This window comes from Amphiura filiformis, chromosome 19 (genome assembly GCF_039555335.1).
Source record: "Amphiura filiformis chromosome 19, Afil_fr2py, whole genome shotgun sequence".
Classification (NCBI taxonomy): Eukaryota; Metazoa; Echinodermata; class Ophiuroidea; order Amphilepidida; family Amphiuridae; genus Amphiura; species Amphiura filiformis.
Genome location: NC_092646.1, coordinates 55162313 through 55234401, shown reverse-complemented (window position 1 = coordinate 55234401; position 72089 = coordinate 55162313). Strand labels below are relative to the sequence as shown.

The 72089-nt window shown below is 37.9% G+C and overlaps 2 protein-coding genes across 2 annotated transcripts; one reads left to right on the top strand and one right to left on the bottom strand.

The window, feature by feature from the left end:
• Positions 1-26456: 26456 nt before the first annotated feature.
• LOC140141516 (CTP synthase 1-B-like) lies at positions 26457-53648 on the bottom strand. The gene is made up of 14 exons (XM_072163399.1): positions 53535-53648; positions 49010-49198; positions 48199-48369; positions 46848-46948; positions 44090-44290; positions 43330-43562; positions 33505-33637; positions 32841-32929; positions 31866-31960; positions 29953-30056; positions 29227-29323; positions 28633-28688; positions 28129-28225; positions 26457-26799 (listed from the first exon to the last, which is right to left on the bottom strand). Exons 2-14 carry the CDS (start codon positions 49173-49175, stop codon positions 26540-26542), a joined length of 1803 nt encoding a protein of 600 aa, XP_072019500.1. The 5' UTR covers positions 49176-49198; positions 53535-53648; the 3' UTR covers positions 26457-26539.
• A 5514-nt stretch (positions 53649-59162) lies between these two features.
• Positions 59163-71830, top strand: LOC140141515 (histone deacetylase 8-like). Its single transcript, XM_072163398.1, has 10 exons — positions 59163-59466; positions 59958-60147; positions 60806-60947; positions 61463-61575; positions 63286-63363; positions 64033-64141; positions 64802-64974; positions 68686-68780; positions 69293-69398; positions 70083-71830. Exons 1-10 carry the CDS (start codon positions 59311-59313, stop codon positions 70103-70105), a joined length of 1185 nt encoding a protein of 394 aa, XP_072019499.1. The 5' UTR covers positions 59163-59310; the 3' UTR covers positions 70106-71830.
• Positions 71831-72089: the final 259 nt, after the last annotated feature.

Here is a 72089-nt window from a genome sequence, read left to right as displayed (position 1 = left end):
AATCTATATCTTTCATATGATGGACGGCTTTTCCCCTCAGCTACAAACACGAAGAATGTCCTTCTGATATCCAATAAATTTGATTTTTTGAAATTTGCGATATAATACACATTTTATGGCAAATGATCAAAAATTGATATTTAACAGTCCTCGAAGCAAACTTTATAAATCTAATGATATTACTTAAAGTGTACGTAGCTGGGATGAAAACCCAAAGGTCAATTGAAAAACTTGAAACATATGGAGGATATGGATTTTTTCCCCAAAACACCAAAATAATTTAGGTCTTTTGAAGAAAAAATGTACAGGGTGTCCCAGAAAAAATTACCGGGCGAATAAATTTGCATGTAAGTCGAGAAATAGACATAAGAATCCAAAAATCTAAAAATCAGCGTGTAACCCATCTCATTCTGCATCTTACATACTAATTTTGAAAGAAAGATCATTCCACACAATGCGCACTGTCAATGGGCTTCATGTTTTAATCGGTGAAATCTTGTCGTTCTTTTTAAACAATCTGTTTCTTGCAAAACATTTAATTAGGTTGTGTTCAAATTTGAAAATCTGCATGCCTATATTGAAAATGAAAGCTTGCATGTAAGATTGCATGAAAATTATTGCATAAAGAATTCCAGCTGGCTTAAAACATTTCTCACACGCATTAATGTTTTTTATTATTTCCAAGAAATTGTATTGCAAAGTTTAAATCTTTTAAAACTTAAACATTAATGTTGCATGGTATCAAAAATCACACGTAAAGCTGTAAGCACTTGATCATTGTCATTCTTGGCTCACATGTTCTTTGGAAAGTTAAAATATAACACATTTGCACAACCTAAAGCTTCCAATTGCAGAAATCAAAGTTTCTCGGGCAAACTGTTTTTCATCTTCAGTGATAGCATGAATAACATGACATCGTCGGATTATAAAATAGATAATGTGGACTAAATTGAATGAGATACACACATTTTAGGAAGCGGTGAGCGCCTGTTGATCAAACTTTGAATGAAGTGCATTGATGCGCGCATTATGTAATTGTTAATTTCTTTGTAATCAGTCAACCGAATCAAATAAAATTTTCGTATGTGATGCACAATAAAATAGGCTATGCGCTACGTTTTTTTTTTATTCTGATGTCTATTTCTCGACGTTCAATTTCATTCACTCGGTATTTTTTTCTGGGACACCCTGTATACCTATATGAAAGGATAAACAATTTCAATTGATACTCGGCTTTTCATCCCAGCTACATACACTTTAAGTACATATCATTAGATGTTTACTCTGAGGAAATATCCAAAATTTAAAAAATATCTAATTTTAATAATTTTCATAAAATTTGTATTATATCATGAATTAAAAAAAAAAAAATCAAAATTTGATATCAGAAGGACATTTCTCGTTTTCAGAACGCAATTCAAAATGTCTGGTGCACTCTCAGCCCCCACAAAAATACTGCACAAACGTTAATATCCGATTTCTTAAGTACTTTTACGGAAAAATAAAAATAAAGTTTAAAATTAATATCTTTTTTTATGTTTTTTGTTTGTTTTGTTTTTGTTTTTTCGTTTTTCTTTTATTGGTATTTCTATACTTGTGCTACCTACAACGGAAAACGATCAGTGGGCTTTTTTGTTTTTCTTGGTTGAAATGAAAACGATATAGGATTCATAGTGGGCTTTATTCTTTATTCTTAGTTGAAAATGAAAAACGAAAAACGATTGACCGGTCATATACATGGACCAAAATACTATTAAAATACAATGGTTCGTCTTATGAATGCCAGATTATTGGTTTTTCAATTTGGGAATATTAACTATATAGTTAAATCAGATTTTAATAAAAACAACTTCCTATTGTATACATGCATGGCAAACTCAATAAACATCCATCAATAATAAGTTCATTTTGATCTAGGCACAACAGAAATATTATCCGGAGGTGACAATCTTATATTTATCAGAGGTTAATATCCGGGCATGTTGGAGAGATCGAATTAAACTCAATAAATTACAAAACTTTGACTTAATGCTTTGCTCTTACTACTCTTACCTTTTCAAGGCATTCAATTTCATGTCAAATTTTAATTTTGTTATTCCCATTAGCCTTTTCGAAGTATGGCGTAAACAAATTGAGGGCAGACTTTACCCACTTCGTGAAGCGCCATCCTATTGTGTCCGCCATATCTCGAAAAGGTAATAATGCCGAAATAATGTTACTAATAACTGCCAGGAAGACTTTCTGTCTATTTCAAGCTTAACGAATCGGATGGCAACGTTTGCACAGGTTTTTTTTGTGGGACCTGAGAGCACATCATACATATCTTGAATTCTGAATACGAGGAATGTCCTTCTGACATCAAATAATTTTGACTTCACGATATAATACAAATTTTATGGCAAATTATTAAAAAATTATATTTTTGATATTCTGATACCTTACAATCCTCGCAGTAAACTTTATAAATCTAATGATATGTACTTAAAGTGTATGCAGCTGGGGTGAAAAGCCGTCTATCATTTGAAAATTTTGACCTTTCGTATTGAAGATATATATTTTGTCCCCAAAACACCTCCAATTTGTAGGGGGTTTATTTGTCAGTTTTTTGTTTCAGTTTTCTTTTGTTCCTTCTGTTTTAAATTGAAGGCGCGCATAAATTAGCCATTCACCACTCTCAAACCAGATGTCTAGTCCATGGAGTTTTAAATAGGCAAGATCGTCACTTTTAAAACTGGACCTTCGTCTAATTAAATGCTTGTAACTTTCCTGTTTGAAGTCACATTGGATTCAATGGGGTGTCATAATGTGCAGGATTAGATAGTGCACTTCAATGTTCACGCGGCACCTATGCATTGAACCATATGCTGATCACTCGACGCAGATTACAAGTCTGTAAGCATGGTAAGGTTAGTATCTTTGAAAAGAGCGATATTTTATTCAATCTATAATTGCAGACATACACAGGTGATGAGTGCATCTTGCTTGTAGTGCAGGGCGAAATAGTGAAAATTGTATTCATCTATTGCTATGGTAGTTAATCCGATTTATTACGTCACTTCTACAGCGAATATAATCATGGACATGAATGTATTCCAAGAATATCTCATAAAATATTGAATATTCCGATTGATAGTTTTCAGACACCCTGGCTGACTATGGATTTATTTGCCGGGCACCTGTTCAAGCCAGAATTCTACGTCACTTCTACAGCGACAGTAGCGTAGCCAGCAGGGGGGAAAGGGGGGAAGAGTGCCACCCCTGACAAAAAATGAAAGAAAAAAGTGCCCCTCTGGCAAAAAAAGAAGAGAAAATCTGGAGGGCAAAGGAAAAGAAAAAGGGCAAGGAGCCCCTTTTCCATCAAAATTCAACCAGATCATGGGCCAAAGAAATGTAAAATACACATTTTTTGCCCGCTGCGCGCGCACATTGTCACAACAAAGCCCCTTTCATCCCAATCATGGGCGAAAATAGATTTAAATACACAAATTTTGCGCGCTACGCGAGCACATCGTCCCAGTAAAGCCTTTTTGGAAGCTCCAAGACATGTCATGTATACAGTCTCTCTAAAAACAAAAACGGTTATGTACCGGTATGTATGCCCGGTATGTATGATGCAACTGCAATTTATTTTTCTTCTGTGCCCTCGAAATTTTATTTTGCCACCCCTGACCACGAAAGCTGGCTACGCCCCTGTACAGCGAATATAATCATGGACATGAATGTATTCCAAGAACATCTCATAAAATATTGAATATTCCGATTGATAGTTTTCAGACACCCTGGCTGACTACATGTATAAGTTGATGGATTTATTTGCCGGGCACCTGTGTCCGGCAAGGTCCGTAGAGCTGGCAAAGTAATTGCTCGCGGGCAACTCAACCCAAACCTCCACGTGGTGTCGGATGGATAACGCTAACTTGGGCTCTGGAGGCTCTCGGGGGAACAGGCTTGGATGCGGGGAAGTCAGGCTAGCGTAGGATCATGCAAAGTAATTTGACCACGTTTTAGCCCTTCCTCGGCTGACTCAGCCTGGTGTGGCTCTGAAGAGACACCGTTTGGTTTTAACCACGCAGACAGAGGAACAATCTGGATTTTAGTATACGAGCAGATACAGCAGGAGATATCAACGAGCTAGGCATGAAGAGGATAGAAATAAATAAGATGCAGTGAAGCAGAAAATTACGTATTGTGACTGAATGGAGTTATACAGGTGCAACTTGACAAAGGAGTGAGTACTGGCGCAAATAACCTCAGTAGTTGAAAGCGCCATACAAATCAACCAAAAACAAAACAAAAAAACCGGGCACCTGTTCAAGCCAGAATTATGTTTGTATGTCCTTTTGAATGGGAGCCGGTACAATGGGCCATTCACGAAGGAAGCAAAGACCACCAATTGATTTAAAGATGTAGCCAAGCAAAGGAAATATAAGTGTAGGAAAGCTTGTTATATTGCACAATGGTAAATTCAACCTTGTTTGGCTCAAAAATTAAAACTGCTGCAAAAAATACAATTTCTACCGGTACAGTTCTTTCATAGACACCCTGTTCAATGAACGGCTCTTTTCAGAGCCACCAACCCATTTATATTAGCAGCATTAGCAGATCTGCTTGTTCTCCGTTGAAAAGGGATAGTCTTCAGTGAACAGCTCTTTGCAGAATTTCCAACTCGTTCCGCTAACCTGCTACTAAAATGACTGTGGCGATTAGGATAATAATTGTGGACTAAAACCAGGCCACAAAGCGGTGCAGAGGAAGATATACATTACAACTTTTGATTAATTTTGTCCCGATATTTGGAGCCAGGAGAGGCAACATCCCCGGTCGGTACCTCTCTAATGTAGGAAGTGGGGGAGCGGGGAGCACCGCTCCTAGGATATGATTATCAATACTGAGGAAATGATGCCATGAAGAAAACAGAAAACAGAAATACTCCAGAGGAAGAAATCGCTTATACATCCCTGCGACCAGTATTTGATGCAGTATCAAGCACTGATGTGTACCAGGCATGAATAGTTTAATGCATATTCTTTTCCATTCGTAAAATGGATTTAAAACTAGGTGTGATTTTCAAATTATTATAATTCAAGAACAAAGGGGCCAATTTTCAAAATTCAAAAATTTGTGGCATTAAAATAATCAAAAATGAAATTTTCGACGGTACCGTGTTTTTAGAGACATCCTGTACACCAAGATATGTTGAGTTATCAGCCTTACCAATATATCTCGCTTCAAAACGTACGGTAGCTAATGTGTAAGCACGCAAAGACAATGTTAAGAGGCATTCCCAATTAGGGGACGCGGCACTGATAAAACGAACCGTGAACCGTCATAACTATCGGAGAGCCTCTGAATTATTTTCATCTAGCTTTTTCTTATTTAACTTATTTAACTGGCTAGCTTTGGCGAACATTGGGTATGGACGAATTGAGCCAATAACCCGGTCAATAAAAGAAAGTTATTTGTAGTCAAGCTTGTGGAAAGATTCTTTCAGTAATAAAAATTCAATAAGAAATCTTCCGATGCACATGGTTGATGGCAACGGTCTAAATGAATAACACTGCAACTTTCAATAGCACTACTTATGGGCTATGAAATCTGATAAATTAAACAATCTCTGTGAATATCTCATCCTATTTCACTACCTTGCACCTATTCCTAAGCCTTTGGCCTAAATAATATACTAACGATATAAGGTGGTACTACACCCCCTGGTAAATTCTGTGACTAATTTTACATTTTTCTCAAAAAATAACTCCACACTGCTGGTAACAAAAGTTTTGCTCTCCTTGCTCAAAACAAATAACCCATGAACATGATTTGCCGTCTAGATTTCAAAGGCGATTTTTTTAAGGCGATTTTTAAACCACGCATCATGCTAGGCGAGTGGTCTAATCACTCTCTAGTTGCATAGTGGTCGAATCACTCTTAGGTCTGAAAGATCATACATTATAATTAAAATACTTGCGGACTGTTGATTACCTTCTCTTTGGAATTAAGGAATTAAGGTTAATTTTATCGAATGAATACATTGAAAGAGCTGAAACTTAAAATAATTTAAGTGATCATGGTGATGTAAAGTGTGCTGAGGCTTGTGGATCAACGTCTAGGCGTTGTGCCCGCGCACTATAAATCGCTGTGCTTTTTTTTTGTGCTTTTTTTGTGCTTTTTTTTGCGCTTTTTGATTCGTAGCGAGCGGTATTCAGTGTCTATGGTGATTGAATGGAAAATCGCTCACTAGAAATTGAGATTGGGCGAGTGGTGGCGAACGAGGGCGATCGCTCGCCTCAAACGATAAAGCATGCATGAAAATTCCACTATTTAGGGCAAAACTTCTTCATACCCGTGAAAAGAATATCTGATTCTAAGTCCGGCACTACTAACAAAGAAAATTAATATAATAATATAACAAAAGCGGACTTACCAGAAGCTTTCATCCGCAGTTCTCACATCCCAAATGATCATCTTCTTCCTTCAGTCTAGCGTTATTCCTCTTGGCGCACTATCTGCAACCTCAATACTTGCCAAATTTTATGTGGTGAGAAAACCCGAGTAATATTCGAGAGTTGAGCGCATGCCCGTATTCTTACGAGACAATGGCCCGTCGATACAGTCATCACAGTCTAAACGCAGGACAACCGATTCTTTTGTTCTGCTTAGTCGCGCTAAAAGTCGATCGATACATGTTAAAATCAGCACAATTACGAGATACACCTTTTTGCTATGAAATTTATTTTCTCGGTCAAATATAAAGCAAATTTTTTTTTTTTTTCTTCAGTATTGTCAAATAAAAACATAGTGCTTGGATGAAAAATTTTTTTAAAAATCCTGGTGTTAAAATTAAGTATCAAATTGTGTCTTTAAGTGTGATATTTTTGATTTTTATAGGCCTTTAGTTCGCCCGTGAGCTTTTTACAGAATTCATTTTTAGCGTCTCAAACTAATATAGTTTGCTAAAGAAAGATATTTCCCACCTCTGTAAAGCACATCGTGGGTCTATATATTATAGTTTTGTCAGAATTTCCGTTTTTATTTTACCCTTTTCCCCTTCATGCTCCGAAAATGTCAAACTTAGTACTTTACCTCGAGAGCAACCAACAGAAATAATCGATATTTCAATTGTTGTCAACCCAGGTCCCTTTTCCATTGAAAACCAGGATTGCCTGACCAGCGATTTGGTAGCCCAAATCCCCAATTCTGGTAAATGAGGTGGATTTTGGAAATTTGCTCCCGTGATAGCCTACAATTTCAATTTATAGGGGCTATGGATTCCATGATTATGAAAACCATTTTGTCTGTTTGTTTGTTTGTTTATTTATTTACCTAGGATGAGGTCCATGGGAAAATCCACTGTCCAAACCTAGAAAAATTCGCGTGTTATTAGAGGGGATTTTAATTTTCTGTCCCTCCTATCTCCAGGTGAATTTTGAATGACCCCCCCCATCGCGGGTTGGCATTTTCATTGCACCCTTCAGACTTGCGTTCGGGTTTGTGTAGGCCTATTTGTCATAATTTAGCGCTATAGGACCTACTTTCTAAATGTATAGCTATAGCCGTGCTATATAAATATTATAAGGTACCGGTATGTAATATTATGTAGGCCTATGGGGTGGGGTGGGTACTCAACACATTTTAACCATGACTTACAATGTAAGGCTCATTGTTGCCATAAATGATTTTTTCTTCAGGTCATTATAATAGGTTGTTATAAACTTCCGTGTTTAACCTTGTATTGTTTTGGCTGCTTCATTATGACTTTCGGTGGGTTTAAGCAATTTCAAACAAACACAAACAAAAGGCACTATACCAAAACACTAGGTAATTTCTTTGCTATATTGAAGTTCTGGCAAAACTGTATCCAGGCCGGGCACCCAGAGATATCGATCCACAATGTTAGTATTTCACGCGTGGATTTGAATTTTTTTCAGCTGGTAGTCAAAAATTATGGAATAAAAACGGAAATGTTGACAAAACTATAATATATAGACCCTCACGATGTGCTTTACAGAGGTGGGAAATATCTTTCTTTAGCAAACTATATTAGTTTGAGACGCTAAAAATGAATTCTGTAAAAAGCTCACGGGCGAACTAAAGGCCTATAAAAATCAAAAATATCACACTTAAAGACACAATTTGATGCTTAATTTTAACACCAGGATTTAAAAAAAAAATGTTCATCCAAGCACTATGTTTTTATTTGACATTACTGAAGAAAAAAAATTTTGCTTTATATTTGACCGAGAAAATAAATTTCATAGCAAAAAGGTGTATCTCGGAATTGTGCTGATTTTAACATGTATCGATCGACTTTTAGCGCGACTAAGCAGAACAAAAGAATCGGTTGTCCTGCGTTTAGACTGATCATGCATACGTTGTAAATGCAGTAGCTCCTCAACATTGTCTATGCTGTGAAATGAATCAGAAATCATTTGATTTAAAATTCACAAAGGAATATTGTGAACATTTTGCATTGATGCATTTATTTTATAGTATTGGCCTAGATCTGACAATATGGTATTATTATTCTAAAAGATGTTTGGAAACATATATTTAATCAAGTACACTCTACACTCACAGGCGGACTAGATTATGCAATTAAGCCAATTCTGTCACGATTTGACAACCACTTTGGGCGCACCATTTGGTTTCAAGGGAGGGGTGGAAGTTTTTGAAAAAAAACTTCGCCCACTAGTGAGACGAAAAGAAAATTCGCTTCACTAATAAATTTAAAAAAAATCCAACCCAACTCTGTATAAAGTTATGTATACATTAAAATTGAAAAAAAAAACCAACTCCAATCGCCCCCCCATCGAATGGTGCATTCCTTACCTCAGGCGAAGGTCACTTTCTGGTAAGCCGGACTGAACAAGATCATCTGATATACTTAGGGTCTTTTTATCTTTTCAGTTTTCGTAAGTCTGTTGTTCAGAAACGAAAACGCAAGGGATTTAAGTGAGTTGATCTGTAACTACCCAGCAAACACAAAAACGTTTTAAAAACATTTTAAATAGGTTATATTTTGGCTTTTGGTTTAGGTAAAAACGTTTTAATAACATTAAAATGTCGGGTTATATAAAGGTCATGATAACGTTTTAAAACGTTTTGTATGAAAACACACTACAACAATATTTTTAAATGTTTTCAAAAAATGTTATTGTAAACTATTTTTGCAAACATTTTTGGCAAATATTGTGTCAATATTTAAATAACATTATGTTAAAATATTTGAACCCAGCAAACACAGAAATGTTCTTAAAATGTTGTTTTCATAACCTTTTAATAACATTTAAATGTCGGGTTATATAAAGGTCATGAAAACGTTTTTAAAACGTTATTGAAAATATTTTGGGCAAACATTTTTCGCAAAATATTTTTTCAACCTCAAAATAATATTCTGTTTAGAATGTTTTGCATCATGTTTTCAAGAATGTTTTTGGATTGTTATTAAAACGTTTTTATACCCTTTATATAACCCGACATTTAAACGTTTTCTGTAAAACATTTTTGTTTGCTGAGTAGTAAATTATCAAAAATGTTTTTTAAGGTTATGAAAACGTTTTATACTCTTAATATACCCTTTATATAACCCGACATTTAAACGTTTTCTGACAACCTTTTATAACCTTTTGCGAATGATGTCGAAAACGTTTTGTGTTTGCTGGGTAGTCTGGTCCCAGCCGATTTGTGCTCCTTCGTCACTTTGTTTAGTGACGGGGGAACACAAACCGGCTGGGACCGAGACAAATTTGTAACTTGAATTCATTGTTAACTTTGAAGTACCAATCAGCTTTATATTTCAATAGAGGTAGATGTCTGTGTCAATAAAGGCTGGAGAGACAAGATTATGGAACACCGGTGTTTAATGGTCTAGCGCCCTCTCGTCTTTGATGTTGTTAAATTGATTCACATTAACATGATTAATATGAGAAAATGCCAATCCGAATGGAAATGTCCACTTAAAAACGTTGAAAATAAGCCCTTAAATCACAAAAAGGTCCGCTTATGAGCCGGTCTCCACGTGTTTCGGTTTTGTGCTTGTTGGTACCAGTTCACTTCTCCTCAGTAATGTTGCAGCGCGTCCCTCTTTGACGTCTTCTGTTTGGTTCCTCCCGTAAGGTGTCAAATGTGTGAGTGTTGAGCTTTAACGATTGTATTGTCTGCGGTAGATATGGCCAGCCCAGGTCCATTTTCAGCTTTTATGGTTTTCAAGATGTCTTTAACTTGGGTCAGTCTGCTCCGGAGGGGAAGGGAGGGGTGGAAATCGTATTCCTATCGAATTTTCGCAACCTCTGAGACATATATATTATTTTGGGGTATCTTTTCATAACAAAATATATCACAAAATATTGCATATTTACAAAATCGTCAAAATTCAAAAACAATGCACAAAATACTAGGCAACAGCACACGGCTTTCCGCTTGTAATCAAATTGGGAAACAATTCCGCGCCCATTTATATATCACGACATAGCCTTCCTCTGCGTACATCTCAAAAGCAGACGATAAATAGAAAATAATAAAAAATAATAAAATAAAAAATAAAAACATTCAAGAAAAACTTAAAATAGTAATAAAAATACTTTCAAATATTTCAATTCTAAAAAAACCCGCTTTTAATAAAAGAGTACTAACGTCATAGTATTGGTCTAGCTTTTCAAGTAGCTCTTGATAAATCTTGACTCTGGTTAAGAAATGGTATATAGCTACTGTAAGAATATTAAATAAGAGCACCGACAATTTAACTTGAACTAAATTCATTACTTAGGGCCGTGATTCACTTTTGATAAATCCATTGCATCATGATGTTAAATAAATGAATGGCGAACTGAGGTCACGGGTAGAACCTATATTTTGTTTAATCATGTCATACTATTCACTATTAAAAGAAATGCAGATTTTATCTAACAAAAACATGACAATATCATCATGATCATCTATAATTGAAGTAGTCTGAAGCAATGCTAGGATCGTTATTGCATATTTCTCATCAAGATTTCATATGACTAAATTCTTAAATCGATCCTTTCCTTAACAAATGCCCCAAGATTTTGGTGAAATAAATTGAATTTTCGACTTTCGAGTTGAACATGGCAAGGCGTATTAATGAAATTTAACATTTAATTGGAGTAGTAATCCAGACACCAGGTACTAATGCTTTATACAAAAATACCTCAAGCATACTCGTATGCTGTAGTTTATGAAGTTAACATTACTTGAGGCAGCGGGCATGTTAATGTTTTACATAAAAAACGCAGCCTCATGCACATGTTGCAGTTATTTAATAAAATAAAACGGGAAGATACGACCAATTAATAGTATTGATCAAGAGTAAAAGCCCATGGCAATGAAGAGATATTTAATTCCACGAGAAACTGATTTATGTGAAAAGAGTGAAATCGAATAATAAGTGAGGACAGAAGATGAAGACGACGAAGATGATGAAATGAAAAAAGAAGAAGAAGAAAAAGAAGAAGAAAAAGAGGAAGATAAAGGAAGAGGAAGAGGAGAAGGAAAAGAAGAAGAAAGAACAAGAAAAAAGAAGACAGAAAAAAAAAGAAAAAGAAGAAAAAAGAAGACGAAGAAAGAGAAAGCTGTGGAAGAAGAGAGAGAAGAGGTAGTACTACAGAGGAATAAAGTAAGAAGACAGTAGTAGAATAACGAGAAAGTGGATGATGAGAAGTAGAGATCAAAGGGAAGAAGTATATGTAATAGAAGAAGATAAAGAGCAAGTGGTAGTTGAAGAAAGAGAAAGAGAAGAAAATGAAGAAGTAGGGAAGAAGCAGAAGACAGTGTCGAAAACAAGAGGATGAAGAACATCTTAATTTACTAGGAGACAAAAATCAGAGATTTTATCTAAAATTCACAAATGAATATTGTGAACATTTTGCATTGATACATTTATTTTATAATATTGGCCTAAAGAGTATTGGATCTAAAAGATATTATAAAATATCCCTGATATAATCAAGTACATTCTACTGCAAACGTGAACATTACATAACCTGAGTATACTGATGTGATATTTCCTCCGCACGATATAATAGTGCGATACACCTTTTCATGTTCATTCACCTGTATAGGAAGGACCTTGTGCACAAGAATTAGACAAAGGATTTGGCATAACAAAGGAATTGTCTGAATGATTTACATAACAAGGCATATTGTTTTGAGCCAACACCCTTTATATCAATTTTGTAGTTCTTGTTTCTCATGAAAATCTGTGAAAAATCTGTTATCCAGCACAGATTTTTTCAAGGATTTTTCAACTGGTCACAGATTTTTCACAGAAAAATGTCTCCTTATATTCTTGCTTAATTTCATAAGGCTTGTGCATTCTTATGTTGTCATTTTTGTTCAATTCCTGCGTGTCATTTTATCACTCGTGATTGTAAATCGCTTCGTCATGTAGTTTTATTAGATAGGTATGCCACGGCGCTTCCACTCAAATAACCTGATTGTAAATCGCTTCTTAATTCGTGTAGTTTTATTAGAGATTGGTATGTTTTAGCGGGTTCGCCGTCGGATAAGTTTAGAACTGTCAAGCTTTCGCAGTAGCTCTGACTTCTTCAGGACAAAGTACCTAGAGGACAAAGTACCTAAGAATGAGACATGTAGACCGCCCCTAGCCTACTGGTGGCTCTGAAAAGAGCCGTTCACTGAAGACTGCCGCTTCTCAACAGAGAACAAGCAGACCTCGCCTATCTGCTAATGTAATAGGTTGATGGCTTTGAAAAGAGCCGTTCACTGAAGACTGCACCTTGTCAGCAGAGAAACAAGCAGACCTCGCTTATCTGCTGATGTAAAAGGTTTGGTGGCTCTGAAAAGAGCCGTTCACTGAAAACTACCCCTTGCCAACAGCCTGAGGACAAGCAGACCTCGCCTATCTACTCAATTTAAAGGTATGGTGGCTCTGAAAGAGCCGTTTGCTGAAGACTACCCCTTGCCAACAGAGAACAAGCAGACCTCGCCTATCTGCTAATGTAAAAGGTTTGGTGGCTCTGAAAAGAGCCGTTCACTGAAAACTACCCCTTGCCAACAGCCTGAGGACAAGCAGACCTCGCCTATCTGCTAAATTTAAAGATTTGGTGGCTCTGAAAAGAGCCGTTTGCTGACGACTACCCCTTGCCAACAGAGGACAAGCAGACCTCGCCTATCTGCTAATGTAATATGTTTGGTGGCTCTGAAAAGAGCTGTTCACTGAAGACTATTTTTTTATGATGATGACATGGACGTACTGATCATTATGTATGATGCAAACTAATAGGTGTTGTGCGTTTTGCAATTTGGGAGGGGTGGGGGTTCAAAATGACCCCATAGGATTATACGGGGGTCAACATTTTAAATTGCTCAAATAACCCTTTCAAATATATCAAATTATTTACAGAATAAACAAATAAATAAATAAATAAATAAACGGAAAAAAAATGAACAAATTGTAGCGTAGCATTAAAATCATAAATATAACCATTGCTGGCAGGAGGATTCGAACCAACGATATTGACATTACCAGTCTGGTGCTCTACCACTGAGCTATGACAGCATCTAGTGATGAGGGTCGAGTTTTTACAGTTAGAACAAACAAAAGGATTAGGATTTCGTTTGGTAAAACCGGATAATATTTTTTTGTAATTCAAGAAAATTGGTGGTGCATTTGTTTTTAAATAGGGAGACCTCGTAGCTACATAATATTGCTAATAATAAAAGCCTTGGATTTGTTTTTCCTAATCTAATTTTATCTCCTCACCGTACAGTGGTTCTGCGCATTTCATCGTATAAATTTGTAAATCAATGTTTATACTATAGACTTTGCCAATAAAGAGGAGAATACGAGCTTTTTAACATGTCCTTATTACCGCTGGATCTATTAAAGAAAATACACCATTTGAAATGGTTTTTGCCTTAGCCAAATATAGCATTTTATGCTAAGGTCCTCTTTCTGTCAAGTTCTATCTATCTATCTATCTATCTTTCTTTCTTTCTTTCTTTCTTTCTTCTATCAATCGTATAATAAGCCATCGTAGCCATATGCGTTTGTCCATTTTTACCAAATTTGGTTTAGGAAGATGGGGGGGGGGTGCCACAAATGTCACGTGACAATGACTAGCTCAAAGGTCATGTGAAGGTGACCAAAAACGCCGTGTTTTTCTGTCTTCTAGTGATCATATTTATGCATATACCTTCCACACATATTAAAAGTAGACAAATATGGATTGGATATCAATCACACGTGGACGGTAAGGACTGGCGTGACACGGGTGCTGGAATATAAGTGTCATAAAAACGTTTGATTGTTTGTTTGTATGAAACATAAACGATGCAGAGATGATTTGATTATGAATTAGTTTATTGTCCCCGGAAAGCACAATTACCCATACCAGTTGCCTAGGCACCCCTTTCCCCCCACGTATATAACATCCTCTTACCTCTCCCCGGTGTCTCCTCCCCTCGCCTCGATCCCCTACATTCGATATCTCCTCTCATCTACATATCCACACTCGAGCTCTCCTCTCCCCCTGCCCCTCCTGATCCTTCATTTCCACTTCATAACAGTGAATTGGAAAGCGCGCGCTTCAAATTTGGTCATTTTTAGAAAACATCCATGTCGATAAATGAATTTCCCCATATGCTTCATTTATCCAAATTGTTTAAATTTTTAATATATCTTGTGTGAAGCCTTCCGAGGCTACCATCGGGTCCTCAAAAATTAAAAATTGTTTTGTTTAAGAGCTGCTGCCTGTTTTTATGGATTTTGAAGATCGCTCATAAATCAGTAAATATAGGCCTATTGAAATAAAGGGACCTACCACCATTTAGCTGAAATACTAATCTTTCTTAGCATTTAAATTATTTCCGTCGACAACGAATGAAATACTTCCCTAAAACTAGTTGAAGCAAAACATTACAACCTCATAACAGGGTCATACTTAAAAAAATTTTAATGAATGAACAGACGTTCATTAAATATTTAAAAAAAAACAAAATTACTCATGCCTAATTTGCATACTAATATCATGAATACATATTTAGCTGTAATGACCTAATTTGCATAATTAATTACTTTTTGTGTATTTTTTGTTATCAATTGAAAGGACTTTGTATACATGTGTGCAAAAAAAACGCACCTTTATATCATGTACGGTTTTCTATTGGCATCAATTTTGCATTTTAATTAGCTGAACTTAGTCATTTTTTGAGATTTAATTTGTCTGCAGATTGGCCGAAATTGCTATATGTTATAATTATTCAATGATAGATTTTTTTAAATTTTTTTTAAAATTTTGTTTTCTTTAACGAAGTCAGGAAAGATAGGCATTTAACATGTGATATTTAAATTAACGCTGCTTTTTCAAGCAAGCGTCCAAATAAACCTTCAAAATCTCGAAATGTGCAAATTTTGTCATTACAGCCATTTGTGGCAGGATTTCATTCCATCTACGAGCATCTTTAAATTGACACTACATCACAATGCATTGACCGATTTCAATTCTGTTTTTTGATTTTTGATTCTTTAATAAAGCTCAATAATGTAGGAACATTAAATAACGTGTTTCTGATGCGATTATTTTTGAGGTGATATGCCTACTTCTAGGTTTGCCACAAACAACTTGGGTGACATGGTATCTCCCTGACGAACTCCCCTTCTGATGAAAATTGGTTCACTGTCCTTATGAAGTGAAAGTGTAGCTGTGGCATTGGTATATATTTCCTGTATGGTCTTTATGTAGATTTTGTTTATGCCTTGATTTTTGAGTGCTTGGATGACTGCATTTGTTTCCACCGGATCAAAAGCTTTTTCATAATCCACAAAAGTAAGGCATAAGGGCAGCTGGTATTCCCTAGATTTGTCAACAAGTTGATTCACTGCCTGTAAGTGGTCAATTGTGGAGAAATTGCTCCTGAATCCAGCTTGTTCTGCAGGTTGATTTTCGTCCAGTTGAGTGGTCAATCTGTTTGTGATCACTTTGGTAAAGAGTTTATATGTGTGCGAGAGAAGGCTAATTGGCCGGTAGTTTTAAGATCTTTTGTATCGCCTTTTTTGTGCAGGATAATAACATTAGCGCTCTTCCAACTTGATGGTATGGTGTTGGTTCTTAGACATTTCGTAAAGAGTTTTGCCAATGCTTGGATGACTGTGTCTCCACACTTTAGCATTTCTGCCACGATATCATCTGGCCCTGGAGATTTTCCATTATTCATTAACTTCAAAGCTGCTTCCACCTCATCTGCTCCCACATCAAGGATATCTTCCTCTTCATGTTCTGGGACCAGATTTACATCAGGTACTGGGGTTTTCTGTCATATAAGTCTTGGTAAAATTCGTCTGCTCTTTTGATTATTCTATCTCTGTCATTGATGATGGTACCATCTTCTTCCTTCATTTGAATGATTTGATTTCTCCCTATGACTAACAGTACGACAGCAACTTAGCTCACTTCCGGTAATTTTTACCGGCGTGACCTTTGCTGTTACGTAACGTAATGTTGTAAATCAGGTGGCAAATACAGTTTTTCAGAAAACATCAAAAAATGGAATACACGAGTGGTTTCTCCTTCATTTCCATATTGAGCCCATAGATAAGATATTAAACATGAGTATAAGGCAAACAGTAACGTGTAAAAGTCCAAGTATTGTGGAGAAAATGAATGTTTATTGTGCGCGAAGTAGCCTAAAAAATGAGAAAAAATGCATGTCACGATCACCAAAATGGTTATATCTGCAACTATGCGCCAACGCCGGTCGTATGCTTTTCTGTAATGATAGATATTAACTAACTTGAGCTTGTATTAAATTTTCAGCGAAAATGATTGGTGGAACAATCGAGTCGTAGGTTGGAAAGTTGCTTTCAAAACGGCTTCCCCTCGCAATCGTGCGTGACCATAAGTGACCAGTGTCAGCAGGAAAATTAACAGCCGGCCTTGTCCATATAATCGATTAATAATTGTCAGGATCGTCCAGTTGACTACAGTGATATTTATTTATTCATACAAAATACTGCCCTGTCATACAAAATATCGAAGTCAATATAAAACGTAATTTCAAGCCATTTGACTGAACTTACAAACAGTTTATAAAAGATTATTGTTGAACGAGACACTGAATTAGAAATAAAATTGCAAAAGGTACTAGAATAAGTTAGCAGGTTGTGATGGTCTAGTGGCTAAGTCCGTGCCTGAAGTGCGTGAGGTTGGAAGTTCGAACCCTACCATAGCGGGTTTTTTTTGTGAAAATATTTATGATATTAGAAAACAACTTTCAGGAAGGGTTTCTGATCATTTGAAGCAGAAATAATGAGGTAAAATGAAAGAAAGCATTTTTTTTATCTTGACCGCTTGTGGTGTTCTATTGAAGATAATTAAAGTTACTCTAGACAACGAAACGCTGATTCCAATTATGTGTATGTCTGGGTATGGTGTAAGAACGGTGTAAAAATTACAAATAATATTATGCCAAAATATCAGGTTTGAAATTCGGAAATTATGGCTGACGCTATCTTATTTTTTAATATGTAGGCCTACGCATAAAGAAAAACATTGCAAACGTGTTGCATAGAAATATTTTGATCATGATACTGACGGGCCTACACCATAGGCCTAACAGAACAAGAGAGAAAAAAAAATCGATATGCTGTAGGATTCGAAACTTCAACCTCTCGCACTTCAAACCACGTCGTCAACTACTAGACCATCACAACCTGCTGTAACATACTCGTATCTTTTGCAATCTTATTTCTCATTCAGGGACTCGATCAACAATAATATTTTTAAAACTGCTTTTAAGTTCAGTCAAATGAGGTGATATTACTTTTTATATTGACTTCAATATTTTGTAAGTCAATGCAGTATTTTACTTGAATAAAGAAATATCACCGGAGTCAACTGGACGATTCTGACGATTATTATTCGATATAATGACAAGGCCGGCTGCAGGGCTATTTTGCTAGTGACACTTGTCACTAACGGGACACGCACGATTGAGACACGGGCCGTTTTGAGAGTAACTTTTCAACCTACGACTCGATTGTTCCACCCATCATTTTCGCTGAAAATTTAATGCAAGCTCAAGTTAGTTAATATCTATCATTACAGAAAAGCATAAGACCGGCGTTTGCTCATAGTTGTAGATATAACCATTTTGGTGATCGTGACATGCAATTTTTCTCATTTTCCCGGCCACTTTGGACATGTTCAAGCTTCTTTATTTTCAATATTATTCAACTTTTACTCGTTTTTTGTTCTTTGCACAAATGTTTGGTATCTTATCCGTGATCATGGTACACAATTTAAGCAAAAAACGACCCGTGTCTCCCATTTCTGGAGCTATTTCGCTAAAACATGTTTGCCGGCCAAATTTTCAACATTTAGTTACGTAACCCGTGTTCACCAACCCGTAAACATTTTCTATCGAACAAAAGAGGTCACGAAGTTGCCGTCGTACTGTAAGCTTCTTTTGGCCTTTTTTACACTCCTGTTATTTTCTATTTCTCTTCTGACGTGCTCTGTATTAAAATTGCGAATGTCAGTTTTCATCTTCTTTCTTGCTGATTTGCATAGTTCTCTATATTCTGGTGTATTGTGTTTTTCTTGTGCTGCCATGTCCCTCCTTCTGCTTAGTAGATGTTTGGTTTCTTGACTAAGCTTGTCTGTATTCCATTTTCTTTTGGAACCAGCCACCTCATGTACCTTTGTAGCTACTGCATCGCTAATGTCTTCGTACATGTTTTCAACACTTTCTTCTACTTCCAATCCTTCAAATCTGTTTTTCAGTTCCACTTCAAGATGTATTTCTCCTCCTGCAATTTGTTTAAATCAATTACCTTTTTCTTGGTAATGAGTTTCCTCCTTTCTTTACGTTGGTTGGTTGTTGGTGCGTACACCTGAATTATCTGAAGTCTGTATCTTTCTGAAAGTTGGATGATAATCTGAGCTATTCTATCCCCTGAATTCCTGTAGCTGATGATTTTGTCCTTGATGTTCTTGTTCACCAAGAAGCCCATTCCACTGTTGCTGTCATTATCCCTGCCTTTATAATAGACCATTGACCCACTTCGTAGTTCCACTAGTTCTTCGCCTCTTCTCTTAATTTCACTTAATCCAACTACAGGGTGTCCTCCCCAAAAAAGAGGCCCCTCATTGCACCCTCTTTTTCTCCTATTTCTGAAAAGTTGATCAAATGTATTTTGGTATGTAAAGAAACCTTAACCGTTCACTTGTGAACAATAAAGGGCTTGACCCACTTCATACACGTTTTGGCTTACAAAATCAAAACAAAATATCTTGCATACCTAATATTTTACAGAGTCGATGAGAAATGTAATCTCAATTTTGATGGCTCCAGAAAAAAGTGGGGATGTTGTTGTTGCCTGGATCCTCCTCCCTTAACGTTTGGTCGCAAGAAATATTACCTTCTCACTGCAAAGTACATTCCTTCAACACCCCACCCCTTGTTTATAAGCATTTTGTGATGTTTTTCATGACATTTTGTGAATAAACACTATCACAAAACATGATAAATTTTTTCTAATCTTTATTACAAAAAGATTTGTTCTCGTTACATACAACTTTTTCATACAAATCCAGTGACTCAATGCGGATAAATGCAGTTTTTGTCAGATATGGAGAAAATTTAGATAATACAACTTTCTAAATAAGTCAAGAAATATTTTATTACCAAACCGAAGATTGTGTTTTTCCATTCAAACTCAAGGGCCGAGTGCAAAAGTGTTGAGTGTTGCCAACACTGCTTCATCTCTACTTAGGTCATTTTGAGAAAATGCTGTGTTAAGGGATCTGAAATGAGCGTTTATTGCGTTTCGACAGTATTTTTTGTGGGACATGAGAGCACCTCGGACCTATCGAATTGCATTCTGAATACGAAGCATGTCTTTCTGATATCAAATAATTTTCATTTTTTGAAAATCACATTATAATACAAATTTTATGACAAATTATAAAAAATTGATATTTTTCATATTTTTGATATATAACAGTCCTCAAGTAAATTATATAAATCTAATGACATATTCTTAAAGTGTATGTAGCAGGGAGGAAAAGCCGACGGTCAATTGAAAATTTTGACCTTTCATATTGAAGATATGGATTTTTTCCCAAAAAGACCTAATTTTTTTTGGTGTTTTGGGAAAAAAATCCATATCTTCAATATGAAGGTCAAAATTTTTATCCATTTCATTCTTTAAGTATAATCATCAGATTTATAAAGTTTACTTCAAGTACTGTTAAATATCAAAAATATCAATTTTAATGATTTGCCATAAAATGTGTATTAAATTGCAATTTCAAAAAATCAAAATTATTTGATATCAGAATGACATTCTTCAGATTCAGAATACACTCGATATGTCTGATGTGTTCTGATGTCCCAAAATAAATACTGTTAGTATTTTTGTGGGACATGAGAGCATATCAGATATATCGAATTTCATTCCGATTTTTTTATTTTATTTGTGATATAATACACATTTTTATACGGCAAATGATTACAAATTGATATTTTTGATATTTAACAGTCCTTGAAGTAAACTTTATAAATCTGATGATTTATACTTAAAGTGTATGTAGGTGGGATGAAAAGCCGACGATCAATTGAAAATTTTGATACGCACTTCAAGTGTATGTAGCTGGAATGAACAGCCGACGATCAATTGAAAATTTTGGCCTTTCGTATTGAAAATATGGATGTTTTTCCCTAAAACACTCAAAAAAAAGGTCTTTTGGGGGGAAAAATGTATATCTTCAATAATGGAAGGTCAAAAATTTAAATTGATAGTCGGCTTTTCATCCTTTCACTGGAAAACCCCACTATTTTCTAAAAATGTTAGTATCCAAATCTAATTTTTGCCAAAAGTGAAGATGATGCAGTGTTGTGTGAGCCCTTACAAGCAGGCCTTGCCGTTTGAAGCGAGCTCTCGCTCTCGCTCGCCACAACTTGTTTTCTAGCGAGCGATTTTCCACTCGCCATGGACACTAAATATCACTCGCTGCGAATCTCCCAAAATCAGCAATTGAATCAGCCAATTCAACATTTAATCGATTCTGTGACCTCTCCAAGCGGAGCAAGTCAGAAATTTTAGCGCGCTTCGCATTTCAACATAAGTTCATAAATACCGTTTTAAGACCAAAGCTCTACTTGATATATAAATAAATAGTATTTGCAAAAATTCAACCACTCGCCCACCATCATGCTAGCGAGTGATTACCCACTCGCCTTTAAAATCGAGATGACAAGGCCTGTACACGACCTTTATTTGTATTTTAATATCCCAACGCATAAAATACGTATGCAAGTGTTGGCAATTTCAAGCTTGTTAACATTACACTATGTTCAAGCAAAGTTCAGAAAGCTACAATTTTTGTCCATAAGTGTCTACACATGTCCAGTACGTAAGCCAATTAGAGCCGGTTTCTCACAGCATGGCTAATGGCCAGGCTTCATAAGCCATCAGGCTTAAGCCCAATAATACATCCTATATACCAATGCTTACAATTTCACATTGTACATCACCTAGAAAGATAAATCAATAAAATGGATCCACTTGGTAGGGCTAACCTGATGGCTTAGGATGCATGACTGCTAGCCATGCTTCGAGAAATCAGACCTTAAAGACCAATAAATACATAAAATTTCTTGATAAGTAAAGAAAAGTCTTAACGCAATTGATTAGAAGCAACAAGTGTCCATACACCTAAATGTGCATGAACAAAAAAGTCATAACATGCTCAATCTGAGGCTACTGACTGACGTGTTGATACTACGTTTTATTCCATACTGTACGTGTATTGTTATTTGCTGTTGTAGTGCACGTTAGTAAATACTGGTTACTGGTTCAAGCCTGGGCTCATACACCTGTTCCGAATTATGATATGCCATAGGCTTTGTGTCAGTGGTTCACAACAAAATGAGCACAAGCCAGTTGACCTAGCAACGGTAATATTCTAATATTCTAATGTGCACTACGCCAGCGAATAGAGGGCCATACTACGGGCTGTACGCATTGTAATGTACAAAAAGTAGCCTGGGTTCGGAACAGTAACCTCAGATCGTGCACCAACTAAGAAAATGTACATTCACCACAACTTTTGTCCAATAGAAACCAATGGTTAAGAAAAAAATGGGTGCCTTTTTGACATTGGCGGCCACGACTTTCAGTAGTTTAGTGTTCCATAAAAACCAATGGTCAAGAGACAAATTGGGTGACTTTTCGATTATTTGACCCACGCTTTCAGGTCAAGATTTTTTGGCAACCCTAAACATCCATCTCAGTCAATTACTGGCATTGATTATGTTGAATGAATCTATCAGAATATGACACAAAATATTACTACATTGAAAAGGAAAAAAAAGAAACAAAATTAAATACATTCTACCAGCTGCTATTATTACGAATAAATAAACATAACAGAAATGGACAAAACCAAAAAAGGAACAAAACCATAAGTAACTGGACCATCTACAGGGCCATTTTGAATCAAAATTGATGCGAAAGTGCAGTGAAATAAAACAAAAACAAAAAAAATTGCAGTGATTTATACATTGTACATGTAGTGCACTACACACAGGCATACCGTAAACGTTCGCCTAATGACACTATGGGCTCCCATGACTCAACTGGAATTTTAGACACTAACTAAAAGTGCCCTCCCATAAAAATCCCACCAGCAAATAAGGGCACATACCCTTAGTTCTTGTTGGGATTTTTAGAGGGAGCTCTCTATTTGTACCTGAAATTTACCCCAAGGTGCGCCATTAGGCGAACGTTTATGGTATACCCACAAGCCTCAGCACACTTTACAGGAATTCACTGACCAACACACACCAAGTACTGGATCAATATTGAATACATATATATTGGGCTATTCCAGTTGAAATCCATACTCCCCCTATGGTAGACATGACCTTAATCTTTCACACAGGGAGTGTGAATTTCAAATGGAGTTACCTGAATGTGTGACTCCATTTGAAATCTACACCACTGTGTGGGAGATTCAGGTCATGCCTTCCATAGGGGGCGTATATGTGACATGATCAAGGGGAATGAGTCACATGTCGACCCTGGTCGAAAATGAGTTTTACATACGTTTCTAAAGAGGACATTTAGAGCTTTCAGAAAATGAAAACCCCAAGTTGGTACGACTTTGCTTTGTAAAGTTAAGTCACTTTTTCTATTGCTGAAAACAATATAAAACAAAAGAATTTTAACACTTTCTTTGCCAATATCTCAAAATCAATATTAGCGACATCTGACTCATTCCCCTTGATCGTGTCACATATATGGATTTCAACTGAAATAGTACATTGAGTGCAACTCCTTATCTGACAGAGACAAATGGTTTGTGTGCATGTGCTACTCTTTTGCTTTTGCAGACTCTTGTTTAAAACCTCTTTTTACCCACACACGCTCACCTTGCGGAATTATCTTCCCGATACGAGTGCCACTTTTTTGCTTCATTCAAAACCACAATTAACCACCATATTTTGTAGTCAGTTTTTTACCCATTTTTCTGGTCCTTTTTAAATTCACCTTTTGTATTTTAGGCACCCCTTTTATTTACTGGCTTCGGCCAAATGTTATACGGTGGGTCTCATTTGTAAGGGATACATACACACAATTAAGAGTCATAACATTCTTCCTCTTTTTGCTTATGAAAGGGGCGAGTTTGCTGAAGACTAGTTGATTTGGTTTGATCACAGAGGTTATTATACTATAGAGAATCAAGTCATGGTTGTTTGATGTATATAGAATTGGCTTCATTATCAAGTAAATGCAAACTATAGATGGCGCTATTTATCATGAATCATATTTCTTAATTTGCAAGGGGTAGGTAACCAATACAGGTGGAATAGGTGAAACAAGCAAGAAAGAAATTTTATAAACATATTTCATCACAAAATAAAGGAATTATTTGTATTTTTTAAAAGCCTGAAAGAATAATTTCCAGTATCTAAATAGCGCCACCAATCTTGTCAAAAATAGATAAATTTTATATCCGAAAAAGCTTTAAAAATTGCTCTGAAAGTGAATGTTGTAAATAGGGGAAATTAAAGTTGAAAATGGCTCAAAAGCATAGCTGTATACATTATCATAATACCACTTTAAGCTGTTTAAGCCTAAACTCGGGTTGTACATGTTTTGTTTGAAAAACTAAAAAATGAACACATCACACAACCGTCAAGTCAAGGCAAGCCACAAGAAATGAGTGTTTAGATTACAGTCTGACTTGTGAGCAAGACAAAGTTATATACATCCAACTTACTGCAGAGGTAGAAATATAAGAGCATTATGACATGTAAAGTTGTAAACATAGTGTTTTGATTTATGCAAAATGCCAAATAACGGTACACTATAAATCATCTCTATCTGTTTTGAGCTATTCACCGAATGCGAGTAGAGACAAAAAAAAAAACCTTTTCACTGTTATATATGCGATTGCTGTGATCACGACGACATATGAAATCTTGATAAATAGGCTAATTTAACCAGGAAACGACAAGGAATTTCTTGTATAAATAAGGTTTAAATACATCTGCCACAGGGAAATTGTGCTTCTTGACTTTATAAATGTATAATATGCTGATCATTGGAAAGGCACCATCATGGATGATATCGTATGATAATTATTGGCAACATAAAATATTAATGATTAAATAATAGGATAATCTTGTTACATTAAGGGAACACACCAAAAGATCAATGAAACCCAATAAATGTAACTAAAACACTTTAGCCCAACATAATTACTCATATTCAAATGGCTTCATTGATCCTTTTGGTTAATTTCCTAAGATCAAGATCAGCTGCTATTATAGCTTGATAATACACCAGGGGTGCAATGCACCCCCATAAATCAGCAAAAGGACTGCTCAGTTTGTTTGAAAAAAAAATTGCAACATTGGGTCAAAAATGTCAAATATACCCCAAATCATGACTTTTTGTTAAATTTGTCACAAATAGTAGCCTCCAAAAATTAATTGCAGACAGGTTAAAGGTCTGCTTTTGGGCAGGATGAAGATTTCCCTTGAAAAAGTCTGCATTTGGAAAATCCGCACCCCACATGAGAAAAATCCTGGCTACGGGCCTGTAATCCACACAAATAGATGTGACACTCAATCCACAGCCACATCCCACAATAAATTACATTAAGTGTATGGAATGTTAAATATCAAACCAATATTTTTTACAACAATCTGAATTAGGTTTCGAACTGCTTGTAAGTAGAGAAATTACACAAATGCACTTGTGCAAAGTATGTTGTCTAATCCACAGCAAAAAAGACAATTCTGAAGACTCTTTATCAACAATATAAATATCAACAGAAAAAAAAGTCTTACAATGCCCGGATTATGGGAGGTAAAAGCAGGCTCCAGAACTGATTTTGAGGACATAAAATAGGGTCTCCAGAACTAAACTGAGGCCTTGTTTTGCCATTTTTGGCAAATATTTTTTATAGCCAGTCAAAACAGTTAGGAGGCTGGTAATTTGGCTGGTTATGCCCACAGGGTTATGCTAGCAGCCCCATATCCACTATAAATTGGTTTACCCCAAATTTGGTAGTGACGTAGGTGCACATTTTGCTGGTCGCAGTATCGAATCGGGCACGTAAATTTAATCTTGCAGAGCGTACACACAAACATGCAAGGGTGGGTTGTCAGCATTAAAAAGCATTGACGTAACTACCAAGCTTGAGGTGAAACAATGAATAGTTGGGAGCTTTTGGTACTACCAGGATCCCTTCACCACCCACCTGAAAAGCTTTCCTTTGATCTAGTGCATGCTGCTTGCAATATGTATGTCATAATGTTGTGCACATTATGTACCCGTTGGTGCTATAGGCGCAAAAAATATGTGTTAAGGCAACAAATTACAATAAAAGTCGAAATTACTAGTTCAACCGTCCATCACACTCGGTGATTTGTGATTAATTTTCACCTTCAAATGTGCAAACCATCTCAATAGCTAGCCCTTATACATTGGTTCGCTTCAAGTTCGGTAGTGACGTCAATGCGTTTTTCGAGGTTGTGACGCAAGTTTGCCGACAAGTCGTCCTTATACGCGTGCATGTATACTTTGTGCGATTAACTTTACGCGCACGATTCGATACTGCGGCCAGTGAAAAACGCACATACGTCGATACCGAACTTGAGGTGAACTAAATCATAGTAGTTTACTTTCCTAAGGCAACCATTCCTTGATAAGTTGATTTTTACCTTGTAATAGTACCAACAACATCTGCCATTTTCTGTGATTCCTTTTCTTAGATAAAGGCACCAGATAAATCAACCCCTCCTTTTTAAGTACTACTATCATGAGCCGTGGAGAGTTTGATTGACAGGTGACATCAGATGACAACTAGTATCTTTACTGACTTTTATAGTACCAGTAGTCAAATCGGGCATTTGCACAAATATTTGCAGTTCAACATTTTAAACTCCAATGTCCATTTCAATACAGCGGATTTTGTTTATACCATGGGGCTACACAAGATCTCCAACTCTATTCTTTGCCAACATGTACATCCTACATCTGCCATTACAATTCCTGTTTGACCTGTGGACTGTCCGTCAAACTCAAGTTCCCCGAGCTGTCCAGCAACGCTGCCATCTCCTCTTCCGTATCCGAGGACTCAACATCGCTGAAGGAGCTACGTGGTGACATGCGGCATCCTTTGCTGATATAGGATTGCAGTCGGTTGATGGAAGCAAGAACGAGGCCCAGGTAAGGTGCTGATGGCTTCATGGGTCGTGTGAGGTACTCCGGATGATACTGTACTCCTACCATGTAAGGATGGTCTGAAAAGGAAAACATACACATGTAATAAGCATTTTTGTCATGATTTTAAAGTGACAAAGTGACAGTAATTCCATTGAGGTGTAGGGCTATTAATTAGGCGACGAAGCAAGAATATATAAGGCCCATAGATACCTTAGGAACCTGGTAAGGTGCTCTGAATCATTACTGAACTCCAAAATTGACTGATGGTGGTCACTAGCCACAAGACTAGCATCAAATTCGCTACCTCAAGGTTAAACTCTTGGTTAACGGCCGCCTGAACTGTTTCATGGTTAATAGGTATCTCAAATCTAAAGTTAGAATTTTCACCCTAAACAATTTAGTGGTTAACTAGTCCTGAAGTACTAAGAGTTAGCCAAAAGCCTGTACACTGAGTGAATGCTACATCACATATTTGCCCCGTCATGTATGAGGTAAAGTTATTGACAGGGAAGCTGATTGGACTACTAGATGGTTAAAAGAATCCATCTGGATACGCCAAAAAGGGGAAAAAACACTCTGAATAAGGACTCTACGGCAGTTCATGTCACCCATAAAAGGAAAGTGAGATGCGACAGGTTGCATTAGACTGGCAATTGAATATATGAATACAAAACCCACCCAACCCAAGTCCATACTTTGGCCAAATTGAGTTATGCATGGGAAATTGTTGCTATACATAGGCCTGTCATATGGATGAAATGACAACTCAAATTCATCCTCTGTGTCTATTGAGCATGTGAAAAATAGCATGTATCAACGAACCACCCAATCCCACGATTTGTGTCTTGTAACACATTGATTGATATCCCGTATAAAAGTTCACTTGTAACACATTCATTGCTGGAGAGTGACTTTTGAAAACAAAATGGGTTTAATAAAGGAAAGTGTGTGGTTTATATTAAATGGCAGAATGCTTATTAATATTATACATACCTGTGTGCTTTATTTTGTATTATCTTACTAGTGGTAATCTCATTCCAACATTGTTGTCTTTGTATATGATTCAAAAAACCACCCAAGTCCAGCATTTAAAATGAATCCCACGAAGTCCCTGAAATGCTAATCGTCATACCTAATACAGGTTAATCCACTCATTTGCACGTAAAACTTACCATATTGACCAGGTAAATCTAACTGAAGGAATTAAAATGATACACAGGTTTTTCTCTCAAAATCACTTCCCATGGACTTGGGTGGGTTTTGTATTCATGTATTCAATTGCCAGTCTGATGAAACCACTGTAGTGCAGTGGTGGAGCATCACTAAAAATGTTAGTCCAACACTTACATTTTTCTTGGAATTGTACAAAAAAAATTATGCTAACAACATTGCGACGTGATACTCACCTTGTAACTCCATTATTTCCATTCTCTCTCCATCCTCACTGTGACCAACAAACTTCATACCATGCTTCTCAAAATCCTCCACCATAGTAGGGTTTACCTAATACATGCAGACAACAAGAATTTTTTTAAAGATTCTGTCACTAAACTGGGTTGCCCAAACATTGTCAGGCGATTTTGTTGATGTGGAACTGGCAGGTGGACCTGGTTTCCATTATTCTTAGATTTTGAAGACATCCCTTATGGACCGCAGAGTTTAAAAAGTTGCCCACCCCTGCACTACTGTAAAAGTGGACGTTTTCACGCTACATTTATTTTCAGGCTTTTGCGTTCCAAGCTGCTACCGCGAAAATAACAATGCACGATTATATTCCTTTGTGTATAGGTCAATAGAAGGAAACTTGGAGTCACAAATTTTAAAACAAGGAAAATTGGCAAAGAGCGAAATAATTAATCACGCAGATAATGTCCACTTTTACAGTACACTACTTTCTAGGCTAATCATACCTCATATCTATGTCTGTGCCTCTCTTCAACTTTGGTAGGATTACCATACAACGTTCCTGTGAAAACACAACATGAAACATTGTGTAAATAACATTATCCATAATTTCAGTTTGTCACATTTCTTGTATGAAGTAAGTCTGCAGAACCATAATTCCTTCTGTTCTGAGAATATTCAAATCATCATTTGACAATATCCATTTCCTTCAGTTTGTATTTGCAAATCCAAAAGACCAATGTTATTTTTTGAAGTACAAAAACAATTGTGTCTGAATTTCATAACGTATGAGGATTGTCTCTGGGGAGCAACCAGGAAGGATGGCAGAATGTCCCCTCTGAGTAAAACTGGGACAAATTAATGTACTTTATATTAAATCTGCCTGTTGTGGACCAAAATTACATAAGACCAACTATATGTGTTCAGGGGTGGCTTCCCCCAGGTTTTCTAAACAAAATAACACAAAATCAGGCTATTTTGGGTCCATTTTAGCCACTCAACATTGCAAAGCTCCAACCTGACACTGATTTCTCAATAGAGAATCTAATTTAAAAAGTGTTAGTCTCTCTCCCAGGACATTTTGTCCATGGTATACTTACTCAATACAGACTTGTCTGTTTTGAAGAGTGTTGGTCTCTGTCCCAGTCTCATTGTACCACCCATGTGTCCTGTGTTGTGCTCTGGCATTTCAACTATCTGCATGGCGTAACAAGGGAACACACATATTGGAAACACACACACAAAATGCTACATAATTAGGCAAACACTTGAGTCCAGATCAGTAGCCTACCACATAAAACATCGGTTCACTCTCTAATCCTAATTTTCAGTGCGCATCTTTCAGTGCGCATTGTCAACCTGGAAAATTCATCATAATTCCTGCGACTCCTACCATGGACCTCCTTCCTTCTACGAGGGAGAAGCCCGCTAGTGCATTCACATGATGAAGCGACTGAGCAAATGTAAGGCAATGACTTTCTCTCCTAGTGGAAAGCGGTTCCAAGTTGCAAGTACTGAGAGCATGTTTGTAAGACATGAACTTGTTATAACCTAATATAATCTTGCAGGCCCTCTTCTGGATACGTTCAATCATCAAGGATTGTTTAACAGTAAGAACAGAATGCCAGATCACATTGGCATATTCCAGGAGAGGGCGAACATAACAAGAATAAATGGTGATCAATTCAGTGGTGTCAAAACCAAAATGTTTTAACTTACTAAGGATAAACAATCATTTGTTGGTATTTTGGCATTATGTGATTAACTTCGAGTATCCCATTTGAGATCCGCCTGGATGTAAATACCAAGAACTTTGGCATTCTTACCACATTATGAGACGTCTTTTCATTTTCTTCTGAGTTGGCATCTTTCCAGCCGAGGACATTTCTTGCAAACTCTATGACAGCTACTTGTAGACCGAGACACACACCTAAAATTGACAAAATGAGAGAATCTCTAAATAATAAACTTAATCACTTCACAAATACCAGCCATAGAATTTTACTTTCTTTGAAGGACACCGGTCATGATAAATGTCGGAAGTACACTATTTTCCTGTAAGGGTGTACTACTCTGATCAGCCCATAATCGGCGGGAAATTAGCTTTTACCACTACGCTGAAAAAGAGACCCACATTGAGAGTGATATATTTGTCCTGTCTGGTCTATTGTGTGTGTTGAATAAAGTAGGCAAAGCAATTAATAATAATTTGTGATACTTCTGACAAGTTGTCACAAGACAGAAAATATATTGATATTAATCCGCGATGTTATAAGGCCTGCCATTTATGAGCTGATCAAACTGTAGTATCCTCAATTTACTCTTCCTTCAAATTTTGAATAAAACTTTGGTAAAAAATTGGCAATGTAATTTTAAATACAATAAGCTGTCTGTATCTCTTAACCTCAGGGTTGTTGATTTTTTGGATTTTTTTAAATCGGATTTGTATGATTTTTTGGATTTTTAAATTTTTTTTATTAGAAGATATGCTATACCCTATGATAAAGTCAAAATCATGGGGGAAAACCCTGTTGAATTCTGCACCGTGAAGATGAATTTTCAGTAAAAGATAAAGTGACATCATAGTGGTATTTTAATCGTATCCGAAAGTTGTAGAAACATTAGGAATGAAATAAAACAGCCAATTTAAATTAACTTGATTTTATTAAAAATGATAAAAATGAAAAATTTGATTTAAATCAGTGATTTAAAAAAAAGTAAATCAATGATTTCATTCAACCCTGCTTAACCTCTCAAATATACAATGCCCAATCTCTCTGAAGGTCAAGTAAACTGAGGTCCAATTGCTAATAATTTAAGTGGGTTAGAAACTTGAAAAAAAATCTTTAAAATTTCATCAATGTATATAAAAGTGGTACCAACCGTATTGTGCTTGCTAATTTAAGACTCGGTTGAAACAAAATTAAGGATCGAAAGCATTTTAGTGTCCAAAAAGGCAAAATTATCATCAAAGTTCTGCGAAATCGGCACCCTTATGAAGGGTTCAGAATTGAATCGAACGAAAATATCCGATCTTTAAGATCAAAAACACAAAATTACAACTTTAAACATACTATTGGCAAAAAACATTATTACCAAACAATACAGAATAGAAAATTTGACATCATTTTCTCAAAATATTGAAAAAATTTGCTCACTAGACATCGAAAAAGTACGCAATCCAATTCCAGTTCAAACGCGTGGGAAACTGAAAGTGCGATAATCGTGACTAGTTAAACTCATAACCCTATTTTTACAGCAACAGCACAGTTTTCATGGGAATTTAATGCTTGACTACTCCTAATGGATGCAAAATATATATTTTTTAATTGTTTGCGACAAAACGACCCACTTCTACAACAGCATGTAACCAGAATTCAAAATATATATGTGACATGATCAAGGGGAATGAGTCACATGTCGACCCTGGTCAAAAATGAGGTTTACATATGTTTCTGAAGAAGACATTTAGTGCTTTCAGAAACTGAAAACCCCATGTTGATACTACTTTTCCTTGCAAAGTTACATCAATTTATCAATCGCTGAAAACAAAATAAAACAAAAGAATTTTAACACTTTCTTTGCCAATATCTCAAAATCAATATTAGCGACATCCGACTCATTTCCCTTGATCGTGTCACATATATAAAAAAATAACTATTTGACCGACAGACCGATTGTGTTCCCCAAAGGACCAACGTTACTGGAAACACAGACAATTTTGTTGATGCAGCCTTACCTAGATATGGTTTCTTGTTTTCCCTAGCCCATTTAGCTGCCAATATTTTTCCTTCTCCTCCTCTAGGTCCAAATCCTCCAGGCACTAAGATACCACTGTGAAAGAAATATATTATAATCTATACTAGTTTACAAGATTAATTAGAAATTATTTTGCACTTTTATTTGTTGATGTAGCACAATTAAGTGCCGAGTAAGTGTGGTGATAATATAAGGCGCTGACTTTTACTCGATCATGGTATTTCTGCTGAAAGTTGCATTTTTGATTAAGGGTAGAGTTAACCTGATGAAGGCCCATACATAAAAACATCATTGCTCTTTGCCAATGGACTCATTTTAGAACCTTCTCATGCATGCAATGAGCCCATTTTTATCATGTGGCTTCTTACTCAATGACCCCCCATCCAGCTTGTATATGAATACAATGTACCTCTTGTAATATCTATCAAGCAATGTAAAATAAGGCCAAGAAAAAAATTGTTTGCTTGCCCTCAAATGAATTTTAACAACTGGGTCGGTCGGTCAGGTTTTTTTTTCTTTTTCTTTTTATTACTAGCAAACTCTACTGTTGTATTAACTAAGGCTCAAAATATGAAGAATCAGACAATTTTAGTGTCAAAATGAATCAACTAACATTACAAAACAACTAAAATATTGAGCACAAGCTCTAAAATATATTCAGAATGCAAAAATTAGAAAAGAAAACTTTTTCAGGAATTTCCTGAAGTAGGGTCGGTATTCCTTTGTACAGTAAATAGAAAATAAAAATCTTTTTTCCGATTTCCAAAATTAGGATCGGTCGGTTGAGGGCAAGGAAACATCTTTTTTTTTTTGCCTAAGCTATATCGGCATTAAAATTGTAATCTCGATTGCAATATTTTTATGCGTTTTAAAATATAACGCTTTTGTAAGTATTTTTCCAGATAGGTTTCCCTAATATGCAATATAGATATCGCTCATTTCAATGGCTACTTACTCTGCACAGCATAATGCTTGGTGAGCCTCGTAATATCTCACTGGGTCTGTTCTTTGTGTTTCTGGCTCCAAATCGTCTGCTTCAATGCGCTGAAATCAAAATTTCAAATCAAAATCTTAATTTGTGTTCTGGACACCAAAATTTTTTTTAATAATTTACAACAGGGCTGTTAACTTTTCGTAACTGCTTGGCATGAGATATTGTCTAAAGTTGATTATTTGTATTCTGCGCATCAGAGCTGACCATTGTGCATTTTACAATATGTGTACATCCATATCAAAACGATGCACTTGTCGGCTGCTACATGTGTCTCATTTCACATAATAGCTAAGAATAAATACCAGACTCATATCAAGTGCCCGGGATCAAGTGCAGGTCACTTCAAATCATCCCAAGTCACATGGTTTAGGAATACCGATAACATTCCGAATACAATTTGACTTGGGGATGATTTGAAGTGACCTCACTGGAGATGAGTCTGGTATTTATTTCTAGCTATTTTGTGAAATGAGACACATGTAGCAGCCGACAAGTGCATCGTTTTGATATGGATGTACACATATGGCTTTATAATCCCAGCAAGGTTATAGCATGGACATTGGGTCTGCAGACAGACAGGTTTAGGATCCTAGCTACAAACCCTTCAAGTATACATCATACCTACCTTTATGTGTACTCTGGTTCTGCAGTGCATGCCAGCATGATAGAGTGCCTTCATAACTGAGATATAGGAATCTTCTAACTTTGTGTACTTCCCCACTAAGGCTATGGTGACTTCTTTGGTGGCACCGTCATATCTGAAGAAAGGAGACATTGAGATATGTGAAATGGCATCAAAATGATACTAGCAATCGATAGTCTATTCACCTGCTGGTTTTTTTTATCAGCTGAATGCAAAATTGCAATGTACAAATAATTAGGGCTGTTGTCGAGAAGAACTTTCATTGTCGACAACCGTCAAATCTCAAGATCCAACGTTGGCAAGTTGTTGACAAAGCAATACATCAATAAAGTCCAAATATTAAGTTCAAAATATTACCATCAACTACACATAATCAAATCTGTAACTTACCACTACAGACTGAAGTCTATTAATCCACAATATAATTGCTCAATTATTACTTTTTATTATACCTAGAAGTTATTTCATGGTAAATAATGCTGATCTTAAGCTTATCTCTAATATTTTTTATGACTAGCCTTTTTTTGGCAATTAGTCCATACATGTACTTGTCGACAAGCATGCACATGGCTTTGTCGACGACAGCCTCGTCGACAAAGCCCTACAAATCGTACAAATTATGAACCTACAAAACCTCAGCACTTTACAAAAATTCACTGACCACAGGGACTTGGAAGTTAGGATGCACACACCCTATACACACTACAAGATTCCTGGCGACGGTGTACCTCTGCTGCACTGGTACTTTGTAGGTACTACTGCTGCTACTACCGAGTACCCCATCCCGTGGTAGCCGACGTTGGTACTACACCAAAGTACCAGCGTCGGCCACCATACTGTAGATACTCCCGTAGTTGAGTACCTATGTCGGTACTCCACCATGCGTCACCTCCGAGTCAACTGCGGTGTACCGAGTAGGTGACTTATAGGCACACCATAGTGTGGGTACTTCTAATAGTCCTTCCATGGAAGTACCTGCACAGTAGCCAGCACCTACTGTGTACCCATGTGTCACCTACTGTGTACCTCATGTGTCACCTACTGTGTACCCCATGTGTGAAGTAGCAATGAAGGTACTCTTGTCGTGTTTTTTTGCATTCCTAATCGAATCGCCCAGCGATCACCGTGATCTGCGTACTCACTCATATTTGGCCGTGACGACGAGTTACTGAAGAAACATCATCATTTTCTCAGTTTTTAAACCAAAAAAAGTCAAAATTTCCTGATGTTTATGTCTTCAAATGTTGTGCATGTAAAGATTTGCTGACTTAGATCATATTGGAAACACAGTAACTCTTGAATTGTAAAAGATTTTGGAAAGAAAGGTTCGCCAAATCACCGTAGATAACACACGCAATTTTCCTATTGGATTGTACGTGATGTGGGTTGCATACTCCGTGATTTTCCGTTGGTGTTTTTGGCATTTTTCGTCACAGTATAACCACTTCAGTAGTCTCGAATGTTCGGTAAGTAACTGAAGCCGATAACTTAAGTAAGCTTTATTCTCAATTCATCACCAGTTTGATATTAAAAACGTGCTAATTAATATTATTTATAATACCATGAATACGTGGTGCTTTGTTACTGTTAAACTGTATGTTGACAGATGTAAAATGCACATTATTGCCAGGCTAGCCTAGCCTATAAACATGATAAAAAAAAACTTTAAAAGCATACTCATACTGTCACTGTGATTCGAGTCATCCCCGGGGAGTATTCTCTGTTCAGTGACAGTTTAAATGTGTATTAGGCGTAATTAAATATCTGGACATGCTAGACTAAATTAAATAATAAAAAAAATGAGTGAGAGGCCTCTCTGTGCCGGATTTGACGCACTAAAAAAGGGGACACGCCTGTGTTAATTAACATTAGCATGTGTTCCTCACGGACCAACCTGGGTAAACAAACAAACAAACAGGCCGGAGTGCCCATCTCTCTTTCAAGGACAAGGTGATTGGGGCAGACTCCTTCCTTCATGTAATGTTGCTGGGGAGGGTCAAAGTTTTAGGCCACTGTCGTGTGCCACCTTGTCCGTGCCCCTCACTACAGTGCCACCGTGGCCTAGCAGAGCGTATTAAAGACAATGCGAGACACAAATGATATATGTGCGGATTGGACATATACGATGCAAGCATAAGAAATTGTGCAAAAAATGAATATGATCGGGCAAACTGAGAGGCCGTTATTAAATCTACTAAAACTTCAGTTCAGAATATAAATAAACACGTCATAGTCTGGCAAACAGGTGATACAGTATAAACATAGCCTACGATCTGTGCCTAACTTAGGCTAGGCCTAGTCTAAAAGGGTCACCTTTTTGTATGATTTCTAGGCTATTACAGCAATTTTGGTTCACAATAGGCCTGTCAGTGACAATCAATGTATATGTGTGTGTAGTCTGGATCAAAGAAGATACACCTTGTGTAGAGGGCACATGCCTAGGGCAGCTAGGCTTGCACAGATTAGGCTTCGAATAGGAAGTTGAGGCCGGGCTTACTATTTTAGTCAAATGACATGTCATTAAAAGATTGAAGGGTAAAAAACACTGAGGCCTAGGCTTATTGATAAATAATAGGGCGGGCTATTACATGTATATAAGGCTTAGGCCTATCTTAAATTTTTAAAGACTATTCAGGTCACGGGTCAGGTCAGTATTAAATTCTGAAAAGTTAGGCCTACTATCGGCTTGGCTAATAAAATAACAACATACCGGTACAAATCATGTTTCTTGTACTTTCCTCATTCAATTAGGTCGGTGCCTTGAAGTGAACTGTTGCAGCAACTTAGCCACATGATAGTTGTGAGGAGAATGTGTCGATGCAACTAACGCTCACGTCTACAGAGTTTAGTCCAGAACGAACAGATTGTGTTCCATATAAAAGACCTGGTATGTGTAAGTTTTTTGATTTTAAGGCACATGCTAATATTTTGATTTCATGATGTGGTAGTGGTACAATCATAATTTCACTATTAAAAAGACAATGATCCCTGCCATGTGACAAGCCACTAAACGATAATGTTCCACGTGACATGCCGAAATGACTTTTCCAGTACTTTTGATGTGTGTATGTAGGGTCGCCATAAAACTAAATTTGTATTTACAATAAAACTCAAAATCTCTTGAATGTCCCTTTAATAATAATAAACAAACAAGTGCCCTTGGAATGCACAATTTACTAAAAGATGATTATGATCTCATGTGACTGTTATGCGTGACGTAACGCTTCATAAAACTACAATAAATCAGGAGGCAAAACGCACGTGGTTTAGTTGCTATTCTGCCATGATGGAGACCCAAAGGACCCAAAGAGGGCGTGATTTATTATAACGCACCCAGGGGTATCGGATCCCGTTACATCTCTTTTCCTTTAGAAAAAAATTTTATGCTTGAAGAATTTTTTCACTAAATCTCTTCAAGTGTCCATATTGTCAATTTGACTGTCCATGTGGTTGTGATTAAATCAAGCTGTTCATTACCTGTGATTTTTTTGTTAAAAGTCATTTTATAAGTAACACATGTACGGTATCTCCAGAACAAGGATTACAATTTTGGATATTTTCCTTCAATGAAACAATGACTATGACAAATAAACAATATGCCAAAAGCTCTGTTCTGATGGTACCAGTTCATACTTGAAAAATTATTGTCTCTTTTTTAAACAGATGATTGGCGACAAAGTTTGGTATGCTGTGTAATTCCCAGAAAGTTTGTTCATCGTTGCTGAAGTCTCATTGTTCAAATTGTCCATTAAAAGCGTTGATGAAGTTCAATCATAGAATGATTTGTTATTAGATTATGTCACACATGTTATTTTTAACTTAAAGTTGCTCTATCTGTCATTTTTTTAGCAACAAACTTTTGATCTTCAATTTTGATTTTTGAAATGTTCACAATATAAATGTAATCTGTCCATGTAATGATGTATTTTCCATGCTTGAAGAAGGCAGCAATGACCAGCAAGTCAAGTCCCATTAAAAGCAGATCCTTTCACCGCTAAACAAACAACATCCACTGTGTTGCTGGGCTTCTGTTGATATTTCTTGAGTCCAGGTGCATCTCATCTCTTGGGAGCATCTTGATGACCAACTAAGTCCATTTGCATCCTCACGGTTTTAAGGGTCTTGGATTGCAAAATTTAACCACAATAGTATAGCTTCCTCACGGTTTTAAGGGTCTTGGATAACTATATACATACAGGTTACAGTTCAACTCAAAGGCGGTTGAAGATTGACTCATCATCAACAAAAGTTCAAGTCTGTACAGCTCCCTGTCACTTGCGTTATTTACTTTATGCTTGCAATATTGCTTACATTAGCTCAGCAAACAGTTTATGATACACGACGATTTACAAACGTCAGTTCTTCCAAGCTGGTGTCCACACTCAAGGACGATTATACAGTAGACATTCTTAAATTTTGGACCAGATTCACATTCATGCATTCGCTGATACGCACTTCCATCAATTCTCCAAAACACAGCCGTAGGCAATTAGGTACGACAGCTCGTCACCTCAACTTTGGGCCAATCGGCTTCTCACGGAAACTGACGAAGTTCGTTCAGAAAGCTTATATTTTACGCCCGATGACCAGATGAAATCTTGCATTTTCACAGTCTTAACGACGTCCACGGCGACTGGACTCGCTTTCAGTACGGGCGGAGTCCTCCACACGGGCCTCCACAATGTCAGAAGACCACTCTGACACCATGTTGCGTGACGTAACGCTTCATAAAACTACAATAAATCAGGAGGCAAAGACGTGGTTTAGTTGCTATTCTGCCATGATGGAGACCCAAAGAGGGCGTGATTTATTATAACGTACCCAGGGGTATCGGATCCCGTTACAGTGACTATATGAAAACGATCTTTCCTGAAAATCTTTAGAATCATAAAACTCAGAATCTCTGAATGTCCCATTAATGAAATAGTAATACAAATACTGAATCAAACAAACATCTTTAAACAGTCTTTGTGCACTTTCCATTTTAGACTTGTTTTAGTTTTTAGTATTAAAATGTCTTGTCTAAACTTGTCTTTAATTATGTTCCTTTTTCAGATGAAAATTTGCACATTGCACAGGAAGGAACTGGCCTAGATACAGCAACAAGCTAAAGACCAGAGAATAGGATGGATGATCGTCCCTACATGAAATATCTTCATTTGGCAATTGGATATTGTACCACAGTGAAACTGACCTATAGGGCACAGTTGCACAATATCAAGACATCAAGAACCCAACCCATCAGCTTTAATATCATACCTCAAAGAATAAGAAAAACTTTGGTGACAACAATGCATCTTGGTCAGAAAAGAATTACAGGTTAAACAGGCGTCAAATTTCATATCTTGTTAAAAACCACACCAAAGTATTCCTCTGATCATAATGAATCTGAAAAAGTATTGTTGATCTATAAAAGCACTATGTTCTCTATTTTAATATAAACAAAAATTTCAAGGGTCACATTTTTGGCTCCATGGGGATAAAATTTCAAACACTCTTTAAAATTTTCCTAAACAGTTACTCTAATTGTATGGTTTTTGATACCAATTCAAATAATGAATAGTTTGCACCATCTAAGATGTTTCGGTACATGATGACATGATGAATACTTTGTAGGGCTTTTAACTTTTTCTGAGTAAGGTGTATTTTTTCTACCAAAGTTTTTCTGATCCCTTAAAGTCTTAAAGAACTAAATTGCAAGCTCCAACGACAAATATCGCACAATGTTTGAAATTCATGCATCATTTATCTACAAATGTTGGAGGAAAACCATGACTGATAAAAAATTTAATTTAATGAAAAGAGTCATTGAAATATAAAGATGAATATTCAGACCAGGGGTCTTACTTAAATGGTGGTGTTCCTCAAGGCAATGTCATTGGTCCTGATTCATTCCACTGATGCCTCGGATAAGTATGTGGTTGATTTGACTGTTGGTGAGAACAGAGCCTATGATGGCACCAGCACAATACAAGCCCCAGTCTATGATGTTATGTACACTTTGACTGATAAAAACAAATGGAGGCTGTCAGGTGTTGTTCAAGTCGTAGTTTCCAATCTATAGGCTTTGATTTGTTTGGGCTCCCCATAGTAGCATTTATCTGACATTCCCATTTGAGAATAATTTCTTATTATCTTGTTTTATCTTTATATGTTAAAATGTTTGTACATATTTCTAGTGTGCAATTAAACATGTTTTTCAGTATTGCAATTAGTGTAAAAATCATGTAGGCTAATTCAGCCACTCGGCTGCAATATGAACCAATACATAATATTGAAATTATTATACTTAGTTCTCTGGGTTGATGAGATGTACACATTTTAATCTTTACCCAGAGCAGCCAGTGCACAGAGCAGCGGCGCACATCGTTGAAAAAACCCCACCTATAGCAAACAACTATAATCTGTATACCTTCCTCGAGTCAGTAATAATATTTAGGTATTGCTTTTTATTGTATCTCTAAAGGTAATGATGAGAAGTATACAAAAGTATAAATTTTCAGAAAGGAAATGATGCAAGGAATCCAACTAGCATAACAGATTCCTGAAAAATTCATAGTTTTGAGAAATTCTCAAAATTTTATTTCACTTTACTGACTCGAGGAAGGTATATGGACTATAGTACATCTGGACGGTTTCAAACCGGCAACCTTCGTAATACTAGCATGATGCCTAACCAACTGAGCCACAGAGGCATGTTGCAGAATGGTTAGAGCGTCATTATAGTATTATGAAGGTCGCCGGTTCGAACCAGGCCAAATGCACTATTTTTTCAACGTTTATGTGTGCTGCCTGCTCTGAGTAAGGCTAAGGGCCTGTGCAATAATCATGAGCCCTGGGGAGCAAGAATTTTAGTTGGGAAGCTAAAAAGGGGCAAGTAATTTTTGGCAGAAAGGGTCCCGGACAAACGATTTTAGTTTAGACACACATTCATGAGGAACGCACTAAAAGGCTTAGGAAAACAGTGCAGCTGATGCGGAAGCGTTATAAAAGATTTCTTTTGAAACTTTTGCACTATTGATGCGATCAAGCAAAGTCATTCGAAGTCTGCAACATTAAATTTTCAGTTTTGTATACGATAGTAAAATGCATTCTATACAAAGCTGAATTTTGCAGAACACCCATTGAAATTGAACATGCAGTTCCAAAGATATGACCAATTTAAGAGTTTCCAAAACAATAGGAAACAAAAGGAAATAGTTGCTTTGTTTGGCTATATCTCAAAATCAATATTGCCGACTTCCGACTGATTTTGCTTGATCGAATCACAAATGGTTTAGCCTGTCATGGTCGGTAGGCATCATCAGAATGATGTTTGTTGATCCTTCTGATGTTGTCTACAACCATGATAGGCAAAACGGTCAATAATGAGTAAATGTTTTGGTTTTGTTCAAAAGAAATCTTTTATGTTTAACAACAAATCTGATGAATCTACTTAGTGACGTGAAATATTTTTCTGTTCACCGCGCTTGCATTATGTATCTAGACCATAAAATTTTAAGGTTTGCAAATCGGGATTCCCAAAATTTGGCATACATGCGGCGGGGGGGGGGGGCAAATATATTTTGGCTGGTCAATGGAAGGGGGAGCAATTTTTGGCACGCCCATTTTACCTCCGGGGCTCAATTACATGACAAAATGAGCCAAAATCATGGAAATTTCTGGTCATTTTAATATTTAATTCATGTGTATATCCTTTGTTACGTAATGCTGTGGGGCTGGAGAATCTGGCACTTACCCGTCAAAATAATGACTGACCCTTTATAGGCGATGATAAAACCCCATGTTCTACGGGCGGAAGGCCGTTGCAAACATATTCTAAAAATATTCAGCCAAAATGAGTAAAATTTAGCCCCAAAGCGGCTGATTTTACATGCTTTTAGCCAAATTAAAAAAAAAAAAAAATTCTCCAAAACGCAAATTCTGGGTCGGTCGCCTGGGCCCGTAGAACGGGTTCTTTTTTTTACGTTGTCGTGGAAGATTGAACAAAAAAATCAACATCCAGGAAAACTTATAAGGACCCCTCTCCCACTGACTGTCGGTCTGTAAAATGTATAGTAGGCATAGACCCCATTAGGCCTACACCAAATTAATGAGTATAGAGGCCGAGATGCCACTTTTCAGGTTTTAGCCAGATTTTTTGTGAGTCCAAATTCCCGCTTTTTTATTTATTTTCAGCCCGTTTTGGGGCTTTGTGGCCTGCATTCACATGCTTTTTCAGGTTTTTCTCACCAGTTTCAGGTTTTTTGAGTGAAACTGAGTGGCATCTCTGTAGAGGTCAAAGATAAACAAATATTCCGGTGGAGTATAATTCTGGCCCGGTTTTTAATACTCGAACAATTGTGAGAATATTTTCAATGTTACACTAGCCACAAATCAAGGTGAAACTTTGTGTTTACTTGGCCAATTTGCAGTTTTACAATATTTTAAAGCCCCCAAATCAATGTGTTTGTTTATACTAGGCTAAAAGGAAAAAAATAAGATTCACAGCAATTCTGGTGATACGAATATACCGGTGGAGTGCAAATTTACAAGGGGCCCATATTGAAAAATGATCCATCCCCATCAGTCATCCAAAATGATGTTTGCCATATTGAACTGTCTTTCTGGTAACAAACCAGTAAATATACACCCAGAGACACCTAAAGACACTTGCAAGAGTGTTGCAAGTCCGTCACGTCATAGGCAAAAAAAAACATTTTTGAAGGCCTATGGGCGTCGTGAGAATTCTAAATTTTAGAAAGTGAAATTGCATCTTTATTTGTAAACTTGACGTCGAATGTTCTATTTAGTATTTGTTGAGTGGTTGTTTCTTTTGCCTCTGCCGATATAGCTGTATTCCGTGTTTTGGATTGAAAAAAAGAACTTTGAAAAAAGAAAATTGAACTTGCAATTCTAAGTTAGTCCACCCCGAGGCCGGGGCGCATATTTTTTTTCCAACCATAGTCGTGGGCGTGTCGCTAAACCCTAAAACCTAACACTAATAAACCGAACCGTGCGCCTAACCAACCCTAACCCTTTCCTATGTGTTCTGGGTTGATAATATTTTGCATCCCGGTATGGTTGCAGAAAAAAAAAAAAAGCGTCCGGGACATTCTCCTCCGGCCCATGTCTTGAAATCAAATGTAAACACAATGTCAGAGCGCACATGGATGTCAAAGGTCAAGCTTATGTAAAAGGGGTTTCTGTGCCCTTGAATCTTCTTCAGTGTTCTTTTTTCAGCTCCAATGTTATATTTAAAAATGTTGTTAAAACCCATTCACTGATTGAAAAATAAAAATAAATCTATCTATTTTTATAACTGTAATAATTCTGTACATTATAATAAGTTTTTCTATATAAACTAATGTGTATTAAATACTGAAATTCAAAAGCAATAAATTATTAAATATCACGCTACTGATAAATATCCGAGTTTGAACTCTTTATTATCATAGTGAAAGACTAAGTTCCATATATCCACATATAAAAGGAATTTTACTTCTCTACGATGAGGTTAAAAGGTTGCCCGAACTCATGGGTGACGTCATTGTTTACGGCTGGAGTACTGACGTCGGTACTCAGCTGTGGAGTACCTGGCAGGTGAGTACCAGTGTCGGTACTCGGAGTACCTTCAAAGTACCTACGCCACGAGGTATTCGCGAGTTGCAGCCGGCTTGCTGGGCCACAAGGGTCTGGTGGCCGACGTGGGTACTCGAGAGTAGCAGCACTGCTACTCTCATGAGAATCCCGTAGTGCACCCTAAGCATGTGGGTTTATGCATGTGTGTAGCTCACTATAAATCACTGCTCTATACCCTTCTCTCACCTTTCAGCAAGATCTCTCCATCTGCTTAAAATTTTGTTGGGTCTCTGTCGGAACTGTAATTTCAGTTGGTCACGTAGGATTGGAATCATACTCTGTTCTGCTAGTAGCAGGGGGACCCTGTAGACTGATGTGCAATCATGGACGCAGATCACCTGCTCTGGACTGACGTGGCAGAACATGGATAGTTTTTCCCTGATACCGTCGCTGAGTCGTGTTTGACTTCTGCATAGGATCTGTTGATGGAGAGGCGAGACAAAAATCGGTTCTTGAGAATATGGATGAGATGATCATGATGATGCAATAAGCGTAGTTTTATAGCTCCTATATATCTCAATTTACTTTCTCCATGCCAGTGACGAATGCAGACAACAAGTTTCAATTTTTTTTAATATTTCATGATCGTATTTGGAATCACCATGAAAAATGCATTAAAACGAGTACAAACAAGCCTAGTATTGGTTCAGTGGTTCTTAAGATAGCATCTGATATTTTGAAAAAATAGCTCAAAACTGGGACTTTTTATATTGAAGCCTATGGCTTGCACACAGAGCATTAACATCAATTTTTGGTTTTTGTTGTTGTTTTTTTACTGAATGTAATAGTTTACCATCTCTATTGAAAAAGTTTTTACTTCCTTAGTTTGTTTCGCAATGTATGCCATAAAAATTTTCTCAAGAGCTAGAGTGCTCCCATGGAAAAAAAATACTTTGGCCCTAAACAAACATAATCTCATTATTACACAATCACTCCTATGTCTTACCAAATCTGGTGCAATACCAAGTCCCCTGAGCTCTCTCACACTGGCTTGTGTAGGTTTGGTCTTCTGTTCTCCTGTTGCTTTAGGCTGAGGTACCAGACTAACGTGTATGCTACAGAAATTCTCCTTTTTCTTCTTGAACTGAAACTGTCTGAAGGCTTCTACAAAGGGCATGCCCTCTATGTCACCTACTGTACCTCCAAGCTAGGATAAGAGAAGGACATTGTGCACATTACTAAATTAAACAAGTGTTAAATTGAATGTCTTTAAGGGGCACTTCATGATCCACAGCCTCATCCTCACTGACTCCAACTAGAGCGGTTGTTGAGCTGAAAAAGATGATCCAGGCTTCAACTGGCCGTGTACATGTACAGGGACCTTATTTATTACCTAAATGATACAGATATTTGGTTTGATATGTTGAAAAACTCTCCCTACCCCCCTGATAAAAGTTGTCACTCATACCCATGCCCACTGGTTGACGAAAAATGATTTACATCAATGATACATATAGCTGGCTCCATGTGATCACCAGTCACAAACACTTTACATTTGTAGCTAGCTACCCTCCAACCTAGAGTTATGATTTACACCCACAGCCCCTGGTTAAATCGCTTACATGAACCTCAATGATACTCTGGCAACTCCTTGCACCTCCCAATTTGTCACTTTTTTAGTTTTTGCCATTTTTGCCAGTAAAAACTGTTTTTGCCAAGTGGTTAAAATCACAGTTTTTTCCACCTGTGGCGAAAACCTGCCAACCCTACTGATAAGAGTTATGACCCACACCCAGTGTTCGAAATAAGCACTTATCCTCTTGTCCAAATATCTTTGGGGACAACCATAATGAGATATGTACTTATCCTCTGGACAACCACTATATTTTACCTCTTAAATATTATTTGACACATTTTGAGGACAACCAAAATGTTTTGAGGACAAGCAGAATTTATGCTTCAGTTATCCTCGGGACAACCTCCATATTTTCCTTATTTCGGACACTGCCCACACCTGTACCAACTGATTTGTTAGCGTGACAAAAAATCCTGACCATTCAATGATGTAAATGTTTGGCTCTATATGATCAGCTTCCACATACACTTCGGCAACTTCCCCCTCCCAACAAGGTGGATCTCAAACCACAAGTCTCACTTGCTTTTGCCATCTCCTGGCACATTACAAGGCTTCATGAAAATCCAACAGTATCTCTTGAAGACCCTCCGAAATTACGGCAACATCTTTCTGGTGAGACAAAACAACTTCATACTTCAAAAATATATGTCTGGTGTTGTGTGATCACCAAACACTGACACTTTGGCAAGTCGTCCCCAATCCTATGATAAGAGTTGTCACCTCCTGCCCCTGCTTAATGAAGTGACACAAAACGCCATAAAACTTTGGCTCCATGTGATCACCATCGACTGATATTTTGGTAACTTCCCCCTCCCAAATCCCATGACAAGAGTTGTCACCCACAACCCCTGCCCCTGGTTTATAGAGCGACACAAAACGCCATAAAACTTCTGGCTCCATGTGATCACCATCGACTAATATTTTGGTAACTTCCCCCTCCCAAATCCCATGACAAGAGTTGTCACCCACAAACCCTGTCCCTGGTTTATAGAGCGACACAAAACGCCATAAAACTTTGGCTCCATGTGATCACCATCGACTGATATTTTGGTAACTTCCCCCTCCCAAATCCCATGACAAGAGTTGTCACCCACAAACCCTGTCCCTGGTTTATAGAGCGACACAAAAACGCATAAAACTTTGGCTCCATGTGATCACCATCGACTAATATTTTGGTACCTTCCCCCTCCCAAATCCCATGACAAGAGTTGTCACCCACAAACCCTGTCCCTGGTTTATAGAGCGACACAAAACGCCATAAAACTTCTGGCTCCATGTGATCACCATCGACTGATATTTTGGTAACTTCCCCCTCCCAAATCCCATGACAAGAGTTGTCACCCACAAACCCTGTCCCTGGTTTATAGAGCAACACAAAACGCCATAAAACTTCTGGCTCCATGTGATCACCATCGACTAATATTTTGGTAACTTCCCCCTCCCAAATCCCATGACAAGAGTTGTCACCAACAAACCCTGCCCCTGGTTTATAGAGCGACACAAAACGCCATAAAACTTCTGGCTCCATGTGATCACCATCGACTAATATTTTGGTAACTTCCCCTCCCAAATCCCATGACAAGAGTTGTCACCCACAAACCCTGCCCCTGGTTTATAGAGCGACACAAAACTTCTGCTCCATGTGATCACCATCGACTAATATTTTGGTAACTTCCCCCTCCCAAATCCCATGACAAGAGTTGTCACCCACAAACCCTGCCCCTGGTTTAAAGAGCGACACAAAACGCCATAAAACTTCTGGCTCCATGTGATCACCATCGCCTGATATTTTGGCAACTCTCCCTTCCATCCCCTGACAAGAGTTCTCACCCACAACACCTGCATTATACTTATACTTTGATCAGCTCGTAATCGACAGGAATTTTAACATAGCGGATTAATATCAATATATTTTATTTAGAGAATTGTCTTGTGCCACCTCGCCAGAAAAATCAAATTATTAATTCAAGTCCCATACTTGACTATTTTCTTTAACATGCCCATTTTAGATCTTCCAGATGAACAATATCACTCTTAACGTGCATCTACTTTTTCGGCGTAGTGGTAAAAGCCTAACAATTCCCGCCGATTACGAGCTGATCAAAGTATAGTGACATACAATACCTACCTCAATGATGCAAACTTCTGGCTCCTTGTGATCACCATCCACTGACACTTTGGCAACTCTTTCCACCCATTCCTGGATAGCATCTGTTATATGAGGCACCACTGTGAACAATACAATAAAATATATTACAAAACATGCATTAGGATGGGGCTTCTAGGAATATTTGCGGCGCAATTTGCGTTTTTTGACATTTTGGGATTTTTAATTTTTTTTTTGTGGATTTGGAGAGGCCATTGACCAAGAGTGAAGTACTGCAATCATTCATACTTGATTTTAAAGTAGAGAAAAAAATTACCAAAAATTACAATTTTGTGTCCAAATGGAGCAGATTTGTAACTTTTGTTCAATTCAAAAGCTATTTAAGATATAGAATTGTGTACAAAACCAATGCATTTTTAGATCTTTAATAGATCATGCAGTGAAAACAAGTTACAAATCTACCCCTTTTGGATACAAAATTGTAATTTTTTCCCAATCAAAAACAAATTAAAAATTGCATTTTCGGCGGGAAATCACAGATATTTGAGTTTTTTTGAAATCAAGGTGCATTTTTTGGCCTCCAAAACCGTGTTTTCTTAGCAGCGCTACATTAGGCAATTAAAACATTTAAAAAAAAACCATGCCCATAGATTGGGTGTTTTTAAGCTTGTGTTTTTTTTAGTCAAAATCAATCTACTTATGCCAAAAAAGGATGGGGTGTGGGGGGTAAATAGGAGCCAAATTTCCTTAACCCTGAGTACTACGGGCCGGTCTAACATTGCCTCTGATTGGTCAATTACATGATATCTTCATTTAAATCACCAATCAGAATGGAGCTTTGCAAATAATTCACCCCAATTTTTTTGAGTGGTGAAATTATTCTAACAATGTTCCTGATTGGTCCAATTGATAATGGAAACTTCTCTTTGCCCAATCAGCAGGTAGTTCTCATGGGGTACACACGAATAGGCCTAGCCTACTTACTGTAATGTTTGAGAGTTGACTCCTATGATGCAACTTTTAAAATGGCTTATTTTCCATGTAATGAACCATTGTGACCGACAAGGCATTAGCCAGAGGGGTGTCCAGGTGTCATTTGGACACCCTGTTTTCAATTTGGACACCCTAAAATTCTGATTTTTATAATATGGTGAATAGGAAGTGGACACCCTGATTTTGTAGAATAGGGAATTTTTGACCATTTTGGACACCCAAAAGACACCTCTCTGGCTAATGCCTTGCTGACCGAATGCAATGTGCAAACTATAAATTGGTCCAAATGTGTAATAACAAATTTAAGGCTACACAAATATTTTTCTCATTCATTTCAAAAAGCATCGTTGTTGATCCAATATTGCAAAAGCAATCTGACCTTGTACTGTCTTGCCCAGGTAGTCCCCTTTTCTCTCTTTCTGTATCACATGCTGGTAGATCTTTCCTGTTGTGATGTTGTTGTCACGGTGAAGGGTCACATCTAGAAATCTCTCATAGTTACCAAGATCCAAGTCTACTTCTCCACCGTCATCCAAAACAAATACTTCACCTAAAGGTAAAAAACAAATAGACACACACACTCACACAGGTTATCAAATGTTTATAATGAATGGGTTGAGTATCGTGAATTATGACACACAACCCAAAATGTTTAATTAAGAGCGCATAGTTGGGTTAGGTTCCAATGGAGGGTTATGATTACAGTATATTTTAGCCAGGATCAGACAACATGCTAGACACATTCCATTCTCTGGCACAGGTGATTTGTGGATATGAATGCAAACGTACCCAAGTTTTGCCATTTTGGGGCAATATTTTAAATCAGCGCGACCCATGTCTGGGGATTTCTGTGAAAAAATATATTTGGACAGCATTTTCTGTGAAAACACAGATCCATTTGGGCGGCATAACCCGTTCTCTTCAACCCCAGCTCCCATTTGAGACTGGCTGTGAGGGAGGTCCAGGCCTTTATCATCCATAACATATGCTACTCAAATGCTAGTTGCGATTGTATAACATCCTAATTAGTGGCCAATTCTGATCGATAAATCAGTTTCTGCTTTTGTGATTTAGCAACAGAAATGTCACTGCTAATGGATGTGACACAGCACGTTAGGGTTTGGGAATAATTTCAAATTTTCTGGAAGATTAGACACCCCTGCACTGCTTATTACATGACATGACCTTACCATGTTCATATGGTGAGAAAGTCCCTGCATCGATATTAAGATACGGATCAATCTTAATAGACGTCACTCTTAACCCGCATGCTTTGAGTAACATGCCCAAGCTGCTGGCTATCACACCTTTACCAATACCGCTGATGACGCCACCGGACACTAGGATGTACTTCATTGTTGTTCTCCTGTGTATGCTATCTGTGGGTTAATTAGATGAACTTTGTTATATACAATGTACATGTATAATACATGTAGTACATGTACACTGTGAAAAGGAAGTACCTCATATTGGACAAAACCAATTGTTTTAAAGTGCCCCTGAACAATGGGGCAATACAAAATTGCTGTAATTTCATCATTTTGTGAGCTTTTAAGTAATTACTTTGATATCATTTTAAACTTATTTTTTTATGCACTTTCCAATCACTGCAATGGTACAACTTGCGAGAAGATTTAACAAAATCTAAATTTTTTGTCACATACCTACATAATTGACAGTAATATTTTCATGTTATAAATGGCACACGTATATAAACATGGTCTCTGACCTTTATGGACTTTATTGATGTACAAATGTACTACGGTATTGCTTTGTCAGTAACTTGCCAAAAACAATCATGACAATGAAATGTCGGATCTTGAGACAATGAAAATTCTACTCAACAATCAGTACGGGCCCACAGACTTTTTACCGGACTTACTTACATTCTAAAGGCTAATTTCCCCATGAAGAAAATATGAGGAGCAATGACAACAACCAGAGTAAACCCCATGATGGATATGGTAGGACTCAAACAACCACCAACACTAACGGAACCTCGAACACTGACCTGCACTACCACAAGCGACAGGGCTTAAAGCGGGGGAACTATCCCAAGAGTGACGGGATGAGTGGACACTCCAATGTGACTAGAATGACCAGCTTAAACAGCATGCATGACCGAAAGCGACAATAATGCCACATACTCTGAAGATCCTAGGAACCTGACTGACCACCCAGAGGTTCTGATCGTACCAGAATGCAACGATGGTGGGGCACACTCCATGCAGAATAGTAATCTGGAAAGAACTCCTGATATCACAAGCACCTCTTCTGTGGCCCAGAGCTCCAGAAATGACCTGTATGGGCTGATTAAGATGACGACTCGCCAAAAAGAACAGCTCTCTGCAGGCCTGAAAGCTCAACCCAATGTAAAGCAGCCGCTGGAACAGAGTACCACTGGATATGACAACTCACCAAACCATAGCAAGTTCCATGGAACAAGAGATCTATACCGGGAGGCCCAGCAACATCACTAACAGTTAACTATGGCACACCTATGGTCAAAACTCACTTGCAAGTGTCACTGAATCAGCGCAACTATAGACATAACCAGCCACCTGACTGCAACATGACAAAAGCTGACGAGAGACTTACAAAATGTATGCGGAGAAGCCCTACAACCGCAACAATTCCTACTGATGATAACTATGGCACAGCTATGGGGAGAACTCCCTCGCATGAATCAGTTGACATCCACACCCAGGCGGAGAAAACTGACCCAGATGATGTAAGTCAGATGACTGAAGTCATTTTAGGTCAGGGCAGAGTCACTACCAACAGCCATCGAAAGTAGCTCCTAATAGAGCTCTTCGCCTCGCCTCGCCTCGCCTCGCCTCGCCTCATATAATATGAGAGGTATACAAATGTAACTCCAACTGGACTATGCTGCAAAAACTCACCCGGAAGTGTGATATTATCGTGGTCCAGGAGCATTGGCTTCATCAATATGAGGCAAAGCAGAAGCTAGAAGAATTGGGTGGTGTCTCATGCTTTGACTCTCTGGACATGACAATCCCCACTCATCGAACTAGAGGTGAAAAAGGCACAGCGATCATTTGGCAAAATAGAATTGAAGACCACATCAAAGTGCGCCCTCTTCCAATCACCAACACCAGAGTCTGTGCGATCACTCTCAACACCAAATCCAATAGTATATGCCTACTGAATGTCTATCTACCATCCAGAGGACGAAATGACTCTGAAAGTGAGCTGAAGGACACTCTCGACAATGTCTCCCAGGTCATAACAAGTCACTACAGCAGCCATAACATCATCTGTGGGGACTTCAATGCCTCGCTCCATAGAACACCACCAAATGCTCATGACAGAATCCTGCGCCAGTTCTGTGCCACGGGAGGGCGAGTTAGCGCAGCGATAATTCCCTCGCTTTGCACCACTGAGGTCCCGGGTTCAAGCCCGGCGCGCCCAAGGACTCATGTGCACTTGGTTTATCCCGATTCCATGCTCGCTCTCGAGGTTTTCTCCGGGATCTCCGGTTTCCTCCTGTATCGCAAAAAATCGGTGATTAGTTGTTTGGTTATCAAAACTTCCTTCACCCAATGGAATTTGGGGAGCTGCACAGATAATTGGTGGATGTTACAATCTAAATGCGGATAGGTGTGCGCCGTCGGCAGCAACCTAGTTGATGCGATCCGATTGTGATGATTCACCTTTGCAGCGAAATTACAGCGCTTTGAGTCCTCTAAGATCTGGAGAAAGGCGCTTTATAAATCCAAAATTTAATTTTTAATTAATCAATTATCCTGCCTCAGAACTACCCAGACACTCCAACATTCTACCACTCCAATGGGATTGATCTATAGATCAACTGTCGACTACTTCATGGAACACCCAAGGAATGCTGTCCAGGTGAAGGAGATCACTGTCTTGGCTGACAAAGATGATGTCATTGCCACCAATGGCTCGGACCACGTCCCAGTGATCGCAAAACTACACAGTCGCATCAGGAAGGCACCAAGACCTCAGAAGTGAGACCAAAAGAGATTCCAATGGAAATCTCCAGAAACCAGTGAGTACAGTGAGGAAGTGGGAAGGTGCATTATGCTGAAGGAGTGGGATCTAACTAATAACCTTGGTATAGATCTGGCGGTAGCATCGCTTACTACCACGCTCACTAAGGCAGCTGATAAATATATCCCTGCCTGTTCTCCAAGTAAGAGTGAAATGAAGAAGCTCTCGCCCGAGGCCGTTACCATCCAGAATGAATGCAAAGCTTCCTTTGCAAAGTGGAAGAAGGCCCTTAGGTTACGCCAAAAGGTCATCCACTATCTGTGAAGATGACGATGGACTTAGCACAGGCTTCGCCAGCAATTTAGGTCAGACGAAGCCAAAAAGAAAGCTGACCTCCAGGATGCCATCATGGCATCTCCTCTGCGGACCCCAAGCTATTCCACAGGCTCATCAACAGGCAGAGGAGGACTACTGATCAGGATACCATCATACCAATACTCTCAACTTTCAAAATTCCAGCTATGAGGTCCGCAGAGGGTTTGCGGTGTACTTCAAAAAATGATATCAAAATGCATCAAAGAATTTGAATGCATTTTGATATCTTTGACATTGATGGAGTATGACATGAATACAAAATATAAATTTTCTTATTTGCAAAATTCAATATATTTTTTTTTAAAGTCAACAATGAATGATCCTAGCATTTAGGTCTAGGTCCAGGGACACTACAAAACCGAAAAAATAAATAACTTGACTCCTAGTCCTAGGAACCAGTCTCCACAGATGTGATGGAATGAATCCCACCACAGCACTACATATTTTCAACACGTATGTGATGCCCAGGCTGGTATGGTGCAGAAACATGGTGCAATGCCTCCAGACAAACTGAGCCCATCACCAGATTCCACATCCGCACTCTGAAGATTCTTCAGGGCCTACCAGACAGAACTGCCAACATTGGAGCCTTGATTCTTCTGGGAACCCTGCCTTGCCCCCCCCCTTCGACCTGCCAAAAATCGCTTGACCCCCCTTTCTACCTGCCAAAAATGCTTCCCCCTAATTTTGGTCTGCCTAAAAATCTTTGCCCCCCCCACTATAATTCACCAACGCGGGGGTACACATAATTATTGCACCACCCCTTAAAGCCCATGAGACCGAAGTGCATGATAAAAACATATGATATTGTCTTGTTAAATGGCTTATGTCATCACAGGATTACCCCGACAGCAACCAAAGTCCGGTCATGCCGGTTGCATTCCCGTTAGGCGTTACGCGTTATTGGGAGACAAGTTTAGTACAGGTCTCGTAAAAACTCCGTCAGTCAGCATGGTCAGTTATAGTGCGCCCGTCGCAACCAACACAACAACTGCTGCAACACGACAATGTTACATGACCCACAGTAAATCAATTACACCTTCCTTCGCGAAAAATCAAATTGCGTGTTTCAATGCAAAATGATGCGCGATCCTTGAAATTTACTAACGAAACATAAAGGAACCCCACTTCATCACATGGCCATGCATGTACAATGTACGCATAGAATGCATATTGCATAACATGTACATCATCATCATGTACGTACATGCATCATTGCATGTGCATCATGCATGTGTTTTTTTGTATTGACAACAAACGTGAACATGGACATGGCGAAATGTATGAAAAAAATAAAACAATACTATCTAGTCTTAATTCCGTTTTCTTCTTAAAAATTGTTCACATATTAACAAAATGGATTACCTGAGTAAAGAATACAGTTCAGAGTTTACTGGTTCACAACCGCCCGCTGTAATAAAACAATAAAAGTAAGAATACTTTCCCGGCAAATTTTCAGAATCAACATGCGCCAGAAAAATGATTATTTGACCTTACGATGAACTTGTACCTACTGCAAAGAAACTAAGTTCGTTAGCACTATCGAAAGAGAACTTTGCCATTAGCGTGGAGAGTTATTAATGTATTAAAATATAGCAGGGTAAAAGCAGTATAATTTTCATCGAAATAAAATAATGATACAAATTATTGAAAATTTTCTAACAGATAAAATTACTAAAATGTTTAAGAATTCATTTTTAGATAACAAAATAATTTGGTTAAAAAAAATTATTAATTTGCTCTTTAAGATTATTTACAGCAGGGTACAAAAACAATACGGCCAAAAAGTGTAATCTGTCAAAATCCAAGAAAATGAAGAACTGAGAAGTGTAAGTAAGTGATATTTGCGGTTAGTTTTGTTCGTGTTATGTCAATATAACTTGAAGATAAGTATTAGATTGAACACATTTATGTATTTCAGTGTAATTTTGGTGAAGAAAAGTGCCACATTTGCTCTGATTTCGAACACTGAACAGACGAGCATTGGCGAGTAGAGTTGAATTCGGCAACCCTGCCTAGCCCTAGAACTCTGGCCATAGTATCCGTTTTTACTTCCACTAGGGCCAGAGGCACTTACATTGAAAAATTTGTTGGAGATGCTTGAACGATCCAGTACCAAAAATCAATGCTTGATCGAACCAATACAAATGTGTGTCAGGTCACTAATTAACATGATAAAACCCACTTGACTTGAGAGCACACAATCGCCAGTCATTTCTAAAGACACATTTATACTCAATCGCTTTTGCAGAAATCTGAATCGCACGCATGATCAGTGTACTAAATCGCCGTCAGATTTTGCCTGCTGAGCATGCGCATAAATCGCTGTTTTTCAAAAGCGACACGTAGGCCTATAATATTGACACCCTCTGCTCTGTCGGTCAAGGATTCAGTCTGATGATGAGCAACCCATGGGTATAAACACAGCTTTACACAATGACTAATTTACATAGGCACAAAAGACCGTGTTCATGTACCGTTACTCAGCCAAACATGGCAGAGTAGGTCCCGGATGACGGTACATGTTCCTATCTCCTCAACGTTATACCTTTCCAACAAGGAAAGAGATACGAAAAGCGAACGTCTAACCCTGCCCTTAGCCCAAAACACACGTCTGCGCCTGCTTCAGGGGTAAAAAGGGTACTGATATGAAGCGTGGGATTAAAATAAAAAGCGTGGGGCTACTTCCAGCTTACAGTATATTTTTATTGAATGATAAAATAATCATAGTTCCAAGAAAAATCGCCAAAACTCGCACACCATGCCATGTCGACGTCGCAAGATAAACAAATTCCATTTGATGCAGGCTCGCGGCGATCCTGACTTTCATCTACATCTCTCATCTAAAGAAATACTGGACAGGACCAGACCACCCGAGCTATATAAGGTACAAATTGCAAATTTATCATATTAAACTTTCGCAACAAGGTTAAACATGTTTTCAACTGTACAAACATACCTTTTATTCCATCGAACAAGTTTTATTTTAGGCACCGGAGTTTTGCGCGATTTAAAACAGCAAAATGCGCTGGCCACCTTTTCAAAATGCGCGAAAATGCGCCAAAAAATAGGTCAAAATGCGCTAAAATGCGTGATCCCCTGTTATCAATGCAAAACACGAAAAAACATCGGTAAAACGATGGCATGTCAATCAATTACGACCGACTTCCGTTCATTTCCAGTTTCTGGAAAAATAAAAATAAAGATGGCGACCATCACAAATCGTCGATCGAAATGTTGAAAGCAAGGGTAAATTTCCCCACATTATGCTTGGTTTAATGATCGTTATTTGTATTTTGATGTACATAAGTGAAGTTAGAACCAATATTGCGTGAATTTTCTTGTAAATGCTGCCGATTTGGGGCATAAAATCGTAAGTTTTAACTTTAAGCTTATCGATGGGTCAAAATCGTGAACATTCTCGATGGAACCCAAAATGCGCTTTGGACACCCAAATGCGCGAAAATGTGCGCTTTTGCGCGGACCGCGCAAAACTCCGGTGCCTATTTTATTTTGTTCCAAAATTCACGTTTTTATAGCTATTTTTGACGTAAAAGAGCTGGTTACAAAATCAGTGATGCCAGCTCTGAAGTTTTCGCGTAGCACAAGCGCTTGATGTACGCTCGTTTTGACGGTAATTTACGCTAGCGTATCATGCATTTTCAAGCGCGTTTGACATCGTTTTACTGCATGACGCAATTCTGCATTTATTCAAGATGGCGAATTTCTCAAAAACGTGATGTATTTTACCCCGTTATTAATTTCCCTCATTACTTAAAGCCCTGCCCTCTTTCACAATATTTTAGCTTCTTGGATATCATCGGAAACATAGATTAGTAATATTAGGTAGGTCACTGTATTTTTAAACATTGCTTAGATGGTTTTTACAATGAAAAAATTGATGTTAAAGCTTCTTTTCAAAAATTGGGTTTAGCTTGTTAAAAAACAGGTAAAAATCGTTTTTAGCTTGTTGGATATTGTTGCTTAATAGTTTAAAGCTTGACTCCTTAGATGAAACTTTTAGTTTAAGCTTGTCAGAATATTAAACCTTGATGAAATAGTAATATTTGAGCCCTATATAGCGCGGGTGGTCTAAAAGTCAGAATCGCCAGGCTCGCCCTTGTTTCCTTCCTTCCTTCCATATACGTGCTTACCTCAAATGGTTGAGTATCAACGCATGGGCTTTACCTTTACGTGCACAGTTTACCTATGCACGATCCTGGAACCTAGGATTGTCGATTGATTGCAGATACCAGAACCCCGTCTCTTTTCGAATACCTCTGACACTTACCGTACACAGGGTTTGACTCTTCCTGTACACGGGACCAACGGCTTTACGTGACTTCCGAATCACAGACGAAGCACATACACTACCTATCTGCACGTGATAAGCAGTGTATGTACATGTATGGTTTACGAGTGTCCAGCGCAATACACAATTTATTTACAATATCCTCCCCGGAAGCCCTGCCAAAACACCTACGTCATATATGCAAATGTCAGATTTTCCATGATTTTTCTTTTTTCTTTACATTCAGTAAGGGCGCACAGAGTTTTTTACGAGACATACTTACTTGTCCCGCAATAACGGGAATTCCTTTACCAACCGGACTTTGCTGTCCTGCAATATCGGGTAATCCTGTCATAACGGGACATTATGTTTTTAACTTGCTCTTCGGGCTAAACGATTGAGTATCGCATGTTGTGAATAGCGCCATCGTGTTCAGCGTGAAAAGAACCCCTAAGTCGACCATGGCGGGGGGTTACGCAAAATGGGATGTTACTGATCAATATTTTGCTATTTCTTGTTTTCCATTGAAATGTAGACAATTCGAACAATGCAATACGTGTTTAGCAACGTAATATAAACAATTTTTTATTTGACTTATTTCAAACAAAATATATTTTATTTGTTCCAAGAAAGAATTTCCAACAACTGAGGAGTCAAATTTTACTACAGTTAATTTCCCGACTCCCAAACAAAATTTATAAGTCATTTTTTAACCACATTCCACTGCATATATTTTCATTCTTGGAATTATTTATCGATAAGCTGCTCAAAAAGTAGCATAATTTGCTGAAAACTGAATCAATTCCCATCGGGTTTTCTTTCAGTGGGCGCCATGATGCTTATTAATATTCTGACGTAAAAAGGTCATAGGTTGCGTATTTGCATAATTCGGAAAACTTCGGAAACTCCGCTGCTAAATTTCATTCATAAATCCAAAGTTGGAAGCTTTTCCCGACTGATTATGGTGGTGACGTCATCTAAAAATGAGCCATCTGCGCTTGCGCCGAGTGAAAATAACAGCGGTCATTAATTTACACACTGCCGAATGCATACTTCGATAATGTCCTCTCATGGTAGTTTTCACGTTATAACGGGACTTCCTTCAATCACCGGACTTTAGGGTACGGTGGGAAATAATAATTACGAATATTTAATAATGTTTATAAATTGCAAGACATCCTCTAATGTAAGAAAGTCCAGTAAAAAGTCTGTGCGCCCGTACTGACATTGATCGTGATTATGAGTGACATCATTAATCATGCATAATTGATTGAGCGAAGCAGCACGGAAGAAGTACATATAGAATATAGTCACTATGACCCCAAATCATTAAATCACATTTTTGACCATGACCAAAAATCTTATTTTTGACCAAAAATCACATTTTTGACCAAAATCACATTTTGACCAAAATCACATTTTTGACCCAGACTGGTAGGCTAGCTCACATCACACACTATAGGTGGCGCTATTCATCCATAGGGAAGTGGAATGTGCATGTACGGTCCAAAAATGGCTTTACTGTGGGGCTCAATGGAGAAAATCACAAAAAATTAATTTTGACAACCAAAACCTAAGTGATGTTGACTTATGTTGGTACTGGCATGATACTGGATTCATAAACTATCACATAGTGCAATCCATGTTCCACCAAGTCAACGCCGATTTAGCTCAAAAGCAATTTGTGTGTAAATCAAGACCATCCAAAACAGCTTTCTTACAGTAAAGAATAGGAGGTCATCTGGGGTCACATACAGTAGTGTGCATTGTACATGTGCCTGCTGTCACAATTTCACACACAAAATTTTGGGCAATTTGATGACACTATTTTTGTCTGTAACTTCAAAAGTATATGCACTAGAAACATGATTGACCCCTTATTGTTTAGGTAATTTAATTCTCTTTCAAATGAAAGAACTTTCAGCTAAAAATATTGAACTTCAAAATTTTATGAACATCCCGTCCCAGAATCTCATTTTTGACCCAAAATCACTATTTTGACCCAAAATCACACATTTGACCAAACACATTTTTAAGCAAAATCATGTTTTGACCAAAAATCATGTTTTTGACCAAAAAAAAATTCTGAAGACATACATGTAATAATGATAAAATTGGACGGATACTTTCGCATGATACCTGAATTTATCGATCTCGCTAGAGTTTTCAAATATGCTAGATGTACAGGTACTTGAGAAAGGTCATCCCCTGCCAAAATTTGGACAATGATTTTTTTTTTCACATTACATGGAGAGGTTGGCATGGGTGCCACCAGAGCCATTTTTTGAAATCCAGAGCTAAAATGTTATTGTTTTTTTTTTGGTGAAAAATCAGAATAATATCTTGTATTTTTATGTTTTAACTGTTTGATTTGATTTTACATACAGGTTGAATCTCAGTGGGGCCTCAGGCTAGCAACTGAGGAGTCAACATGTCCGATTCTGGCTCATCAAGCCCCAAGTCACCAAAGTCACCCCAGCTATCACTAGACCAACCCCTCAGCCCTCTTCCGTCCAGCGGAGTCCGCTCTCCACTCAGCCCAATCTCGCAACAGCCACAAGATCACCGCCTGTCAGTAGCGACACATATAGCTTTGACAGAACACCATGTTCAAGTCCTCGTAGACCACTCGGCCCAGGATCTGTATCACCCGGCGGATATTCCGATCCGTATGCCTGGGTGACATCTCCGTTATCGCCAGAAAGTCATGGACGATTGCCAAGAAAAAGATCAGAGAATGTCCCACCAAGAAAGTTGGATCCACGTCGTAGTCCTCTACAGGGTTTTCCAAGACAAAGACTTCAGGGACAGAAGAGGACAGCATCGTCTCCTCTCAAGCCTTTGAATCGTATGGTGCCATCCCCTAAAAAGACTGATACAGGGGCTAACAAGGGAGGCTGTGTAGCGAGTACTAGTAGTGAGACCAATAGACCAAATAAAGTTGTGTATGTGTATAGCCCAGAGTTGGTGAAGTTATGCGACCAATTGCTGAAAGTACCCAGAAGGGTGAGTTGGATAAATTTATTACATAGTTCATATCACATGTTTGAATGTAAGTAGCTTGCATTACATGAACTTAGTACATTGTAACACTCGCTCAAGTTCACTATACTAGCCCTAAAACCTTAAAAAAATGTTAAGAATATTATTTGCAGGATTCTAAACTGTGTTTGAGCTCTAAGGGCTAACAAGCTGGTGTGAGGAAGTGGAGTAGGAGATAGATCTGTACATCAAGCAGGAAATGTGTCTTTCTATGCTATGCTATTAAACATGAACAGAAATGAAAATTGTTGGTGTTTTAGTGGAACATGAACATTTGAAATTTCCAGTCAACTGAACAATGAAGTAGTAAATTTGATGATCCAAGGCAAGAAGGTTGTATCTTCGTATGACTCTGAACTTTACTATGTCCATTATGATGCATTTAGGACCTTTATATTCAACCAATATGATTTATCCTTTTTTGCTTCCTTCCAATATATGATTGTATTTTATAGGCGAGCATTATCCACACCCTAATAGAAGCATATGGTTTACTACAACACATGATCATAGTACCTCCATTACCTACAGGCAAAGATGAACTGACAGCATTTCATTCTCAAGATTTCATTGATTGTCTGGAGAAACTTAACCATGAGGAAGACAATGAGAAGGATGAAGAGTTACAACAGCAGTTTGGTTTGGGTAAGTCAACACAACAGCAACAATTGCTTTGGCTCACCCCAGTTCCTCCCCAGCCCCAGTAGCAGGGATATGAGAGCACCATGTTTCTGTGAATTTCTAGCACAATGGTTTTATTTTTCCAAACTTTATAGGTCTGTGTTTCTGCCTTGTAATGACGATTATACAACTGTCCACCAGTCCTGTGTTGTGCTATTTGTAAGAATGAGACTATATTTCTGTTGGCTGCATAAACTAAGTATGTTCGCCGAATATTGCTGTCAGAATGATGCTGTTTTTTACATCTGCCATTAGACAATGCAATTGAATGATTACAGAGCTTTTTCAATCCAAACAACTCTCTACTGAGGATTATTTTTGTTCAAAATAAGTAAAAAAAAGGATACAATATGGCATTTAGAGATTGCAAATTTGTTGAACGTGGGACAAGGTTAGTTACATAATCGCTTGAAGCAGATTGGAAAGATGCTACTTTGGTTCAAAAATAAAACACAACATGGAAGTGGGAATGGCTAATTGCGATCACTAGCCTAGAGTAGTGAATTTCTGCGTTTTTGATCCGAGGCCACTCACATCCCTGCAGTAGAATTGAGACTGAATACGTATACAGATTAGCTATGAATTGGTTTTAACTCCATTTAATACTTTTGTTTGTATGCAGGTTATGATTGTCCTGTTATGCCGCAAGTATTTGACTTTTCCTGTGCAGTAGCTGGAGCCACATTAAGAGCAGCACAGTCTCTGATAGACTGTGAATGCAGGGTAGCTATTAATTGGTTTGGAGGATGGCATCATGCTAAAAGGTAAGTGGTACCTGCAGTTGTATGAGGAAACTCATGTCTTTGAGCTTCCTAGGGATAAGGACATTCATCATCATCCTTTGGCTGCGGAGTTTCCTCCAGCTACATCGGTCTTGAGCCATTGCTGATAGTTGACCTTGACTCGGCATGCTGTCCATATCCCCCAAAAGACACTGGATGTATTTCCAGAACAAGGTTTGTTGCTGTCCGGGTTTCCTCTTGCCATGAGTTGGGACATACAATGCATACTCTTACTGGCTCATCGTCAGGCAAGCGGAGTATATGTAATTTCAGTTGACGAGTCCTGGCTTTCTCAATAAGTGGCGCTGTCTCTGTAAGATTGTAGATGGTAGAATTTGGACATGGAAATTAAAACTATGTTCAATGTTGACTTAAATGTTGCCCCAGTACTTGCCATCACAGGGCCATACTCACCATGCTCCCTATACAGAAAATTCAACCTGTTTACTGTAAACCAACTTATTATGACTTCTTACTTTTCTGTTGCTCTCTTGCAGGGATGAAGCAGCCGGTTTCTGTTATGTCAACGATGTGGTTCTAGGAATACTCAAGCTACGGGAGAAATTTGACAAAGTTTTGTACATAGATATAGATCTACATCATGGAGATGGTGAGAAAAACAACATACCGTATTCATTCCAATAAGCGCCCATGGCATGCCCCAATAAGCGCCCACCCAGGGTATTTTCAATAAGCGCCCACCCAAAATGGCTTTGTTAAGCGCCCTGGGTGCTTATTGGAATGAATACGGTAATTATAAATCTGTAATCAACAAATTTAGGCTTTCTGCACAAAATTTCTGCAAACCGCATTTTTGGCTGTAACCTACATTCTTTGTCAGAAGTCCACTAAAATGTTATTGTGGTTGCGTCATGTGAATCTGTTGACTTTTGCTGTGATGAGGGTGCTTCATTGGGCTATTCCAGTTGAAATCCATACACCCCTATGGCAGACACGACATTAACGTCTTGCTCAGGAAGTGTAGATTTCAAATGGGATTACCTAGCTGAATTAGTAACTCCAATTGAAATCTACACTCCATGTTTTTTAGATTAATATTAATGTCATGTCTTCCATAGGGGATGTATGGATTTCAACTGGAATAGCTACATTGTACAACCTGTAGTATTCATTTGGTCACCATTATTTGTTCAATGAAAAGCCTGGTTCTTCCAAAAAGCAACATGAGGTCCGTGCTTGTTGTCTTTTGAATATGCATAATCACCCACTTGAAACCAGTGAATACCAATGGGCTATTCCAGTTGACATCCATCCACCTCTTTTGGGAGACATGACCTTAATCTTCCACACAGGGGGTGTAAATTTCCAATGGAATCACCCATTCAGGTAACCACATTTGATATTCACACTCCCTGTATTCTGTTGGTCCGTGCCACGTCACTTCCGGTTGATGATGCGACTCAAATTTGAGTGAAAACAAGTCCTTGGTTTGATTTTTTCTTGATGATTTCTGTCATTGGTGTTGTGTATATTTCGATCACAAATAGTCAGTGGAATCAAACAAGTTTCTAAGTTTTTAGAGTGGAAGTTACTTACTTGATTTATCGTTTTATATAATGACAAACCGACAATTAAAGTCCATGGTCGAGTGTTGTTTTTTCCGAAATTGACGATCACCACTCCAGTCTGGAGTGACTAGTCTCCTTCACAGCCGGTTTCTGTCGTTCATTACAAACCGTGAGCCACGTGAAGCTTGGGCCCAAGACTAGAAGCTGGACCGACAGAATGTGTGGAAGATTTTAAGGTCATGCATGTCTTCCACAGGGGGTATATGGATTTCAACTGGAATAGCCAAATCATTTTGAAATTCGCTGTCGTAGTGCATGTTATATTGGTTACTGCTCCAAGCCTGGGCTCACACCTGTTCCGAATTTTGATATGCCATAATCAGTGGCTCGGAACAAAGAAAGCGTGATCCAGTTGACCTAGCAACGGTCATATTCTAACGTGCACTACAACAGCGAATAGCTTATATAAATGTTTAGCAATTCTAGTCCTTGATCTCTTTCAGGTCATATGTTTGAAGTTTCATAATATACATAGCTTCTTCTACCAGCTGTATGTAGACTCTGTCTTATATTGTGTCATGGAGGTAGCATTGTGATATATTAATATATTCGCGATATTAAATCCTTGATATGCGATAAACGAAAGACTGACAATGCCCAAGCCTACATGGAAGGAGAGATTGCTTTAAAAACAAAATTAAAAAGAAACTGATCTTATACTGTAGAAGAAAATTATTTGAAATATAATATAAAAGTATGCTTTTTATATTTGTTATTTTGTCTGTGTGCAGGTGTAGAAGATGCATTCTGCTTCACGCCAAAGGTTATGACGGTGTCATTCCACAAGCTGTGTCCCGGTTTCTATCCAGGTATTTCATTAAACATCCTAGATTTGGTCAATATGTCAGTTGAAACATCAGAATAAATGTCATGTACACTTTGATTCACTGATTACATGTGAAAAGTTTGTGTCAAGCAACTTAAAGCAGGTCGGAGGGGAGCATGACCTGGCAGTCTTTACACCTCAAATATTGAAACAAATAAAGCTGACATTAAAGAGGAATGGTATAGCTATAGGTTCTCTAAAGTAGATCCCAAGGGGTGTCTTTTCTGAAAATGGGAAAATGCTCAAAACTTTAGTTTTGATATGTTATTGACCTAATACTCAAGAACTGGAAAACCCATTTTAGTGGCATTTCTTCACTCGTATTCAATAAGATCAATGTATTAATATTAAGAAGTACACTGCACTATTTCTTTCCACATAACAGAAGCCCCACAAGGGGGGGGGGGTGAAGAGCTGATCTTATGGCTTCCTGTTCAATATATAAGTTGCAAACACAATATGAATGAATTAAAACTGTGCAATTTAAGCAAAGTTTTGCGGTTAAGTATCCAAATGTCACTGATCAATGGGTTGCCAGTCTGCTGATGAAGGTCAAAGTTGCACCCAAAAATTTGAGGTATGTCTTAATTGTGTGTTGAGAGCATAGGTTTAGATAATTAATTCTATATTTTCTTGTTCTTTTCCCATGTAGGTACAGGTACTTTGAAGGATGTAGGCATGGGCAAAGGCAAGTTCTACTCAGTCAATGTACCACTCAAAGATGGTATCAGTGAGGAACAGTACTGTAATATATTCACATGGTAAGCAGGGGTGTAAAATAAAGAGTCCGCGGTAGAAAGGTATTTCCTTGTAGATTCAATGTTATCACAAAAAGTCTTCAAAATGTGGGGGAAAGATGAAAATGACAAAAAAAACTTGTTTCACAAGCAAAAATGGGATAGGATGAAAAACTTTTTTGATCAATAGGAAAAATTTTTTTTAAACAAAAAGAACTTTTTGGACCTCATTGGATAAGACAAGTGAAAGATACCCACAAATTGCACTTTTAAATCCTGAAATATCTGTATAATGTACATTTGTGACCTGCTACCAGAAAATGAGCAAGTTTTGAGATGTCCTGGCTGCTGCATTGGTGTTCTTTGTTTCTCACACACCTGTTCGAGTCATGTCTGTATGTCCTTTGTGAATTGGGGCACAATGGACTATTCACACAGGACATACAGGTATGCGGCTTGTACAGGTACGCTGCAAACAAAGAACACCAACTAAACAGCCAGAACACCAACTCAGCAGAACACCAACTTAGCAGTTAGGATGTCTCGAACCTACCAACTTGCAACTGTACGTTCATTTTGTGGTAACTGTCACATTTAAGATGTTCAGGGGGGAATTATAACTGAAATTAAAACTGGAGTCTGCTAAACTTTTTAACCATCTGATTGTACCATTTACCCTTACAGTATCATAGATGAAATCTATCAGAGTTATAATCCAGATGCCCTTGCATTACAATGCGGCGTAGACACCATAGCAGATGACCCTATGCAGTCTTTCAACCTGACTCCAGCTGCTGTTGCCAAATGTGTTAGACATGTACTGGATTGGTCATTGCCTACATTACTAGTAGGGGGAGGTAAGAACCATATCTTCTTTTTTTTTGTGGGTAAATCATTCAGTGTTGAAACACTGCTCTCCCGTGATGCCCAGGGGCTACAGCCAGGTGTTACCTTGATCGGAACTGGCTGCAAGGTCTTTGTCATCTGCTCCACAGTTCAAATGTAGTAATTCGCCAGCGAAGTGGTTACATAACTCACTGGTAACGGGATCACACACCATTTAGATTTGGTAGTACATGCCATAGATTTTGTGTTGCGATCATTTCGATCATGGTGCAGAACTCAAAAGCCTGACCCAGTTGACATAGTGATAATCGGATTACATGTAACACTTCGATGGCGAATGGAGAGTGGATAGTTTGATTAATATGATTATGAATCAACCATCCACTGGGGATGGAACCTGGGACCTCTTGCACCATGCATGCTTATGACTCAACTCATAAATAGTCCCATCTCTTCACAACTTCACCTACCTGATAGGTGTATCTGTCACATCAGTAAATTTCTGGACTTGGAAATAAAACATGTGGTCGTTCGCCCACTCAATTTTAGAGATAACATCTTTATAAATTCATACTTCCTCTTTCGCTGTGCTACATCCAGTATTAGGTAATGAACTGCGAGATTGCTCTGCTTTTGGAGGAAACAGATCAGACCTTAAGTCATCGGTCCCGAATACACCAGTGCATGTACATCACTGTCAGTTTCTAAAAGTCACATAGTCACATATATATGTGACCTACTACCACAAAATGAGTGTAAAGTCACAAGTTGGTAGTTTTGAGATGTCCTGGCTGGTGCTTTGGTGTTCTTTGTTTCACACATACCTGTTTACAGGGTTTGCCAAACCCGCGATTTGGTAGCCCAATTGGGCGACTTTTGAAGATTGTTCCCACAACTTTTGACACTTTCCTGTCCCATAGAAACCAATGGTTAAGAAAAAAATGGGGCGACTTTTCAAAATTGGCTCCCGCGACTTCCGCTAGTTTCCTGCCCCATAGAAACCAATGGTAAAGTGAAAAATTGGGCGACTTTTCGATTATTTGACCCGCGATTCGGGCTGAAATCTTTTGGCAACCCTGCCTGTTTAAGCCAAGAGTATGTCTGTAATTTGTGAATGGGGGCACAATGGGCCATTCATGATGGACATACTAATGGCTTGTACAGGGTTGCCACAAACAAAGAACATCTACTCAGCAGCTAGGATGTCTTGAAACTACCAACTTGCCACTTGAAATTCCTTAATGTGATTAAGCAAAATGAGTTGGATGTCAGGATGGATATTGAATTTGAGATATTGTAACGGGACCGAGCTTGCCCCTAATACTTTTGTAAACGACTGATGGAGAAGACTAGTCTTATAAACATACAAGTGGTAGCGTAACATCAAAGACTAGAATTCTCCCCAAGATGTGTGGAATCAGTGATGCATGAAAGGAGAAGTAACAGGTAATAATGAGACTTGACAATTCTGTTTTATATTTGCTTCTTTTGTTATATCTTGTATTGTTATTTTGCTCTCATATTTGTCTTATCACATCACAATTCATAAATACAAGTAAACACTGGTAAATACACAATCTCTGTTGATGATCATGACGATATTTCCTTATTTCTCTGTTTTAAATCCAAATAAATTACCAATAAATGCTGCCGAACAGTACATACTATCTGCTTGAATAATCGAGAAGCATAAAAATACAATTTAATCAACAGAATCTCCCATCACATGACATAGTCATAGGCTAGGCCAAGGCCTAGTAGGCCGACTACAGACATGACAGAGTACAGTATCCATGTCTGTACACCTATACGAACTTGCCATGCAACAATGAATGCACACAAAATACAGTGCATAATTTTCCATTGGACTTGTGCATGTGTGCGGCAAGTCACTTGCACAATAGGCATAGGCGCTAGGCCAAAACACCGAGTGCATAACCACCCGGTGTTGCCACTATTGTGGTAGCCAAGCTGCCCCTAGCTCAATCTGAGCTCCAGAGTAGGGCGTATTTGCTTTGGTTGGCAGTGCTTACCTTCAAACTGAGTGAAGGTTTGGGTGGACTATTGTCCACCAAGCAATCTGATTAATTTGCGTCGTGCACGGCCTTTTATACTCTCCTGAACGCGTTCATGGAACCTTTTAGCGGCTGCGTTCAAAGCGTAAGCTCTTACATATGGATATCGCAGAGTCACTCCGCGTCAGGCGCCACTTTCGAAAAGATTTGAACATGACGAAATCAACAATTTAATAACTAGAACAATTGCTAAAGTGTTTTTAAATCAGGAATCAAACTGATGACCCCCTTTTTGACCATGTAAAACATAAAAATACTCAAAAATATCTTAAAATTCTACATCCTTAAATAATTACATCTTAAATAATCCAAAGTTTGATCAAGAAAAGTCGTTTTAAGGAAATTTACAATCTTTAGGAAAAACTTGTTTACGTTCAGACGATTGCTGGCCGGGGAATTTCAAAATGACAAATCTAAAATTCTTTGAAACAACACATGAAAAAAACCTGAATTTTGTCCTCAATATTTATTCGTAGACGGTATGTAATACCTTATTTTGTTCCTGACAAAATTATTTACACAATATTATAAGATCTCTGTACAACTTCTAGCAGAATAGTGAAATTTTGAAACCAAATTCGCACGTACGACATGACAAATTTTCTATGCCGTATTTTCAACACTCGACATCTCAGACGATCGGACTGGTCATCAAATCCAAATATTTACAAAAATATACCTTGTGCAGAGCCATGCAATCATTTTTAAATGCATAATAACAATCAAAAACTACCACGAACACGTGAGCATCGTGACTCTTCTCTAAATATGAATTTGACAAGAGCTGAATTTTCGTATCTCTGCAATAGACAAACACACAGGAGGTAAGCTTAAAAACAGGCCAAAAATCTGAAATTGCATTTTGGCTCTCCGTTTCAATATGGTCATTAATGGTATTCAATTTCCTTTTTATTTTATTGTTCTGAGCAACACTCAGATGGCCATATATCTGGAACCGTAAATCTAATTATGATGGGGTTTACAGCAAAACAAAGCTCTGAGATTGGCTCATGTTTTGAAGTTAAAAACTGAATTTTGATTTTGATTGACATCAGACTCATTTAGACAGATTGGATGTAAATGTTACTGTCCCTTGGCAGGAGTTCAAATTTGCGAGAACCTGTAAAAGAACCTTCTGATTGCATGAACGTTGTAGTGCAGGGCGATATATTCAAATATTGTATTCATCTATTGCTAGGGTAGTTAATTCTGTTACATAATCACTTCTACAGCGAATACAACCAAAGAGACGCTTTCATTACTACGCTAGCGAGGTCACATCTATTATTATGGGATGGTCAAGTAATATAAACATTGAAAGTACATGCATGCATGGGCCATGGATTCCCGTTTGTGATCATACAATAAATTGACAGCTTAAATGAAGAATATTTCCATTGCAGAAAGGTAAAATATAACACAACATGTAATCTGAGACTTGGAAGCTTACAAGAACCAATTTTGGTTCTCCTAGTTGTAATCCAGCAAGAACCTTCAGGAGAATCGGTTCTTAGGTTCTTCTCAAATTTAAATCCCTGCTTGGACTGTTGGAACTTTGTGGAGATTGTAGAGTGAAATCAACCAACAAAATTATAGTAAACAGAAAGCTTTCCTTATATTGATATGAATTTCTATTGCTTTATTCAGGTGGTTACAACCTTGCAAACTCAGCAAGATGTTGGGCGTATTTGACGGCATCAGTACTAGATCACAAACTACCAACAGAAATCCCTGAACATGAGGTAAGCTTAATAAAAGACTTTTAAATCACAGACTGCTTTGCAGTCCCTTTGTTAACAGCGCATTAAGAATCAAATTTCAATTTGTTGGGGCACCCATTTTTAAGGCCACTGGGCAAAGACAAAGAAGGGCATCAAGGCCAACAAGTGATGAAGAATGCCTTGATCAGTCGACAAAAATCTGGGGCACCAGGCCAAAACTGAAAAAGGAAAGACAATGGCCTTGATGGCCTCCCTGAAATTTGAGCCCTGCAGCACATCCAAGTGTCCACTCTAGCCAGATAAAAAGGGACTGCTTGCTTTCTGATTATGACCTTGTGACCAAACATATCCTAACATTTTGGGCTATCGTATTAGATATTAGCTACACCGGCATCCACTACTCAAAATATTGGACCTGTATGTCGTCTACCACACGGTAGAGGATAGTAAAAACAAAATATCATATTGTTTATCCTCTAATTAACACAGTTTTAACCCTGTAATTACCTATTTCATAACTCTTTCGCACACAGTACTTCTTGGAGTATGGCCCTGGTTATCAGCTGGACATCTCACCATCACATTTACCAAACCAAAACAGAGAAGAGTACTTAGAACAAGTCTCATCTACTATAAGAGGTTAGTAAGTTGATATACAGAGAAGTTACTAATTCCTGTTTTTACCAGTCACAATTTTTATCATACCACTAAGGGAAACATCAAAGAACACCGCTAACCAGATATATTTTGGTATCTAGTGAGTGAGTGTGTCTTTACACTCTATATGTAGTCAGTGAGAGCATAATGCGCAAGCACGATATGCGGATATGGCATGCAAGTGTTCAACAAGGGATCTAAGAGTCGCCTAATGGCACATATGGGCTAGGCCCAAACTGAAAAGCTCTAAAAGTGTCCTCCCATAAAAAATCCCACCAGCAGATATTTAGGCGACCTTTAATTCTTGTTGGGATTTTTCAGAGGAGGAAGCTCTCTATTTTTATGTGAAATGTACCGTGAGGCAAAGGAGCCCATAACATAACCCTAACCCTTCATGTAATTATTTTGTGTAAGCTAATCCTAACCATAAGCCTAATCCTAACCCTAATCTTAACCCTAACCCTAATTTTGTGTAAAATTACATGAGTAAGCGATACTTTCACTTAAATTTGCAACAAACTTGATGGTGGCTTACTTACTGGTGGTTAATTTTAGTGACACTAGAAGTATGATTTTTTTTGTGTGTTTCTCAATACGCTTGTCTATTCCAAATATATATATATATTTATTAATAGACACATTTTTTTTTTATTCTTCTTTAAACAGGCAATATGCAAAATGTCACATGACAGCATACCAAAGATCTTTGTTGCGTGCAAAAAAAAAAACACAGTACCAAAAATATCTGCAGACTCTTACACATGCCATCATGTGAGGATGACAAATGATGTAGCTACTCTGGCTGTATTGCACTTCTGTTTATCTGTGGAAGAGACAGAGGAGGAGAGGCGTTTACCTATACTCATAGATTGCTTCTATATATATATAAGGAAATATATATAGATGTATGTGTTTAGGACTTGATGCATAATTCCCAGCTTACAGAGTTACCTTGCTTGAATTATCTGTAGGATTCCTGTGTCCAAACAGGTTGCAATGTTATCTGCAAACTTTATTTTGGCCCTGCTGGGAGTTTGAAAGGTGTTTTAAAAGTTGTAGATTTTTTACTGAATGTCAGTGTGTGGAATATAAACTCAAATACTGTACTCAACCTAATAGCATACCACCAGGAGCTAAAACGATATCGTCGGTCGCAACACATAGTGGCGTAGAGTGATTTTGGTCATTTTTATGAAATTTGTCCCAACGGTTCTAAATATCAAGTTCTTTAAGTCAGAAAGCTCAACTATACGTAATTAATTAATGACTTAAATTGATTATTTGACCTATGTTAAAAATTCTGTAAAAATCCAATATCTTCCGTTTCACAAACTGACATACGATCAACATGCACCACTACATGAAATGGCGATTGACATTTAGGCACAGAATCGGCATCATCCGTTAATAATGTTGCGTATGCTTCAGAAACGAGCTGAAACCCCCAAATCTTCTGTTTCACATAATTACGGATGATATGGCGTATGTTGCATGGTACAAAAGGACACTGAAAGTTTGATATGCTCTGTTTCACATAGTGGCGTATGTGCAACATGCCGAAATCCCCAAATCTTCCATTTCACATAGTGGCGTATAGATTAAGAGCTCGATATATCCTATAAAAGTTATTCCTTTTTAACATTTTTAACCTATTTAAAAAACAGTTTGATAATCTAATCCTTTAACTTCAATTTCAAATGAAATCGCTCCACTGAGAGATAATATTGGAGTAGTATTGACTATGTTATTAGTAGCATATACTTCAAACATGTTTTCTCAGAAACATATTTTGCATTTTTCCTGCACGTCGCCGCTACTATGTGTCATGACCGAAGATATATATGTGTACATCCATATCAAAAGGATGCACTTGTCGGCTGCTACATGTGTCTCTTTTCACATAATTAGTTAGCAACAAATACCAGACTCATCTCAAGTGGAGGTGACTTCAAATCATCCACAAGTTACATGCTTTGAGAATACAGCTAGAACATTCCTAAACCATGTGACTTGGGATGATTTGAAGTGACCTCCACTTGAGATGAGTCTGGTATTCAGAGATGCCAACCTCCCTATTTATTAGGGAGGCTCCTATTTTTGTGAACATTTCAACCTCCCTATTTCTAGCAAGTTTTATGCCAGTGAAGTTGCATGTAATTTTGAAAACCTCCCTATTTTTTGTTTGAAAAAAAATTAATCCTCCCTATTTTCTGGATGCTGATGTTGGCATCTCTGGGTATCTATTCCTAGCTATTATGTAAAAAGAGACACATGTAGCAGCCGACAAGTGCATCCTTTTGATATGGATGTACACATATGACCATCTATGAAGAATTGCCAATGTATATGATGACAGCCCTGTACTAATCCCACAGCAGAATTAATGTCACACACAGCATTCATTCTCGGGTACTTTATTTGTGATTCCTAGCCGTCTGTCACATGACCAGTCCAGCGGGTCAGTTGCCTGATGAAGTGTGATGGTATCACACACAACATAGCTTTGTTAAAAATAGTAAGTCCAGTATTTTGATTTAATTCCAAACTTCATATACTACAACTGGATGACTGAAAACATTCATCAATCAGGCTCTCTTTGTCAAATAAGGTTTAGTTCTGAAACTGGGTGAAATTTGCACTCTGATGACGCAGTACATTAAGATGAGGTGACAG

What these genes read in the sequence shown, in the direction of transcription:
- LOC140141516 (XM_072163399.1), bottom strand. Translation starts at nt 49,175, where the DNA reads ATGAAGTACATCCTAGTGTCCGGTGGCGTCATCAGCGGTATTGGTAAA. An exon ending in CCTGGGCAAGACAGTACAAG is followed by an intron (nt 46,949 to 48,198) that starts GTCAGATTGCTT and finishes TATTGTTCACAG; the next exon opens with TGGTGCCTCATATAACAGAT. An exon ending in GGAAATAATGGAGTTACAAG is followed by an intron (nt 26,800 to 28,128) that starts GTGAGTATCACG and finishes TTTCCTTTTCAG; the next exon opens with ACCATCCTTACATGGTAGGA.
- LOC140141515 (XM_072163398.1), top strand. Translation starts at nt 59,311, where the DNA reads ATGGTGCCATCCCCTAAAAAGACTGATACAGGGGCTAACAAGGGAGGC. An exon ending in GGATGGCATCATGCTAAAAG is followed by an intron (nt 60,948 to 61,462) that starts GTAAGTGGTACC and finishes GCTCTCTTGCAG; the next exon opens with GGATGAAGCAGCCGGTTTCT. An exon ending in TACATTACTAGTAGGGGGAG is followed by an intron (nt 64,975 to 68,685) that starts GTAAGAACCATA and finishes TGCTTTATTCAG; the next exon opens with GTGGTTACAACCTTGCAAAC.